The sequence below is a fragment of the Ochotona princeps genome, chromosome 13 (assembly GCF_030435755.1).
Source record: "Ochotona princeps isolate mOchPri1 chromosome 13, mOchPri1.hap1, whole genome shotgun sequence".
NCBI lineage: Eukaryota > Metazoa > Chordata > Mammalia > Lagomorpha > Ochotonidae > Ochotona > Ochotona princeps.
In genome coordinates this window covers 60,025,208-60,096,375 of record NC_080844.1, presented here as the reverse complement: position 1 = coordinate 60,096,375, position 71,168 = coordinate 60,025,208, and the positions used below count along the sequence as shown (strand labels likewise).

At 49.1% G+C, this 71,168-nt stretch overlaps 1 protein-coding gene and 1 long non-coding RNA gene across 2 annotated transcripts; both read left to right on the top strand.

Annotated features, from left to right (window-relative positions):
• The first annotated feature begins 5,244 nt into the window (after nucleotides 1–5,244).
• On the top strand, nucleotides 5,245–6,609 carry PRLHR (prolactin releasing hormone receptor). The gene has a single exon (XM_004579780.2). It carries the CDS (start codon nucleotides 5,325–5,327, stop codon nucleotides 6,441–6,443), a length of 1,119 nt encoding a protein of 372 aa, XP_004579837.2. The 5' UTR covers nucleotides 5,245–5,324; the 3' UTR covers nucleotides 6,444–6,609.
• A 10,932-nt stretch (nucleotides 6,610–17,541) lies between these two features.
• On the top strand, nucleotides 17,542–55,766 carry LOC131481680 (uncharacterized). Its single transcript, XR_009246501.1, has 3 exons — nucleotides 17,542–17,769; nucleotides 54,561–54,818; nucleotides 55,662–55,766. It is a non-coding gene; the product is annotated as an uncharacterized LOC131481680 (long non-coding RNA).
• Nucleotides 55,767–71,168: the final 15,402 nt, after the last annotated feature.

The following is a 71,168-nucleotide window of genomic DNA, read 5'->3' as shown; positions in this document are numbered from 1 at the left end:
TTTCTTTCTTTGTCTTTCCCTCTCTCTGTAGATCTGCCTTTCCAATAAATAAATTAAGGCATTTTTAAAAAAGAAACTTCCACCCAAATGAAGGTCATTTCTGATCCAAGTAGAGTTTTTAAGACTTCACCACGTGTTGGGCATGATTGGTTGGAGAATGAAAACATGGCTGCTGTGTGCATAACAAGCTGGGAGCCAAGATCCATGTGCCTGGAGGCTCCGGTGGAAATCTCCTGCTCTAAGTCACCAGAGGCAAATGAATAAGGCTTCTTCCCCTTTGAATAAGGAGACGCACCAGCTCCTACATGGTCATTGAAGGCTGTTCTCTGATCTTGGTGGCCAGCCCTGGCTTGCTGCCTGCATAGCTGAGCAGTAGGAAGGGGAAGCTTGTAGATGCGGGACATGGCTCAACCTGAGGACCCTTTCATAGCCTGGACTCAGACAGCATCACACAAACAATTACAAACAAGGATTTCTAGTTGTTTCCCACCTGTTTGTGCTAACTCTGGAGCTTCAGCATGAACTCAGCTGGCATCAAATATTCAGATGCCTTCAGGTAAGCTTTGTAGGTGCCTAACCTAAGTCTTTGCTTCTCTGGTGTCTGTTTTTCATCTGTCATCCATTGTCATCATCAATGGAGTCCATCTCCTAAGCTCCCTTGGAATGATGATTCATCTTCTATTTGAGTTAGAAGCAAGGGACATTTTGTGTAGGTCACAAAGGTCTGTTACACATGGAAGACTGGAGTTGTAACTGTGTTTTCTAGAGCTTTTAAAAAAATAAATCATTGAGGAGGAGGAGGAATGGTCCTGCGTTTATTTAATCCCAGTTGACTTGCTTCTGTTTTCAGCAGTGAAGTGCATTTGTCATTCATTTCAAGGCAGCAGAGTATGATAGCTGAGTGGGTTGGCTCCAGAGTCAGGCAGAGCTAAGCACCATCGCTATTGCTTGCAAGCTGTGTCATTATGACTAGCAGTTTAGCCAGTCCTGAGCTATGAAATGGGTCTAATAGTTTTGCAGGAAATCAAATGAGACAATACATATGAAGTAGTTAGTGCAGGGCCTGGCATGCATAAAGCCCTCAACAAAGGGTGGCTATTGTCAGTCATTAAATCAGAAGAAACCTGTGTTGTGTATTTGCTGAGTTTATGGAACACTGTAGGGACAAAGGTGCTTCAAGACATTGGTCCTGCCTATACAGATTTCACAGCCAGAGTTGGTGGAGGCAGGGAAGCTAATTCCTTCGGCAATTTCAAAGGTGGAAAGTACTTGAGGATGGAAAGATGTTGGGAGAGAGAAGTCTAGGAACAGGAGAGTCTTTAAGCTTGGCACTATAGGACATGAGGAGTGTGGACTTGTAGAGTTGGGTGAGGATGAAGTAGATGATTCTGTGGAGAAAGAAGACAAATTCAAAGGGAGGTTTTGGGGCAGGTGCAGCGGCAGCAGGTCAACATCCAGCAAGTTCGGCCTGAACATAGGGTGTGAAATGGGTGAAAGGTGGGAAGCCCGACTTCCCTGACCCAATCCAAAATGGAGAAAGGTCAGAATGCCAGCACATGCTGGTTGGAAATACCATGGTAAAGGGCCTGAAGGTGATGTGATGGGCCATTGAAGACTCTTTGGGAATGGAAAGCAATAAAAATGCCTTCGCTTGCTGTCCACTTAGTGAAACGCTACCTTTCCTTTGTCCTAAATGTTATTTTTATTTTTCATCTCATGTTTATTTTTTAAATTTTGATTTATTGATTTGGAAGGAAGAGTGACAGACACACACATACACAGAATCTGCTGTGTACTGGTTCACTGTCCAGATACTTGCAATAGTCAGGTCAGGACTGGATCAAGCTGAAGCCAGGAGCCAGGAGCCAGAGCCAGGAGTCAGAGCCAGGAGCCAGAGCCAGAGCCAGAGCCAGAACCAGAGCCAGAGCCAGAGTCAGAGCCAGGAGCCAGGAGCCAGAGCCAGGAGCCAGAGCCAGAGCCAGGAGCCAGAGCCAGAGCCAGAGCCAGAGTCAGAGCCAGAGTCAGAGCCAGAGCCAGAGCCAGGAGCCAGAGCCAGAGCCAGGAGCCAGAGCCAGAGCCAGGAGCCAGAGCCAGGAGCCAGAGCCAGAGCCAGGAGCCAGGAGCCAGAGCCAGGAGCCAGAGCCAGAGCCAGGAGCCAGAGCCAGAGCCAGAGTCAGAGCCAGAGTCAGAGCCAGAGCCAGAGCCAGGAGCCAGAGCCAGAGCCAGCAGCCAGAGCCAGAGCCAGAGTCAGAGCCAGAGCCAGAGCCAGGAGCCAGAGCCAGAGCCCTAGTCAGAGCCAGAGTCAGAGCCAGAGTCAGAGCCAGCAGCCAGAGCCAGAGCCAGGAGCCAGAGCCAGAGCCAGGAGCCAGAGCCAGAGCCAGGAGCCAGAGCCAGAACCAGAGCCAGGAGCCAGAGCCAGAGCCAGAGCCAGGAGCCAGAAGCCAGAGCCAGAGCCAGGAGCCAGAGCCAGAGCCAGGAGCCAGAGCCAGAGCCAGAGCCAGGAGCCAGAGCCAGGAGCCAGAGCCAGAGCCAGGAGCCAGAGCCAGAGCCAGAGCCAGAGCCAGGAGCCAGGAGCCAGAGCCAGAGCCAGAGCCAGAGCCAGAGCCAGGAGCCAGAGCCAGAGCCAGGAGCCAGAGCCAGAACCAGAGCCAGGAGCCAGAGCCAGAGCCAGAGCCAGGAGCCAGAGCCAGAGCCAGGAGCCAGAGCCAGAGCCAGAGCCAGAGCCAGAGCCAGGAGCCAGAGCCAGAGCCAGGAGCCAGAGCCAAGCCAGGAGCCAGAGCTAGGAGCCAGGAGCCAGAGCCAGGAGCCAGAGCCAGAGCCAGGAGCCAGAGCCAGGAACCCCCACTGGGGTCTCCTACATGTTTTTCTAGGTGCTTTAGCAGGAAACTGTATTGAAAGTGACACAGTCCTTGGCCTGGTGCGACAGCCGAGGGGCTAAAGTTCTCGCCTTGCATGCGCTGGATCTCATAGGAGTTGTAGTCCGTGTCCTGGCTGCTTCACTTCCCTTCCAGCTCCTTGACTGTGGCCTGAGAAAGCAGTCGAGGACAGCCCAAAGCCTTGGGACCTGCACCCGTGTATAAGACCTGGAAGAAGCTCCTGGCTCCTAGCTTTGGATTGGCTCAGCTCTGGCTTTTGTGGCCACTTGGGGAGTGAACCAGTGGATGGATGATCTTTCTCTCTGTCAAAATCTCACTTTCTGATAAAAATAAATAAATATTAAAAAAAAAAAAAAGCGACCCTGTCAGCACTAGAACCAGCACTCAATCTGTGGGAGACAAAAGCAGCAACTTGGCCTGCTGGGCCACAGTGCCATCCCCCATGGCTCACACTTCTGGAACACCGTTAGCGTTGGTGAGGTTTAGACACAGTGTGCTGGCTGGGAGGGCGACTGCGCTTAGGGCCAGAGGATCTAAGGGAATAAAGGTCTCATGGGGTTTTCAACCCCATACACTCCCTTGCTCCCTGTGGCGCAAAGGCTGACAGCATTCCAGCCTCTACCAGGCTTGACCCGAAATGTGGAGGGCACCCCAAAATTTGCCCTCTGAACCCTAGTATCTGCCTGACTTTTAGCTTTTGACAAGGGTATTTTCTTATTTTTACCTTCATTCCGGTTTATGAATGACACGCATGGGATAGTAGCTGTGGTAGTGAGGCCCCACTGCATCCAGTATCCCTCCAGCCCCCGCGCCATAGTTTCCTCTGCTTCAGCTACTTTGAAGCAGAACAAGTTCCCCTGCCCTTGGGTACACATGAGTGCAGCCCTGCTGGTGAACATGGTGACAAAATTGTTGGGTAAGGGATTAGGCAGGGACAGATTGTATCTCATTTTGAGCATTGCAGTGTTAAAAAAATACATCATACTGGTTTCCCCTAAATTGGTTCTAACTCAGGGAGTGGGCACAGGTACATAGAGATGATTGCTTTTGTTTCAGTGTTAACTTTTCCTTTGTGCTAAGTGAATTTGGAGGGTGGAACAATGTGTTGCTTCATTCCAGTTGAGCTGGGGTCTCTGTCATCACAGAGGGCAAAGGATAAGCAGGCTGCCGGGGCTGGGGCTGGGGGGAGGCTGCAAAGCCCCTTGCCTCCAGCTCCAAGCCCCACTGTCCAGGAGGACTGGACATCACACTACTTAATATTCTTTTTTAAATGAAACGTTGAACCTTCACAAATGCTTGTCATTTTCCTCACCCTAGCTGAAATCCTGAAATCACTAGTATTTAAATGAGGTGAGGAGAGAGATGGTAGAGTCTCAAGTCCAGATGCTTATCTTCGATGCTGGGAGAGATGGGCAGACGCGAAGTGGTCACAGAAGCTGAGAAGAAATGAAGCAGCAAGGTGAGCTGGGGAGTCGGGGGGCAGCACGGGTGTCTCTGTATGGGACCCGTCAGGAAGGTTGCGTTTCCTAGCCCCGCTCACCTACCGGGGTGCTGGGAATCACTCCCTCTGTGCTGGGAGTTCCAGCCTCCCAGGGCAGGAAGCAGGTGCTGGGCAGCTCTCAGAGGAGGCTCTCTTCCGATGCCTTGCACCCGGATAGCAGCAGGCATTTCTCACGGCGCCCAGACTGAGTCTGAGCGAATCGGGACAGTTTCAATCCCTGCTCGAGCCCCTGATCGACTGTCAATCGCACCAGCGATTCCACATAGGATCCCGAGCACACGGCCTGCCCGATCCTGTCTCCTCTGGCGCACCTCAAACCCCACCACTCCTCCGTCCCTTCCCTCGCAGACTGCACCGGGCAGTCCCGGGAACCCCGCGCTTCCCTCCTCGCCTCTGTCTTTGCTCTTCCATGGGGCGCCGAAAGGTCCCCTCCCCACCGCCACTCCGACCTAGGCTTGTCGTCCTCGCCGCCTTTCTCCTCTGCTCCCACCTCTCCACCAGTAGCCCCCAAGCTCGCGCGCTCCACCCCCTTTTCCATGCAGGGCTTGAAGTTGGGGGGCGGGGCGGGATTGAGAGGGAGGGGCTCCGCGCCCCTCTCTGAAGCTGGGGAGCGCTGCAACGCGCAGTTCTCAAGGACAAGCCACCAGCTCCCGAGCCGAGGGCAGCTAGGGGACTGCCGGAACCCTTGCCGCCCCGCCCGGCGCGCCGGCTAGCAGGTAGGGTCGCGCTCCTGTCTGGCCTGCCGACACCGCGAGGCATTTGGGTACCCCGAGCCTGTCTAACCCGACATATGGTTTGTTTACGGAGGCGGGGTCATCCCTGTGATGCCTTTGGTCTTTGTTCGGACAAAAGAGGGTACCTGGCCAATGGGGGCTGGTGGGTTCTATTGGCTAAGAGGGGAAGATGGAGAACAGGGAGTGACCGACTTTGTCTTTAGACAGGTGGCCATGGCCTCCCTGACTACGCGGGGCCCCGCAGTCCCTGCCTTATTCCCTGGGGCACGGTCCGCGGCCACAACCCTGGCCAACAGGAGTGCAGAGGCGTCGTCGGCTGGCAATGCGTCGGAGGCGGCAGGCGCCGTTGCCCAGGCCATCACGCCCTTCCAGAGCCTGCAGCTGGTACATCAGCTGAAGGGGCTGATCGTGCTGCTCTACAGCGTCGTGGTGGTCGTGGGGCTGGTAGGCAACTGCCTGTTGGTGCTGGTGATCGCACGCGTGCGCCGCCTGCACAACGTAACCAATTTCCTCATCGGCAACCTGGCCCTGTCCGACGTGCTCATGTGCACCGCCTGCGTGCCGCTCACGCTGGCCTATGCCTTCGAGCCCCGCGGCTGGGTGTTCGGCGGCGGCCTGTGCCACCTGGTTTTCTTCCTGCAGCCCGTCACGGTCTACGTATCCGTGTTCACGCTCACCACCATCGCCGTGGACCGCTATGTAGTGCTGGTGCACCCGCTGCGCCGCCGCATCTCGCTGCGCCTGAGCACCTACGTGGTGCTGGCCATCTGGGCGCTGTCCGCGGTGCTGGCGCTCCCCGCCGCCGTGCACACCTACCACGTGGAGCTCGAGCCGCACGACGTGCGCCTCTGCGAGGAGTTCTGGGGCGCGCAGGAGCGCCAGCGCCAGCTCTACGCCTGGGGACTGCTGCTCGTCACCTACCTGCTCCCCCTGCTAGTCATCCTCCTGTCCTACGTGCGGGTGTCGGTGAAGCTTCGCAACCGCGTGGTGCCGGGCAGCGTGACCCAGAGCCAGGCTGACTGGGACCGCGTGCGCCGCCGCCGCACCTTCTGCCTGCTGGTGATGGTCGTGGTGGTGTTCGCCGTGTGCTGGTTGCCGCTGCACGTCTTCAACTTGCTGCGGGACCTAGACCCGCGCGCCATCGACCCCTACGCCTTCGGGCTGGTGCAGCTGCTCTGCCACTGGCTGGCCATGAGCTCAGCCTGCTACAACCCCTTCATCTACGCCTGGTTGCATGACAGCTTCCGCGAAGAGCTGCGGAAGCTGCTGCTCGCCTGGCCCCGCAGGATCGCGCCGCACGGCCAGGGCACAATGGTCAGCGTGGTCATCTGATGACACGTGCCGCGCTGGGTCGGGCTGCTGGCCTCGGAGGGTGCCACCTCAGGTCGGACTGCGGAGTGCCCTCCCCGCGCCAGAGCCAAGTTGAGGCAGGTGTAACGCTCAGCCCTGCGGTCTCATCCAACTGCTTGCCTTGTCTTTGTCAAATATCAAGTGCGAGTCTGTGTGCTTTACTTGAAGAAGGTCAGGGAAAGTGGGTTGAGGGTGGGGAGCGCTCCTGACTTCCTCTTGGTGCCCTGGAAAGCCCAACGAAGTGCCTCCTCTGGGATACAGGTGTTTGAGAGCGAGGGTTCTTCTTCCACGTCTTTGGGAAGGAACAATGTGCGTGGGATTTAGAATCACTCTGTTAAGCTTTTCCTTTTGCCTTGTGAAAAGCACCCCGTTGAGAAGCAATCCTGACATCCTTGAGTCCATTTGGATGCTTGAGTTTCTAGAATTTCAGGTGGATATGTACTACAAGCGCACGTCTTGGGTTGCAGCCTTTCCTCTGTGAGCACCGTGAGACCACAGGAAAAGGTTTGGTTTCAAGACCTACTGAGTCTATAGGAGGGAAAAACATTGGCCAGCCCCTGTTCAAGAGGTCTGAATTGTGTGTTCTCTCCTCTGTCCTCTGTGGCTTGTATTTTCAGATGAGAAGATGAATTATTCAATGAAGAGATAAAACGGTAAAGATCAGAGTCACTTAAGGAGACATAGAGCTGTACATAGGCTGTGCAAAGCTGTGCGTACATGCATGTGTGTTTGTGTGTGTGTACACATGCACATGCCACAAGCCAGGCACTGGAATCTGTTTTCCGAATCCTCGGTTTAAGCCGGCATTCTGTTGTCTTCTGTAATTGCTCTTACAGCAGAACAGCAGCTGTTATCTGATTGCTCAGCACCTGCCTGTGCTGATGCTTGGAACAAGATCAGCCCAGAATACACGGGCTGCGAGCAGTTGACTTAAGGACAACATAGGAAAACAACTGCCATCCAATAGAAGCACAGATCACGCTCTTGCTAGTTCCAGGGTTGGGGAACAGGTGGAGATGGTTGGGCATGAGCCCAGGCTGATAATCACCACCTTCTCCTCTGAGAGTCTGTCAGCAAGGACAAGTGCCCTGGGACAAGGGGCTCCTCGATTAATGCTGAAGCAGCAACTGGGAGAGGTGAGGGTCGGCAAATCAGTGCCTGGGGGAGCCTGTGGACTGGATGGACATCTGCAGCAACTCAGCCAGGTTTCAGTACTTCTCCTGCACCAGACAGGAGCATCAGTGATTTCTCCCTTCATGCTTCTCTTGCTTTCAGAAATATGCTCCATCACTCATTAAAGTGTGTCCTAAAAGGAAACCAAAGAGGGATGCTACTGGGGGTGACAAGGATGAAATCTTACTGCACTGGAATCCAATATGATGGTAGAGTGAGTGTTCCTGATTGGGCTATGGGCAGTGGGAGTGTTTAGGTTTTACAAAATTGACTAAGTTGAAAGGTAGAGTGAGATACACACACACACACACACACACACACACTCTTTCAGAACCTTTATCTGCCACTCCACTCCAAATGTATGAAACAACTGTGCTGGACCTGGCCCAAGTTCAGAGCTGAAAACTACATCTGGGTCTCCCACATGAGTGGCAAGAGCTCAAGCACTTGGACCATCCCCTGTTGCCGACTAGGGTTGCATGATCAGAAGCGGAAGTGGGGACTCCATCCCAGGCACTCTGATATGGATGTGGGTGTTCTAAGCAGTGGCCTAACCTGCTGTGCGGCAATGCCTGCCCCAGCAGTGGGAGTCTTTAGTAGTTACAAGGCTGGATGCTTTGCAGAATGGTGAAGGGTGGTAAAGGCAGGCTCAGGAGAAAGGAAAACCAGGTTAGGATGGGTGGGGCAAGTTACCTCCGGCAGGGCAGAGACTGACTTGAACCTGGCCTGCAGGACAAAATTGGCTGTTGTAATGCAGCCCATCTCACAGCAGCGTGTCCCTGTCCCTGTGAGCGCAACTTCCTGTGCGCTCCAGAGGTGGATCCCATTTCTTCTGCAGCTCTGTTACTTGAGGGGGTGGGGGAGAGGGGGAGGTTAAAGGTCAGCTTCAGGGGTTTGTCCTGGTGGCTATGCACGGAGGGTGGGATGAGATGAGGAAGCCAGGGATCATCTGGGGACCATCTAATTAACTGTGATCTTTTATTTGGAACATTTAAATCACTAGCTCTCACACTGGCTGCCCCCAGAATCACCTGGGGGATCTTTCAGGAAATGAGGATGCCCTGGCCCCAGAAAGTCTCAGCTATTTGAAATGGGACCTGGGCATCAGCATTCTTTAAAGCACTTTGGGTGATTTAAAAAAAAAAGATTTATTTTTATTGGAAAGGTTTACAGAGAGAAGAAATGAAGATCCTTTGTTGGTTCACTCCCCACGTCTTCTCAGTGACTGGAGCTGAGCTGATCCGGAGCCAGGAGCCAGAAGCTTTCTCTGAGTCTCCTACATGGATGCAGGGTCCCAAGGTTTTGGGCCATCCTCGACTACTTTCCCAGGACAGAAGCAGGGATGGGAAGCGGAGCAGTGGGACACAAACTGGTGCCTGTGTGGGATCCAGGGGCGTGCAAGGCGAGGACTTTGGCCGCTAGGCTACTGCGCTGGGTACCCAGGTGATTCTTAGTGTGTGCCTAAAGTTCATTGTCTAAAGAATCATTCTCTCCCTGGTGACACTCAGACACATCTGAATGCAGATTGAGTTGTCCCTGTCTAAGGAGTTAAGTTAGGAACTGAACTTGACAGTTACATGGCATGCTTGGAAAACAATCTTTGAGTCTTCGGGTAATGTCATGTCAGTGGCTGACAGGCAAATTCTTGTAACTGAATATACAGGAACTCATTCCACAGTTCTGTTACACGGCTCTCATGTATTAGGCACTGAATCCAACTGGTTTAGAAGGAAAGTCATTTGACTATAGATTAACAGCAACATAGAGTTTATACTATAGATTATTCCAGATTCTGATCGTCAGGGTGTTAAAAATGTTTAAATGTTGATTAGCTTGATGGAAAGCTGTGTTAACTGTGAGAACAAGTGTTTCTGCTAGTCACTAGAAAAGCTGCCTCTGGTTTTTGTCATGCCTACAGCTTCAGAAAGTTGTAAACATTCTTACGGACTTTACAGAGTCACCTAAGACTGCAGTGTTTATAAGCATCTTTATAAATCATGGAATTGGCAACTGCACAGCAACTAATTAATTCTTACCCCTTCAGAGATCTACTTAGGACTGGTTGGCAAAATGAATTAACAGAAATAAACATCTCCAAGAGGTGAGTCACAGAGATACCCACGTAGGGTTGTAGGTAGGAAACTGTAGTTAATAGCTCATTTGTGTTAATGTTGGGCACCTGAGGCATGCTCCCAGGCCGCCTCCTGCAAGGACTGAGCTGGGCAGGCAAGCCGGGAATGGTGCCAGCCTGGCACTTGGCAGCAGCCCTGTCCCAGCCTTTTGGGAGGCTTTGTAATCCTCTTTGTAAGTGTTGTTACCAGATCTTACTTTTGGCAGCCAATCAATAGATTTATCTCACTGAGTTGGCAGAGAAGTGTTTGGACTCATGTTGGCAACAGTTACCTGAAAGTTGCAGCTGTCAGAGACCACTAGGATAACACAACATCCCAGCCCAGGTGACCTCTCTGGTTTCCTGTTCGGTGGATTTTCAGGCTGCTCTTGCCCAAGGTAGCTCCACTGCAGGCTGCTTTCCTGAGGGAAGCTGGCCCAGCTGTGGTCTGTCTTCCTGAAAGAAACTGTCCTTAGGGGAAACGTGGGGAACCGGGCAAGAGTGAGGCTGCACCCGGCAGTGAGCGCAGGGCCCATCCCCTCAGAGGAGAGCACAGGAGGCCGGTGTTGGTTGGTGTCTCCCTGCAGCGGTGCTCTGCCACGTGTGCGCGTGCGCATGCGCGTGCTGAGATGCCTGCGTTGCTGGGTCCACACATGCTGTGCCTGACACACTGTGAGTGTGCCATAGAAGTGAATGCCTGGGATTACCAACCCAAGCCAGCTAGACACATGGGCTACGACCTGACCTCAGGATGGCCAGGGGCAAAACAAGGAAAAATTGTGCCAAGGAAAATATGCAGCTCCATCAGATGCGCCAATCCCAAATGTCAGGGCTGAGCTGTTTGGCGTGAGTTTTATGATTCCCTGACTTAGTAGTGTCAGCATGCCATGCAGAACTTCAAGTTCTTTATTTCGCAAGACTGCAGGAGCCCAAATCTGCAGATCTGTCAGAGAAAGAGAGAGAGAGAGAGAGAGAGAGAGAGAGAGAGAGGATGCTATGTCTCATTTCTATACCATCATGGATATGTATAATTATTTCAATGTTCGTATTGTTACAACATATAGTTTGGAAAATCCTAGCATCACCCAAGCACATAGGTCTATAGAGAAAACCCAGAAGACGGCATGATAAATTGGGTTTTCTGATACATCTAAAGTATCACTTAAGATTGATTGGTGTACACTTTTTCCTGCAGAGTGAGATCAACTGCTTTTCAGATTGGGGGTTTATTTGGAATCTTGGTTTATGCAGAGGCCAGCCACTCACAGCTGGTTTCTGGAAGCAGAAAGCCTTGCTGGAAAGCTGAGTGGGGTTGTTTGGGAGTCACTCGCCTCTGCTCTCCAACTCTGCTCTCCACCTCCCACTCACCACCATTTCTCTGGCTCACCTCCTTTTCAGAACATTTTCCATTTAAATTTGAAACACCCTCTTTAGTCTCAGGAAAGGCGAGTGGGCAGGATTTGAACACCTCCCTGCTGGGCATGGGCAGATGGCAAGTAAGGGTGAGGGACTCAGGCCAATTCCCACAGCAGACCCAGGCACTGCCAGACGCCAGGTGGGCTGCAGGTGCGTCTGTGCCAACTGGGGAGTCTCTGAGCTCCTATGATTAGAGGTTTCCCAGGCAAGCTTTGGGCCGAAGTGGGTAACAAGTGTTTGTACAGAACCTCCAGAGGACCTAGAACCTGGTGGCTTAGAGAGGTGGGTCTCTGAGAGCTCTTTTGAGGGGCCTAGGCACAAAAGCTCAAGTGTGCCTCCCTTGTGGCATGAAACTGGACCTGGACCCCCCCAAAGCGAGGACCAAACAACCTCCACTCTTAAGTATTCCCTCCCTCTCCGCTCCCCTGCCACCCTGCCACCCTGCCAACCAAAGTCTCTTCTCAACTTGCTGGGACTGAAGCCCTGGGTCCCAGAACCCCTCCCCCCCCAGGACAGCCAGTGAGCAATGGAAAATGAGTCCACCCCTACTTCCTCCTTTGAGAGCTGGAAAATGAGGACTCTGTGCTTGAGCTCCACGTTGGGGGTCAGGCACTGGGTGCTTCTCTCCCTTCCTTCAGAGCCCTTGTGTCACCCCGGGCCAGTGGCCTGGAATCCTGGATGGGAGATTCAGACGCTGCAACACAGCAGCCCCAGGCTGTCACACCCGACAGCCTGGCCCTGACTGCTGGAGTCAGTGAGCAGTCGGGCCTCCCAGGCCATCTTTCTATGCACAGCTAATGCTGGGGACACACTGACCTCCCCCTTGAGCAGTGGCAGGTGGTCAGACTGAAGCACCAAGTAGCACTTTTTCAAGGGCCACTCCTGCTTCCTGACCCAGGTCTGTCTATTCACACTTCCTCCTGGCCCCTAGCAAGGCCGCTTCTCCTCTCTGGGGCTCACAGACATCAGCAGGGCTTCCTAGGAGAGGAGGGCTTGTACCCTTAACGATCAGAATGAGACCGATAATGTGCAGTGCCCACAGCTCCTGGGCTCCCCACCGCACCAAAGACCAAAGGCCGCAAAGCAGGTTTTGGACTCTGAGAGGAGGAGGCTCCCAGGCCTGGAGGCAGCTGCGCAGGGACCCGACTGTGCGTGGAGCACGCACGCACACTCGGCACCACCGCTGGAACCTCCCACCCAGGCTGGTTGAGTGTCATTACCAACACGGAACGAGGCATTGATGCGGGCTGCTGCAGGCAGCGCTCACCACAGCTCTGAGGGCTGCCTGGGCAACTCCACTTGCCAGTCTCCTCAGCAGTCCCCAACCCGGCACCAGGAGACCCACTGCTGCCTTTGATCTTCTTGCACCTGCTGGCCTTTGACCGCTGACTTTGGCCTGCGCATCAGAATCTGCGCAGGAGACGCCAATGGAGCAGCTGTCTCCCCAGGAGCATGCTCCTGGGCGTCTTTCACCCACTCTAGCGATGGGATGGGACGCTAACCTCACCCTCTGCCCGCCATGTCCTGTCTGCGTCCTGGGAGTGCTCTGCTCGGATCCTCCCAGTCCTCAGCTCTTCCACCGCCAAGCCTAAAGGAGTCCAGGAGGAATCACTCCAGGAATCCTGTGCTCCAGTCCCGTTTGTGCCTTGCCCAGCCCAGCTGGTAGCAATGCGGGGCAGCTGGGGGCACAGATGCTGCGGTGCTCCGTGGCTCTCAATGAAGGTTCAGCGCTTTGGCGACTGTCTTGGAGGTGTCTGGGCCTAAGGGGCAGACAGGAAGGAGGTGTTTACAGCTCTTGCAGGCTGCGAGGACCTTCTTCTGCCCTGGGCCCATCCCCTTTCTGCCTGGCCCTGTCGCTCTGCGTCTGCGCGAGCGTACAGGCCCCCTCTCCACAGCAGGTGCTGGCAGCCTTGTCCCCAGTGTCACAGATAAGGAAACCAAAGCTCAGACCTGGTGCCTGCCCCGACTCTGAGAGTGACACTGGGACATTCATCCACACCCCCAGGGGCCCAAGGTTTGTTCCTGTTAGGGGGCTTTGCTGCACACAGTGGACATGAGCTTAATGACTAATAATAACACTAATAATAGTTGATCATGTTGAAAGTTTACTGTATGTCAGGCAGCATTTTACAAGAGACAATCTTACAGGTGGAAAGAGTAAGGCCCTGTGGTCATCCTGTGGCCCATTAGCCTCAGGTGAATAATAAAACAACACCAAACCAGGGCTTAAAAAAAAAAGAATTATTCTTTTTTTTTTTTTTAAAGATTTTTTTTATTATTATTAGAAAGCCTGATATACAGAGAGGAGGAGAGAGACAGAGAGGAAGATCTTCCATCCGATGTTTCACTCCCCAAGTGAGCCGCAACGGGCCGGTGCACGCCGATCCGAAGCCGGGAACCTGGAACCTCTTCCGGGTCTCCCACGCGGGTGCAGGGTCCCAAAGCTTTGGGCCGTCCTCAACTGCTTTCCCAGGCCACAAGCAGGGAGCTGGATGGGAAGTGGGGCTGCCAGGACTAGAACCGGCGCCCATATGGGATCCCGGGGCTTTCAAGGCGAGGACTTTAGCCGCTAGGCCACGCCGCCGGGCCCAAGAATTATTCTTTATTTTATTGTAAAGTCAGATATGTATTGCTTCTCGGTCTTTTGGCTGAGGTCAAGTGTAGTAAATTCAGATACACAGAGAGGAGGAGAGACGGAGAGGAAGATCTTCCGTCCGATGATTCACTCCCCAAGCGGCCGCAATGGCTGGAGCTGCACTCAATCCAAAGCTAGGAACCTCTTCCAGGTCTCCCATGCAGGTGCAGGGTCCCAAGGCTTTGGGCTGTCTTTGACTGTTTTCCCAGGCTACAGGCAGGAAGTTGAATGGGAAGCAGGGTTGCTGGGATTAGAACCAGCATCCATATGAGATCCTGGCACATGCAAGGTGAGGACTTCAGCCACTAGGCTACCATGTTGGGCCCAGAAAACATATTTTCAATAAACATGATAATTAAGGAATTACTAACCTTATTACTTAAAAATATATTAAGTCCCACCAGATATACATGTATGTGTGTGTGTTTGTGTGTGTGTGTGAGAGAGAGAGAGACAGAGAGAGAGAGTTGCCCAACACCACCATGGCCAGGACCCTGTTACTTTGTGCCTGTCAGTGTGCTTGATGCCAAGATACCTGGCCAGGCTCCCAGTGCCCATGGCATAAAGCTGGCACTGAGACAAAGCCAAACCCCATAGAGGTTCTTCCAAACAAAGCTGTGTCTGCCGGGGGCTCTGACCAGCTGAAGCCGAAACTCTGACATTAGATGGATTTCTTCCTTTCTTCCCTTTCCTGCTCCCTCCCTCCCTCCATTTGTTACCTCTGTTTTCTGCTTTAGCTGCTGGTTATTTTCCACTGTAATGAAGGCTGGAGGGCGTGTCATTGTCTGCTTGAAATGAGCGCCCTACAAAATGCACAAGGGCAGGAGCTATTTGGCAGGACATGACCGCGCGGGGGGGTTCTTCAGGATAACCAGCAATGACACTGTGGGGCTGCAGCCAAAGCCTGGATAGAAATCAGCCTGCCAGACTTCCAAAGGAAAGATCGCCATGAAAATACATTCAGGTGCCAGTTTCCTGCATTTCCTGCCTTGGTGGCCAGGATGTGTGTCCCAGTGAATCCATTCGCTGAGGTTGATTTGGGTTCTGGTCACACCCAACATGGAATGCTCGCCACCCTCCTGCCGTGGTCACTGCACCTGTGCTGTGAACTGCAGCTTCCTGAGTTCTTTGTCACTCACAGGGTTCAGGCAGGCTCCCTGCTACCCGCAGCTGCTGATGGAGCAGGTCCCAGGGGGTGCAGACCCGACCTCAGGTGTCTCAACCATCCTCCCCTGCACCAGGCCAGGTATCTGCTGGGCAGAGTTCCGGCTGCAACCATGCAAGCGGGGTCCTGGAGACAGAAGGCTTCCCCCGGTAGTGGGTGGTGTCTTCTAGTGGCCCAGAGCCCCTGCCAAGCATGTGGAGCCTGGGACTCTCAAGAGGACACAGGGAAAACACCTGCTCCAACTGCCCATGTCAGAGAGTCATTGAGATCCCTGGAGGATGCGGGGCTTATCCCAGGCCAACAACCTGTCAGCACCACCAGGCCAGATACCTACTCCCTCTTAATGACTCCTTAGGGATAACACTCAGGGTATTTTTGGTGTTGCTGTATGTAGCAAGGGAGCAGGGAAAAGTGTATCTGTCTTCACATATGCAGGGTTTCCAAGATCCTATTTTTGATTGCATGAAATAGAATGCACACATTGACAAAGGAAATCTGTTCGTTATGGTGGACTGGATGAAGCTGCTGCCTGCAATCCTAGCCTCCCATTTCGGGACTTCGTTTTGAGTCCCAGCTGCTACACTTCCCAATCCAGTTCGCTACTAATTGCATTAGGGAAAGCAGAGGAGGGATCCCTGGAAAGGCATGCTCAGGTCTGGCCGAGACGCCAGATCTCAGGGAAACCTGGGTTTTGCCACCTGCGAACAGGGTTGAGGCGCCCAACTGGAAGCAGCAGTCTCCCCCAGCCCTGCTGCTGGCCTGCCTCTGGTCCTCCCGCGCCCGCTCCTGCTGCACTCGTGTTTTCCCTCCAAGGGCGTCATGTCCCCAACTGTGGCATTCAGTTCAGCTGGCGAATAATGGCACCACCTCGGCAGCCCCTGATTGCATTGGCAAGCACGCTGTGTTTTCATGAAAGGTACAACTGGGCCATGTAGCCTGTGGAAGGCTGGAAACCTCCATGGCCGGGAAGTGAAGCCACCACCACTGGATTGACAGGCTGCACATCAGCGGCTGGCCCTGGGCACTTGGCAGGGCCCTTAGCACTTCCTGTCCCTGGTTTCCTGGCTTCTTTCCCTCCATTTCATTAAAGTTATAAATAACTGAGCTTTGTGTGTTCGTGTAAGGGAGTAGTGTGAGCAGTCAGATGAGATCTGAAATAACAGTGCAGTTGCTAAGGAACAGGCCCGCACAAGTTAATTTTGTTGGTGTAACATCTCATCTTTTCATTTCATCCACCTGTCACCATACCACCAAATCAGGACGAGCTGCTCGTTGCCACATCAAGGTTGAGGATGGGCCTGTCCAGATCTTTGGTAAACCTCACCTGTCACAGCAAGGCCCTGATCCTTGACTTGGTCATTGAACAGCCCTCTCCCTTGGCTTCCAGAAGTGAGCTGGCCCTCAGGGTCAGCCAGACCAAGCAACGCCTGCACCCTGGAACGGCTCTGTGTCCAGGCACTTTGGAGACTAGCCAATGTCTGCCCCACCTGGATTCTTCAGGGATTTTAACTCAATTGGACTGGATATGGAGGTCAGGCAGGGGGATTTTTAAAACAATGTGTGGATGAGAAGGATATTTGCACAGCACCGCTGCCATCCTTCTGCAGTGCCTCTTGGCCAAATCCTACAGTCCCTGAAGCTTCGCCTACTTCTGTAACAGAAAATGGTAATTATGACTCAAGGTTTCCAGTGAGAGTTCATGAAGCTCCAGGCAAGGTGTTTGATCTTCCAGAGCTCTGACAGCAATGTGAACAGTAGAAAAAAATATAATTTATTTGAAAGGCAGAGAGAGAGGGACAGCGAACAAGCCAGGGCGTCCACCTGCTGGTTCACTCCTGGCCACACCCCCATAGCCTCAACAGCCGACGCTGAGCCTTGGAGGCTGGCATGCTAGCTCACGGAAGGCAAGTTGCCACCATCACGGCTGTCCCCATGAAGGTTGTTTACACCCCAGTGTCTAAGGCTCAGATGCATCCGATGTTGGCAAGGTGGCTGCACTGCAGCTGCTGGGCAGCTCCAAGACTGTGGGCTGCCTAGACTCCCTGGGTCCACAGGCAAGCCGCCGACCCCAGAGGCCACTCGCTTAACCTCTGTCTCTGGTTCCACATCAGGCAGAAGACCTCATCCCAGAGGTATTCATAGGAACTGATTGTAAGAGACTTTAGGAAGTGGATGTGTGCTTTCCCACAGAATCAGTGAACCCACCTAACGCAGCCAGACCCCACTATCTGAAAAGCTCAGCAGCCTGGTATCCTACACATCCTGGAAGTCCTTCTCTTTTACATGGGCCAGGCCTTGGTGGGCAGGATAATTAGCCTGTGATGGAGGTGGTGGAGGCTGCTTCCTCTTCAGATATTAAAAGAAAACAAAACCCAAACTAAACCCAACCCTTGGTGGGATTTACATCCTCAGGGGCGCTTAAGCGCTCACCCAAAGTTATGTGAGCCTTGACTGCCACCTGGTGACCAAGAGTGGAATTTCCTTGGGATGAAGTTTGTGGGAAAGGAAGGAGCTGGGAGGACAGGAAAGGAGGGAAGAAGGCTGTGGGAGAAGTAGGGAGGGAGGGAGGCAGCCTTGGACGCCAATGTTGCTTCTGAAACTGCATCAAGTCAGGAATTAGGCTGCAGGGAGCTGAGTGGTGCCGAGCTCCACGCTAGGGACACAGAAATGACATCATCCCCACTGTGACAGACTCCAGCCCAGATAACGTGATATGGAGCCGTGGATACTGGTTTAGAAATGGAGAATCGTCCTGCAGGGACCCTGCACCCTGACAACCAGCCCGGAGCAGGTGCACCACAGGTCTTGGGTGAGTGAAAGCTGTCGGACCCTCCACATTCCTGCCGCCTGGTGGGCACACTCCCAGGGCTGAGGTCGGTCTGTGGTGTCTGATAGCTCTTCCCTCACTTGCTCCTACAAGGTGCCTTCGTTCCAGGATTTTAGGCTCCTGGCTCCCTTGCCAACAACAGTTTCTTTGCTCTTGCACCTTCTCCTGGGCCAGGCCAGCAGGAATCCCCGCTCCCACCCCCACCTGATTCCCACTCGCTAGCTCTGATCCACTTCTGGTGGGGTTCTTTCTCTTCCGCAACCCCACCTGATGGCCACCCACCCCAGCCTGCCTTCAGCCAGCACCCTCCCCCCTCAGATCTCCTCTGTGTGATTCCCGTCCACCCACCCTCACCCAGCCCTCAGCTGCAGTTGCTCCACATGTCTGTGTTGCGTCTGGAACTGAACCCCTTTCTCATCAAGGAGTTCCGAGCAGAGGCCAACCTTGCCTCATCTCCGTTTACAAAGGATCACAGGGGCAGGAGGGGATGCTGGAGGGGAGGGGCCAGGCTGGGAGCTCCTGTGGACTGTGATAATGAAGGTTCGGCTTGGGGTGGGGGCAGAGCTGGGGGAGATGGGCTGCTTCTGAATGCATGTGGATGGTTGAACTGCACAGTCATGTGTTGGTGCTAGGAGGGTGGTGGCTCAACCAGGTTATCATGTCTGGGAGGGGGTCTGGCAGGAGGTCCTTGCGTTGCTTGGGGCGCATCCTCCAAAGGTAGTTGAGTTGGGGCCCTGCCATTTTTTTCTGTCTGCCTCTCAGCCCTCACTGCCATTGCCATCTTGAGGCCAGGCCAGTGTGACCATGAACCCCAAAACTGTGAGCCCAAAGGAGTCTGCTTCTTCCACAAGCAGCTTACCCGGGGCTGAAGGTTAGAGCCAGGAGCTCAGTCCAGCATGCAGTGATTTGAGCTGTCAGCGCAGCTTTCCAGGGTCTGCGTGAGCAGGAACCTGGGCTGCGAGCTGGCACTGGGACACACAGCCAGTACTGTGATATGGACATGGACATCTTAACCACCAGGCTGGCTGCTTAACTCCCCTGTCTCTATTTTTAGTTTGACCAGTGTGTGCAAGTGCAAAGCTGCCAGTCCCAACTCTAGTCCTACACCATGGGGTAGCTCTCTTCTCTTCCTGTATTTGAAACTCCCTTCTTCACTGGTGGGGGATTTGACTCTCAATATTCTCCATGTATTGCTTGTTTGCTCAGTTCTAAAATACACAGAGAGTGTTGTTAGGATCGCTAACCATGGCTCTGTGTGTGGGCGGGGGTCGGGGCAGAGTTCAGTGACGGTTTAGAACCGTACTTGCTTTCTCTCTCACCCTGCCTTATTTTCCTTCTCTGTTTCTCTATTTCTGTCTTCCTTCCTTCCTCCCTCCCTCCCTCCCTTTCTCCGTTGTTCTTTTTTCTCTTTCTTTCCTTTTTTCTTTCTCCCTTGTTTTCTTTTTTCTCTCTCTCCCTTCCTTCTTTACTTTTTTTCCCCTCCTTCTTATAAGATGATCGCTCAGGTGTAACCATAGGAGGAGACACTGGAGAACCACGGGAAATGAGGCTTAGGACACCCACGGGGCCTAAGGACAGGAGACATTGGCACAGCAGAGCCAGTGGAAAGATGCTATGGTGCCTCGGGAGGCAGAAGTCAGAGGTGGGGGAAGGCTGAGGGCACAGCCTTGGTGGGGCTGGCAGAAGAGTGGATGGTTATTTGGTTTGCATGACTTGGGCAGTTTGGAGCTACAGGAGTGATTCCTTGTTGCTTGGTTCCCAGCCTGCGTTGATGAAGGCAGGGGAATGCTGTTTCCTGGGCTGTGTGGGCCAGACTGAGGGCTGGGGCTTGCCTGGTCCCTTGGCCTTGGAAGGTCTGGTCCTGGATGGGCCCTTTGTGGTTTCTGAGCATTGACAAGCCCGGGGGAGGGGCCGTCTCTCCCCAGCCACAAAGGTTCTTTTAAGATATCAAAACATCGTAATACACAAAAACTTTTAGAAATGATAGTAAATTGGTGAAAAAGAGGTCTCATGGGCTTGATAAAAGCCTTAATGCAAAACCAGCTTCCCAGCCCAGGGTACCTGACTGACCGTGGCTGTGGACATGTCTCCCTGTGCAGTGCTCCCCTTTCGGCCAGTGTGATAAATGACACCCATAGCTTTCCTGCTGTTGAACCAATCTTCTACTCCCCGTCAGAATCGGTTAGAGTGTTGTCACTTGAAAATATTGCTTGATTTGATTTGCAATTTCAATTTCTATCTTTGTACAGGGTGCTGTATCACGTTCTAACAAGCTTAATGAATCAAATTATAAAACTTACTGCCTTTTACAGAATTAAGGAACTATTTATAGAAAATAGAAATGAGAAAGTTTCTGGGCGATTCTAAGAGTCTGTGGAAGTGTTTAAACCTAGCATCCTTCCAAACAGCTTTTCCAACTCTCAGCTGATTCTATAAATCAGGGTCACTGGGCTGTCAGATTTCCCATTAATTTCATATCTGTTTTGATCATTTATCTTGTTAGAAATCAGTTATTTTTATCAAGTGCTTCACATTTGTTATCATGGAATATACATGTTATTTTCCCATGACCCAGAATGTCTTTCCCGCCCTAGTTTATATTTCTCTCCTTATTTCTAAATCTCAGGGCCCATTTTCCCGTTATTTCCAAGCATTAATCTCATGCGTGGAGATTAGTTTGCTGTGCTCCTGTCAGGGTCTGCTTTCATGGCTGGGGACACAGTTTCAGGCTGGGCCTGGCTCTGTCACAGAGAAGCCTGCCTGGGTTCTGGTGTTGAAGGGGCAGGGTCTGGGGTAGCAACTGGCAATGGCGAGAGAGAGAGAGAGAGAATTTTCCATCTGCTGATTCACTCTTCAAATGGCTGCAGTGACCGGAGGTGGGCCAGCCTGTAGCCAGGAGCCTGGACCTTCTTCCAGGTTCCTCACATGGGTGTAGGAGCCCAAGCACTTTGGCTTATCTTTCCTTGCATTCTTGGGCACATTAGCAAGCAGCTGGATCAGAAGTGGAGCAACTGGGACTTGAACTTGCAGTAGGTTCATTTTTAACTAGATTTTTCTTTTTTTGGCCCATGAGCGATGTTATCAATATCCAAATAGTACTTAGCAGAAAAATAGTTTCTCCACCCCTGTTCCCTGATGACGTAAAACAAATTTCAATTGCTTACCAAGGGCCTCAACCTCTAAACACCATAGTCGGATTAAGTCTCTACCACCTTTTGTTAAGGATTTATGTATGTAGCTATTTTAAGGTAGAGGCAGGGGAGAAAGAGAGAGAATCTCTCATCCCTGACTCGCTCTTGAAATGCCCACAGCAGCTAGGCTGGGCCGACCAGAAGCCAGGAGCCAGGAACTTCATCTGGGTTTCCCAGGAGACTGGCAGAGACCCAAGCACTTGGATCCCAGGCATGTTATTGGGAACTGGATTGGAAGTGGAGCTGGATTGAAAGCAGGCTGGATTGAAAGCAGGCTGGATTGGAAGTGGAGCTGGATTGGAAGCGGAGCTGGATTGGAAGCGGGGCTGGGTTGGAAGCGGGGCTGGGTTGGAAGCGGGACTGGGTTGGAAGCGGGCTGGATTGGAAGTGGAGCTGCCAGGACTCAAGCTGGAGCTCCATTGCAGGATGCTGGTGTCATGGTGACACCTTAGTCCGCCCTGTCACAGTGTTGGCCCCTTGTCCCATCATCCTAACACCTCCCACTGGGCCTTGGGGAGGCAGACTCATCAGAGTATTGCTCCTTGGCTGTCTTTCCTTACCTTCTGATGAATGTCTACTTTGTAATGTAATTCTTTTGCTTTTCTTTTGTTTGCTGTTTTGTAAGAAGTATTTCCCCCTTTGTATGGAGTTGAAATCAGAGACTCTGTCTCGCCCCCACACTCAGAATGTGTTCATGATGTCTTCTTACCAAGGTTAGTAGCAACCAGTGATGAAGCCTTCCACGACGTTGTCAGTGAATCCACTCACTCCTTCGGAATGATTGTGTGAGATGGGTCTGGAAGCACTCGGGCTGCTAGAGAGAGTCAGCTTGCCGATCACATGAGTTGCTGCGGGTAGCAGCTTCAGTCCCACGCAGCTGATTGTCAGCTGTGCTCACCCGAAGGAGCCATTTGTCTTGTATTTATGAGTCATAGCTCTGTTGAGCCCCATACTTCTGATGTGATCTGGTTGCCTTGTGTCCCTCTGTGCTGCTTCAGAATGATGCTAGCTTGGGATTTAGGGCTGTGGAGGCATAGTTTTACATGGAAGTATTTTTTAAATATTTATGTTATCTATTTGAAAGGTATGGTGCAAGGAGAGGGGAAGATAGTGGTGGGGGAGAGACAGAGAGAGGGGAGGAGGGAGAGAGAGAGAAGCCAGGCTGAAGGCAGGAGACAGAAGCTTCTTCTGGGTCTTGCACATGGGTGTAGGGTCCCAAGGACTTGGACCATCCTCTGCTGCTTTCCCAGGCACATTAGCAGGGAGCTTGAGTGGAGGTGAAGCAGCCTGGATTGAGCTAGTGCTCCAGTATGGGATGCTGGTGTTGCAAATGGTGGCTTACGCACATCATTGCGCCACAACACTGGCCCCAACATGGAGATATTTTTAGTGTTAAAAAAGAAAAAGGTAAGTAAAGCAACAAGCATTTATTCATCAGTCAAATGTGCAGCCTCAGGATAGAAGCGGTGTGAGGTTTGGTAGTGTGTGAGCTTTGCCAACCACCCGAGAAAGAAAATGCAAGCCGAATACAAGCAGGACTTCAGTACGCAAAGAGAAGTCTGTTCCTGGGCCTCTGCCTGTGCAGCGGAGGAGTGAACAGGAGAGGAGAGGATTGCAAGTGGGAAAGACAAGCTGGGTAGTGGAGACAAAGGTTTTATTCCCATTCTGACATGGGTGCTGGCGTTGGCCCAGCGTGGGCCCTGATAGGACAAGGAATGTTGGCATTTGTCCAGCATTGACCTGTACGTGACCTTGGCTGCCTTTGGAGCATGCCAGATCTCTGGCTGAGGTCATGTGGTCATCTACTTCCTGTAACCACGGTAACCATCGTGGAGAAAACAGCCTGTGCTGAGAAGCATGCTGCCCGCTATGCACGGGGCATATGCAGCCTGCTTTTCACGTCCTTAGTGATAAACTGACCCAGCTTCTCACAAAACAGTGGGTGTGTATCACTGGTCTCATTTTGCAACGGAGAGGTGTGGAATCCTGGACCCAGGGACTTACACACCTGTTCACAATCTGCTCACACTCTGTGCCCTAAGCCCATACTCTTGCCTCTTGTTGCTTAGTTTGCAAACGTTGCAGGTCCCAAAGACCTTGACCAACTTGCTTTTCCTCCTCTCATTCTCTATACGTTTCCATGCTCCACTCCAGCAGTTCTTGTCAAAACCAGGAGGCAAACAGTAGAAAAAGTTGGAGTCAGCTATGGGAGGTAGGAACTGAGCATAAGGTCCCAGTGTAGCGGCACAGCGAGTCAAGCTGTTGTTATGGTAATATGGCACCTACTGGTTTGTGCCCCAACTACACCCCTTCTGATCCAGCTGCCTGCTAACAGCCTGGGAAAAGCAGCAGAGGCTGGCCCACATGCTTGGGCCCCTGCATCTGTGTGGCAGACCTGGAAATAGCCCCCTTTTAACTGTGGGTGCCATCCTAGTTGGTTTCCTCCACTCACCCCTTTTCTGCCCAACCAGTTGGACTGAGCCCCAGCCTCTTGCAGCCGAAGGACTCAGGATGCTGCAGGGACCGCTGACACCCTGAAGGGAGGCCAAGTTGGGCTTCCTGGACGTCATGATGTGTGGAAGATCATTCAGCTTTGTTTCATTCAAGTGGATGGGGAACAGCCGGAAACACAGCCAGACTTCCAGAGTGTTCCACTGGATACACCCCCAGTCTATTTTTCCTTTTATAATTACATGGATTAACAAGTTCATAATGGTGCTACATGAAGAGGCACATTATGTGATCAGACTGTCTTTGATGGTATAGTTAATGCTAACGTGATGATTATGTGTGAACTCTTAAGTAGATGGCCCTCATTATCAAAAATTGATTTACGGACCAGACACCAGGTTTTTTTCCCCCCTTTCAGATTCTTTCATGTTCTTTGTCTTTAAGTTCGTACTAATTTGATGGGTGGCACATATCTAACTCATTCTTTAATGAAAGGACCTGGCTGGCATCTGTAGGTGGGTGATTACCACCCTCAGTTCTCCGGAATCCATGGAACAAAAGCTTGCCCCCAGTTCTTTTCCAACGGCTGCTGTCTTCTGCCCGTAGGTATTTGGGCTTTGGGGCAAAGGGGGCAGGTTTTGTGATGTTCAGGCTTGTTATCCATCCCCACCACACACACATTTCCATCTCCCCATCTCACTCAGTTGCTGTGGCTCTGCAGAGCAAGTGCAATTGTCCCCTTGTGTGGTTCAGGAAGGTCACGTGTTTCTTCCAAGGTCACACAGCCAGAAAGTGATGGGCTTGGTGTGCAAAGCTGGGTTTGCTTCCAAAGTGGGAGCTCTGGCCTTTGTGACATCATTCCCTGAAGAGGGTGACAGGGAATGCAGGACCTTCAGATTCCCCGTTAAGGAGCTCCTGCGAAACCAACAAACATGGAAAGTGCTGTGGGCTGTAGTCTTTGGGTAGCAATCTCTAACGCACACTCAAGATATCCTACAGCCAGAGAAGCTGTTTTGCGCTGCTGAACTCTGAATTGCTGCCTTTTAGTTGAACAAAAGATGCTTTTTATTCCTGCTCATGCAGCCTGCTGGGAAATTGGTCACTCACACGGTGACGCCCCACCCAAACCCAAGGAGTCCAGGGTGCACTGCAGAGCGATCTGCTTGTTTTTCACTGCATGGATTCTGGCTTTGGGCTGGCAAATGCTGGCTGGCAGTGCCGATTCCCTCCTGTGGCATGGACTGACGCTGTGTTTTTCAGTGTTCTAGAATCTCTAGGTCTGTGATATGGGCACCAGGATGGCTGGGTTCTGGCGATGGCCTCTTCCAGGCCACATGAAGTCATGGCATCCTCACACAGTGGGAAAGTGCAAGAGGGCTCTGGGGTCCGTGTTACCAAGGCACTGAAGGCTCCCCCACTCTAACACCCAGTTACCCCCAAGCCCCTACCTTACAAGAGCTGGCATTTCTAAAAGGGATTCCAAGGGTTCACAAACCTTTCTTTGCACCTGCCCTGGATAAAAGTACTGACATGCGCAGGAACTCACATAGAGAAATTCATGCAAGATGACTTGAATAGAAGCTGGGAGCCACCTGAATATTCACCTAGAGGGAATGGATAGAGAAATGACAGTGTTATCGGCACTGCGTAGCACGAGAAGGAGGAATGAGGGAGGTTAACACAGACCAACGTGGCTAGCTGTCCAGGACATCTTGTTACATAAAAGGGATTAGGTGCAGAGTAAACGATTTAATAATACCATGGAGGTGAAACAGAGATTCTGTTGTCTTTGGTGCAACTGTGTCTATATAATGTTATGCAAACAAATAGAGAGGAAAGGAGCTGGAGAGAGACACAGCGTGCTAAGACTTCCACCTCTGGCGCTTGTGTGAAGCCTGTAGGGATTCCGGGCGTGTGTTGGCCAGAACAGGAACAGCTGATGTGGAAGCTTGGCAGTTCGCCTTCCTCGTCATCATCTAGGACCTTTCCAGACGTGAGCATTTCAGGATCAGCTTTAGACCCACCAAATGAAAACTCTGGGCGTGGGACCCAATATCTGCATTTATACAAGCTCTGGGTGATTCCAGGGGTCTGTGCAAGTTTCAAAATTGCTGGGCTGGACCATGCAATGTCCCGGTAGAATGGCAATGACAGGCAGGGTGGCCCTCCTCCACCTTGCAGCCTTGCTGTTCAAAACAGGGCAAGGGAGGGGACTTCTGCTTACACTCCACCTGCCACAACTAGTCACGTGACTCCAACTGAGCTGCAAGGGGTGCTGGGCAGTGTGTGGACCACTGGGATAACCAGTGGGCATCCTGACACAGGATGGTGGTCCAAGGAGACTTGTTTATTTTTTTTAAGAAACACATATTGGTGTCTTAGCTTTGTGATGAGAACGACAGACTGGCTAATGTTAAACACTAGAGCCTACCTGTGGTATGTGGGCACTGCTGGGGTGGGGCTTGTGCAGAGAGGAGGAGGTGGGACGGAAGGCGTGCCCCCAAACCAGTAAGCACCACAGTCATGGGCTTTTCTGTTTCTTGTGTCATCCCATGTAAACCCCACAGCAAGCTTTCAGGTGGGTATTACTGTCACCCCACTTACAAAGGTGCATTCTGGGTCTTAAGGAGGTTTCAGTACTCACCACCACAAGCTCTGCTCACCGAAGAGAGGCAGTTCCCTTTTCCCTCTGTGGAGATGGAGTGGGCGTAGTCTCCTGGCGGATGCATTGTACCAGCAGGGGGAAATAAAGAATGACCAGAGAGAAGCTGGATGCAAGCCCAGAGCGTTTGCCCCTGTTTCCTGCAGGTGGCATCTGTTTGCAATAACCCTTGGTGTTGGCAGAGCCTGATGCACCCACTGACTTCCTGGTGTAAGCGTGCCGGAAAGAGCAGACACAGGGGGTGCCTTCTCTCTGGCTGGCAGTTGCTTTTCACATTGAACTTCTGTGGCCAGCATCTCCCGGCCTCTGATAGCCTCTTACGGGAACAGGAAGACTCAGACATCTGTGCCATCATAGCATGGCTGACAAAGTGCTGAAAATTGCTTCCTCCCCTTCTCCGGGCCGGAAGTGGCCCCTTCCCATCTGAAGTCAGGCACATGGGAAGCCTTCCAAGGCTGTACAGCACGCCTCCACATTCCCCATCCAGAAACCCCGTGCTCCATGGTAAAATGAAGGGGTGTCCCAAACAGGGCTGCTGTAGGGGGAGTCTATTGCTTGGCTTCTCATCTGGTAAGAACTGTGTAGTCTCCCAGGCAATGCATATGTGTTTGCTCTCATTTAAAATGCCTTGAAAGTGGCTACCCTAGTTCTTTCACATGCTCAAGCAACATAGATCCCCCAGAAAATGGGCTACGCCTTTTGCTGGGGCACAGGCACAGGCAGTTCCCAAACTGTTGTCCCATTGTCCAAGGTTTTTCCCCATTGGTTTGATCCATGGCTCCGTTCCTCCTCCACTGTGCCTCCTGATGCCGCTGAGCCCTTGGTGGCTTGCAGACCAAGACCGGAGCAGCCTATGCCCCTTGCCTTGGTGTTTGCTACTTCTCAGCCCTTGGAGCAGGGAGTTCCTCTGATTCAGCCGCCCAGGACTTGGTTGTCTTCTTGACCCAGGAAGCACCTGCTTGTGGCTATCTCTACATACTGTGTCGGCTCTTGGTGCGTGCCCTGGCTTTCCAGATGGCTTGAGAGACAAGAACTTCGCCTTGTCTATTTTTCATCCACGGAGCCCACCTCGCCTCTGAAGTGTGTGTACATCTTGCTCCCCAACAATTCCAAGAAACCTGTAATGTCCCAGGGTGCCATACTTAGCATGGACAGCAGATGGCACCAGGGCTTCTGCTAGAGCTAGCTCTGGTTAACTAGGTTTTCCAGGTTTTCTGCCACAACCTCTCTCCCAAAGCCAGGTTGGGGATGTCTCCCTGAGATTTCTGCCTGTTTGGGACAGAGGCTTCAGCTGGCTAATCTGAATTTCCAGAAGATTCTCCCATTACTGCTAGAACCTGCATCTGAAACTGCCATGGGCAAAAGGACGGCGGTCAGAATGTTCGGGCTTCATTGATAAGGCCGTCAGAATCGCCTAAGCCAGTGGTGCCCAAAGTCTTGCTTTTTTAGTCACTCCATTAGTTAGCCACTGTTATATCAAAATTAAAAACTGAGCATGATTCTGGACTTCTGAGCAAGGCTCCAATGAGAAACGCTTACTTAGCTCACGAGTTCGCAGGTGGGTTAAGTGAACTCCTTTGGGCTGCATTTACTCATGCATCTGAGGCCAGCAGTCCACCTGCTTCTGCTGGGCAGCAGTGAGCGGTCGGCCGGGAGGCAAAGACCCCACGCTGTGGCTCGCTCTTCTTCTCACAGAAGTCGGCCTGTGTTTCTTCAGAGCCGTATGAGAATCAGCCTTGCTAGGCAGTGCTTTCAGAGCCCCCTGTGTCCCGTGTCCTAATGTTTCCAAGACAAGTCCCACGATCGGTTCAGACAAAACTGGGTATGTTCAGGGAGCCAAGGGTGCAAACACATGGCCAATTCAGAATTTGCAAGATCAGGCAGTCATTGCAGCCATTTGTGAATATAACTCTGTAGCTCGACTGAAATCTGAGCTGGTATCCAATTCTTAGGATAGTGCAGGGGTGGGGTGCTGTGGGCAGCGCAGGACAGCCCTGAGGTCCTGGAAAATGGAGTTTGCAACCTCTGAGCCATGTCCCTGACCCCTATATGGATGGGATGCTGGCACCGCAAGTGGCAACTTTACCAGCTATGCCATAGTAGAATAAACCCCAGCATAAATAAAAAATGAAAAAGATGGCACAACACTTTGAAGGAATGGTTGATTCCAAGTCAATTACAGGAAATATGGAGAAAACCCTGGAAATCTTTGTTATACTAAACAGCAAGAACACTTTCAGGGCTTGTTGAACTTAAGTCAAAGAGAGTCCAAAGTCTTTTGTTTGGTCAAAGATGAGACAATTTGACTATAACTTAAAAAACAATAAGGACCTTGGATTGAAATATATCTATTTGTTGGGGCCCGGTGCCATGGCCTAGCGGCTGGAGTCCTCACCTTGAACGTGCTGCATATGGGCACCAGAATTCCAGTGGGTGCCAGTTCTAATCCTGGCAGCTCCATTTCCCATCCAGCTCCATGCTTGTGGCCTGAGAAAGCAGTCAAGGACGGCTCAAAGCCTTGGGATCCTGCACCCGCATGGGAGACCTGGAAGAGCTCCTGGCTCCTGGCGCCTGGCTTCGGATTGGCACAGCACTACCCATTGTGGTCACTTGGGGAGTGGATTATCAGATGGAAGATATTTCTCTCTGTCTCTCCTCCTCTCTATGTATCTGATTTTGCAATTTAAAAAAAAGAAATATATCAAATTTGTTTAAATCATGATAAATAAAAAGCATTGTTCATCTGTGTGAGTGCTCAGCTGCCAACTCCTGAAAGAACAGAATCAAACATTTTTTTCTGGCTTTTCTTATCCTACCACATCCCACACTGAAGCAAGTATTTGACAAAGATGCCTTTTTTATGGTTTCTCTTTGTTTATTACCTTATAATATATTAGAAATAATAATGAAATTAGAACCTGTTGTTTGTAATCTCAAGTCAAATAATATATTTACAAAATGCTTATCAATGGTTGTTAGTGTCACAAAAAGGGATAGGAAGCCAGACCTGATCATTTCCCGATAGAGCACCACCACATATATCTGATGAAGCTTTAGTATCAAAATATGATTTAAACATTTTAAAAGTTATTTTTTTAATTGGAGAGGTGGAGAGATTGAGATACAGAATAGAGAGAACATATCTGCTTACTGACTCGACTCCTAAATGCTTCCAACAGTGGATGAGAGGTTGGGGTCTAGGCCATGATCTGGTGACACAACCCAGTTAAAGTTATAGTCAAATTGTCTCATCTTTGAACAAACAAAAGACTTTAGACTTTCTTTGACTTAGCTTCATCAAGCTTTGAAAATGTTCTTGCTATTTAGTATAGCAAAGATTTCCAGGGTTTTCTCTATATTTCCTGTAACTGACCTGTGTCACCTCACACCCAGGTGGCAGGAATCCAGTGACCTGAGCCGTCCACTGCCTCCTGCTGTCTCCGGAATCAGGAGTTGGAGCTGAGGGCAGAACTAGGCACTCCACACTGGGGCACGGGTGTGTTTGCTACCAGGCCAAGGGCCCGCTTTCCCAGGGTTAACTCGCTTTTCTGAGCACGCAAGGGACAGAAGGGTATACCAAATGACACCAAAGGGGCTGCAATCAGGAAACCCACACAGGATCAACAGCGTGGTTTCTTCAGCAAATAGCTTATAAGAAGATAAAGAGAGAGAAACTTAGGAGAACTATCAGTTGATCACAACATCTGGATCTAGTTTGGTTTAGATTCAGACAACTAGCCTGTTAAGTTATGAGGCAGTCTGGAATTAGAATACTGATCAGATGTTTATTAAATTAAGGAATTGTTGGTAATACTTTCAGGGATGTGATGGTGTAACTTATGGGATTTTAATGCTTTCATTAAATTTTGAATTAGAAGATGATTGTAGGGTCTGATACGGTAGCCTAGAGTTCTTGCCTTACATGCACAGGGATCCCATATGGGTGCTGTTTTGTGTCTTGGCAGCCCCACTTCTCATCCAGCTCCCTGCCTGTGGCCTGGGAAAGCAGTCAAGGACGACCAAAAGCCTTGGGACCCTGCACCCATGTGGATGACCCAGAAAAGGCTCTGGGCTCCTGGCTTCAGATTGGCTCAGCTCTGGCTGTGGTGGCCACTTGGGGAGTGAACCAGCGAATGGAAGATCTTTCTCTCTGTTTCCCCATCTCTCTATAAATCTGACTTTCCAATAAAAATAAATAAATAAATCTTTAAATTTTTTTAATTTTTATTTTTAATGATGATTACATGGTTAATCAGGGTGGGAAGGATCAAGCATTAAGGAATAGTAGGTGAAATCACTGTGTCTGAATTTTCTGTTTCTTCTTCTTGTCTCTGGAGGAAGGAGAGAGATAAAGGGGAAGCCACATCCAGCCTCCCAAATGTCCCAGCACCCAGGGATGGGAAACCACCACCCGTTATCAACCCAGGGTCCCGATGTGGTGTATGTTCCGAGGGCTCTGTCCAAGGGGTTTGGATCAAATGCTGCTGACATAAGGGTGAGGCAACCCTCACAATGTCCATTGGCTGAAATAGTCGGCCTCAAGTCTCCATTCACCCGGATTCTTGTTGTTATCGTTTGGCTGTGGTGGTTGTCCGATCTATTCAGTTCTTCCTCTGCTAAGGTACCCAGTGACCTGCCATATTCTCCAAGTGCGTCAGGGTCAGCATCCATCCACTGCTCCTCCTTTCTCACTCCTAGGCACGCCCAAGGACCCAGACCTGGCAAATGGAGCCCCGCTGGATTCCCTACCCCAAGGGTTCACAAACTCCCTGCTAGATTCCACGCCCTGGAACTCACAAACCTAGCACCATCTCACAGGTGGGTCCCAGCACAGAGCCAGGCAACCCGAGCCCCAAACTCCCTACCCCCGGAGCTCATGCTCCTGGCACCCACCAACCCCGAGCTGGCATGGCTCGCCTCATCTCAGCATCCACTATTGCAATGCATAGCCTGGTTCAGTCCAGCTTGCCCTTAGTTCCAACTCCTGCTGGTGGATGCTACAGCCTGGCCAGTCTAGCCAAATCCCTGTCCTGGCTTTAATGTGAACTGGCTGGTGTTGCGGCCTGACCTAGCCACCCTGCATCCTGTCCTGGTTCTCAGATCTGCCAGTGGATGTTATGAACTGGTCCAGCCTGATCCGTCCCCAGATCTGACCCACATGTATACTAGCGGGTACTGTAACCTGGCATGGTCAGGGCTGCTCCTTGCTTTGGTTCTTGTGCTCACCTTCAGGGACTGCATCCCAACGGAGTTTCCCAAGCTCCTCTGTTGGGTGGAGACCAGTGGCAGATCTCACACGCAACAATGGGTCTTTGTCCCAGGTTGACTTTGCCCACCTCTTGTCCTGGCAGGAACAGTGGCCTAACTCAACTGTGTTAGGAGCCACAGACTTATGGGCCTTAGACTCGGTCTACCTGACAGCCTGTTGCATTGCAAAAGCCTGCAGGCAGGGCTACAGCAAGCAGGATATTAGGCCAAAACATCCTCTGTAGAGCAAGCAGAATAGAACCTCCACCCTTGTTCCTGTTCAAATAATTAGTTCCTCCCCTGTTTCAATATAGCTGATTAGTTCCTTCCCTGCTTCAGTGAAGATAATTACTCCCAGGAAACCCTTCCCTTTCTCCCCCTCCCCTAGAGAAGAAGGTATATATATGAGGAGTAAAAATAAAGAGGGAGGCACTCTTTTCCACCAAGTACGAGTGTCCGTGTGTTTCTTGGGCCAGCAGCCCGGCATTCCCAGTCCACCCTCAGGGTTTGAGCGTCGTGTCCTGCAGGTCGGGACACAACTGGTCTATACCCATTCTGGTTCTTAACATTGAGTGTTGCAGCCCAGCCACACCTGGTTCTCACCCAGACCCAGCTTTCGCATGGTTCGAGACCTAGCCCAGCCTGTTCTGTACCCACCCTGGCTCTCACAAGTACCAGTGGGTGCTGGAGTGTAGCCCAGTTTGTCACTCCCCAGACCCAGTCCTCACCCACGCTGAGGGAGGCTGTAGCCATGTCTAGCCCAGACTCAGCTGGGGTGTCCCCGAGCTCCCCAGCCAGGCCTGTTCCCATCCACAGCTCTGGGGCATGACAGCAGACTGCAGTCCCACAGGGTGAGCCCAAATATCCCCCACAGATTCTGCTGCCAGACCCGATTCTTTTACATGCTAGTTATTGTCACGGCCCATCCCAACTTCTGTCCCCTGTCTCAGCTCTCACTGGTGGTGGTGCTGTGCTTTTGCTCTGCCAGGTAGACCCCCGCCTTAGCTTTAGTGTGTGCCAGTAATGGTCAATACTAACTACCCCAGCTCAGATCTCCCACATGTGCTGGTACTTCGGCCTGACCTTTGAAGGACCTCCTGTTCTCCCCTCCAAACCATTTGGTTTAGCCCCTCACTTACTTACATGTGCATTGGCCTTGTCCGTTGGAAGTGTCTCAACAGTAACTCCTCACCTGGGCATGAATTGTCACGTCATCGCTCCCCCTCCACCTGTGTGATCCCCCAGTCCACCTGCAAATCCATACCCCCACATCTCCAAAGCACGCTGTCACGTGGCCTGAGGGCTTCACCCAGTGCCAGTGGCGGCCGGAGGATGCTGAGGCAACCACCTGACACAGGCAGGAGAGATCCCCTAGCCTGGCTTGGTGACCAGAGGCTGTCTGAGAAAAAAAGGAATCCTTAAAAAAAAAAAGGAATCTGTGTGTGTGTGTATGTGCACACATGTGTGCTTCCTGTCATAGGAAAGACCTAAGCAAGGAGCATTTGAAGCCAAGGAGTTGGACACATTTGAGGTGGTGAAATTAGTCAAGAGGAGCTGCAGGTTGGTGAGGAGGGTCATGGTGTTGGAGGGCCTGGAACAGCCAATAGAGGCCAGTTCATGGTGGGCCTTGTGGCTGGGGTGAGGGATTGGATTTATTTTAAGAGCAAGGGGATGATATCAACACAATCTGGTTTACACAGCTGACCCCCAGGGTACAATGGTTCAATTTAAGGATTTTTGGTTTTTGACTGTGTGATGGCAAAATTGCCCAAGTGTACCCATATGGCCATTCTGTTTTTTTATTTTCTGTACAGTATGCAATAAACTTTATGGGGTATTTGACACTTTAGCATGAAATAGGCTCTCTGTGAGCGGATTCTTCTCCAGTGCAGCTAATGTAAGTGTTCTTAGCCTATCAAGCTTCGCTGAGCTAAGGTACGTTAAATGCCTTCACTGTCATTTCAACCTATGCTGTTTTTGACTTCTGCTGGGTTTATCCGGATTTAACCTCAGGATAAGTGGGGAACCACTTGCGTCTTCTGTGACAATCCCACGAATCCTGTCATTGAGCACCTGTTGGGTGTAGAGTCATGGTAGGTGTCGTATTCACTGTGTGCTTTCCTCTCACCATCCTAGCCCTCAGGTGGGTGTGGTCAGCCTCGTGCACAGGTGAAGATGCTAAGACTACAACCTTGAGCCTCTTTCCTACGGTTGCCCAGCCACTAAGGAGGGGGGTGGACGGGAACTACTCCCAGGACTCTCGCCCTCAGAGCCCAGGTGTGTCCCAACAAGAATGGGAACAGCGAGACAAAAGAGTGTCAGGGCCTTACCCTCGCTCAGCAGCCCATCCCTCTGACAGTTGAAAACGTTAGTTCAAGGTGAGAGGCATCAAGGCTGCCAGGCTGATGTCTTCCAGGATTCACATGCCACCTGGCATGCCTCCTCCCGAGAGAGGTAGCCACAGGCACTATTTCTTGGTCAAGTGCCCGTGCAAGTCAGCTTGCTCCTGACCCACATTTATCCAACAGTAAAAGTGATGAAACTTGCTACTGAATAATAGCATGCCTTAGCAGAGGAATCTGAGACTGAAGTTGAGAAATGCTAATACGTGGGTGCCCGGTGCCATGGCTCACCTTGTGAGTGCCACGATCCCCTGTGGGCTCAGGTTTGTGTTCCAGCTGCTCCACTTCCCATCCCTCTCCCTCTCTTTCTGTAACTCTTTCCAAAAAAATCCATAAAATCTTAAACAAAGTAAAAAGTGCAAGACTTGCATGTGAAACATTATTGAACCCATCACTAACTTCAGCAGCAATACCAGCTTACTCATACCTTTGGCACCAGCACAGTCATCATCTTTGTTGTGACTGCCGTCATTGCCACGATTTTCATCACCACCACCATCACCTCTGCCACCACTACACCATCATTCCCATCAACCCACTCCCCTGGGACCCCACTCTAGCCACTGCTGCACCATGTGTTTAGAGCTGTGTGGGTGAGGATCTAGCTACACTATTACTGCTTGCTCCTTGCCACAGACCCTTCTTACAGTTTGGCAACACCCGGGGAATGTGGTTGGCATGGTAGGGGAGCCGGTTATCATGGTTTCTGTTGACATAACATGCATGCCTCTTTTTAACTCTCCCAGCTTCTTCAGAAGGTCCCCAGCAGGCCAAAGGGGTTGTGATATGGGGATGTATCCAAGGTGAGCCAAAAGGTCCACTGTGTGCCAAACAGACAAAGCAGAGAGGCTCAGTAGAGTTAGGGGGTGCTGCAGCTCCCCTCCTCTGCTGGGGGGGTCTTTCTACTGATCAAACTAGGTGACTGGAGATCAGCAATGGGTGACTTGGTACTGTGTGAACACTGTGCATGACTGACCAACAGGAAGGCCTTTGAAATGTCCTTAGTGCTCCTCCACTCACATTTAGGGTAGGCTAGAGGGCTACAGAGACCTCCACCCGCAAGCCACTTCTGTGATCATGAGGAGGGCAGAGGTCCCTGAAGCGAAAGTTGCTTCTTTCAGGAGAGCAAAGACCTGGAGCAGTCAGGGCACCTGCAGAATCCCGGGCAAGACAGGTTGCAACAGGACATTAGTTAGAAGTGAATGCCAAGGCCCTGACCGCGCACTCCTGGGAATCACAGTGAGGGCCAAGGCTGCCCTCAGGTCTGTGAGACGGTAGTGGGGGAACAGCTCTGGACAGAGGAGGAACTCAGCATGCCCTGCTCACAAGGACAAGTTTCTCTGGGAAAATTCATAAAAGGTGAAGCTTTTTTTCACCATCTGCTGGTGTGGGTGGATCCAGGCCTGTCTTGATTTAATGTCATCTATGTCTACGCAAGCCCAGCTGGCACAGGCTCTGTGTACGGATACAGCTTGGCTGTGAATGCTTCAGGGCAGAGGCGCAGTACAAGAAGGGAGAAAGGAAAACAAAGTGTCTATTACTATGATTTTATGCATCTAACATCACGGGCAAATATAGACACCTGGAGACCATCAAACGGAAATTAAAAACTCATTGGCAGGAAAGGACAGTATTTGCACAGATTGCCTATAAATCTTCAATAACTAACTCTCCCTGGGCATAACATCAAATGTCGCCTTCTTCTTGGTGTCTCATTAGGAAGGAAATTTATTGCCTAACTCTTGAACTGTGTCAATTTTTCAAGAACATTCATGAATAGTTCCAGGAATCGCATGTTGGATTTTGTGTTAGCTTGATGCCATTGAACAGGAAAAGGCTTGGTCCTCCCCATGGTGGAATGACACTGATTGTGAAATCAAAGTGGATAGCATGGACTCAGTTGACTGCAGTCTCTCATAAAGGTATTAGAGCACCGGTCCCCTTGGATAAGTTAGAACGATGTCATTTCTTCCATCCCAGGCCATAGTACAATCCACTTCTTCTGCTCCCCCACCCCAGACTTCTTCACCCCTTCTTGAAAAGTAGATCCAAAGGGAAAGCTGTAGAGGAGGCACAGTCTTCCTTTGGGGTGTGCTTCCCAGCTGTGCTCGCCTGCCACAGTGGAGAGTGTTTATGAAGAACCAGGAAGAAGGAAAATGTTATACCAAAATCCATGCGTTGCCTGTGATGTACATTCAAGACGCTAGAAGGTGAAGGACCATACTTGCACAGGTGAAGCGGGGCTCCATAAAGGCCTTTGCAACCAGAGGGGGCTGCAGTGGCTTCTGCCTGCTGCTGTTGCCCTGCTCAGTCCACACTCTTGGGACCAGGGCCTCACTGGATGATGATGAGAGAGAGAGAGAGAGAGAGAGAGAGAGAGAGAGAGAGAGAGAGAGAGAGCCAGGAGGAGTGGATTCGGGGAACTGCAGGGCTGGTAGGCTGTAACCTCTGTCTTCTCAGTGGGACTTTCCAACAGCAGACTCTCCTGGGCATGGGCCTGCCCAACAAGCAAGAAAAAACTCCTGAGTGACCATGAACTCTGGCAAGCCTGGGGAACATGGTGGGCGGGCTTGACGAACATGGAAGCCAAGCCCCTCCTCCCAGTGGGGATGACATTGGCCAAGCTTCTTTGGTGACCCAATGGGTCTTGTTCCCAGCGTCTGTCATGTCACATCCTTCATTGGTGGATCTTCATTGGTCAGCTGTAGATTTCCTTTCTTTGGAGATTTGAAAGAACCCAGTAAAGGCAGAAGTATACCATGACCACAGAAAATGGAAGAATCAGAGAAAGACAGTACAGTCTTTGTGTAGGAACTGGAATGGAGAGCCAGAGAACAGGGGGTCTCTGGGCTGAGGGGCCAGATGTCAGCCTCATGGTCCCTTCTGGCTCCCTGATTAATGAGTTAGGTCTTTCATTCAGAATTTCTTGGATGAATGTCTTTTGCCCTACAAAATCACTTGCTTCTGCCAATATGCTGCTATTACTGACTTTGTGCAACTCACAGCTGTGTGTCGGTTTAGCTAGAACCTCTGCGTGTACAAGGAATCACACATAGCCGGTATTGAAAGGAGTCGCACAGGAGTAAGATACTGTTTTAAAGCTACACTACAAAGCCCTGAGCATGTTTTAGTTTGTGGTGCTTAAATACATTTTTATAAAAATGCTTTCCAATTTTAAAAAGTGATACTTTTTTTTTAATGTGTTGAGGTCCAAGAACTCAAAATAATGATGATCCAGCTAACCCCAAAGGCTTTTTCTAAGAAATAGAAGTCATATATGCACCTGGATGGGAAGTACTGAAAGGTATGTTTTTGTTTGATTTATTTTTGTTTTTATTTGTATTAGTCATCTAAACTCTGAACTTGTCGCTTCCTGGTCACACCTGCAGCACGGCCACATGGCCAGTGGTCTTGGTCTGAGCCCACACCTTCTGGAGTTGCTCTGGGTCTGAGTGGAGCCTGCAGTTCAGAGCCGGGCTGCGCCTTCACCATCTGTGACATACACCCCACTGACATGGATTCTGTGTACTGGAGAGCCCAGGTCCCACCTCGTCCTGGGAGGGCCTCCTGCTGCCCTGTTGGTGAGGTCTGCCTTCCTCAACAGCACATGAGCGTGGCTCTGCCACATTCAGCGCAGGCTTGTTTCAGCTGCTGCCTGTCCATGTGGGCGCTGGAGCACCCCCAGAGACAGCCAGCGATGGCAGCAGCAATGGAGGAAGCACAGGTGCATTTACTCCATTTGATTCTAACTTCCATATTTATTGAGTGACCAGAGAAACAGAGTGCCAGTAGCCGTTCCCCTGGAGCAGGTTACTTCCCGTATGCCTGCAGTGGCCAAGGCTGGGATCTGGAGCTCTCACACGGGGGCAACAGGTCCTCTCACATTGCCTCCCAGGCTCTGCGTTGTTGGGAAGTTGGAGTTAGGGGCTCAGCTGGATATGAACCAGGGAATTCAATTTGGGATGTGAGCCTCTTGGCCTCCAGGCCAAATGTCCAGTCCAAACTCTTAAACACCTTGAGTATTTCAAAGACCATCAATACACTTAAATCTAGAAGTGTGTCAAAACCTGAAAACTTGTCTCAAACTTCAAACTCCCAGATTTTTACTGGTTTCTTATGCACCGAGTTACTCAGAAGAATGGCACCTGGGCTGCCGCCTGTAATGCCTACAGCCCAGATGTGGGGGCTGATTTGTGTCCTGGTTGCTTCACATCCAAACCAACTCTGTTACCAACCTGGCGAAGTAGCAAAAGGTGACCCAAGTGGTTGTGTCCCTGTCACCCACATGGCACCCCTGGATGAAGCTCCTGGCCTAAGGCTTCTGGCTTTGGCTTGGCACAGCCTTGGCTGTTGAGGCCATGTAGGAAGTGAACCAGCCACTGGAAGAGCTTTCTCAGGCTGTCTTTCAAATAAATTAAGAAAGTATGGGCCAGCATGGTGGCTTAGCATGCTAACCCTCTAACTACAAATACCAGAATCCCATATGGGGGCCAGTTCACATTCTGGCTGTTCCACTTCCGATCCAGCTCTCTGCTTATGGCCCAAGTCATCGGGACTCTCATCCATGTGGGATGAAGCTCCAGGCTCTCAGCTTCAGATCGGCTCAGTTCTGTTGTGGTCATTTGGGGAGTGAACCAGCAGGTGAAACATCTCTGTCTCCTTCTCTCTGTACATCTGCCTTTCCAATCAATACATCTCAAGAAAAGATTTCTTCTAAAAAAATCTGTCTCTTCTTGTAAGGATTCTGTTACCTATCTTGGATTGAAGGCCCACCCTCCTTCAGTAGCAAAGAACCCAAATAAGGTCCAGTTCATGTGTACCAGGGATCAGGGCCTGTGCAGAGCTTTTGACGGACACAATTCAACCCACAAGAGCCAGGTGGTTTTCTCCCAAGAATCATCAAGGTGACGTCCCATTTTATTGTTGCAGAATAGTTGGCTGGAGAGAAGAATCCAGCATGCTTTCCTGTAGCTTTCCTCCTCCCCGAGTGCAGCTATTTGGGATCACATTTAGGGTGTGTCCTCCCCAGCAAGACTACACCCAGCCTCTGAAGTAGCCACAGGGGTGAGGCTGCAAGACATGCTGTTTGCCACCCTGGGCGCTGGGCTGCCTCCTGCACTGGGAATATCCTCTCCACATCCTGTTTGTCACAAGGCCTCAGCCCCTAGGGTGGTTCTTCCCTGGGCCAGGGTGGGTGGAGTGAATCGAGGGGCCAGCCCACCCCATGGATCTGTATTGACAAAGGAGGAAGAGTAAATGAGCAACAACATGATCATTACGTCCTGCTGCCATCTTTCCACTCACAGCTTAAGCCTGGCTTCACTCTTCAGCAGCAAGCAGACCCATCTGTCTCATCGCATTCTAGAGAACATGGTCGATGATTCTTCCCTAGGCCCTCCAACTTTTGGATGACATGCACAAGGCCTGGGCCATAGGCCTCTTGTCTTTTCAGTCTTGGGGAACTGAGTCAATCATCTTGGCCTGAATTATTTGTCTGACCCTAAGTGGATCCCTATAAGAACAAGGGATGGGACCCTCTGACCAGACAGATTCTGAGAGTTGGGCAAAGGAGCCAAACACACTCAGACCATTCAAGCAGCATGAGCAACTGTTGGGCCCTCAGGGAGAAGCAGTGAACCACGTTGGTCCAGCTAGAGGGACAGCTGTCCATGCCCCTGGGAGCCAAAGGCCACTGTGCATCCTTCTGTAATGGGGTTGCCTGGCAACAGCCTGGGTAGGACAGGGCAGATCTTCTGTGGCTCTGCTGTTTATGTTCTATCAGGCTTTGGCATCACTGTGCTGTGCTTAAAGATCAAAGGCTGAGTGCACCTGTGTTCTATTACCATGCACAAATCACATGATCATGCTTTTGGGCAGATGTTAGAGTCTCAGGTGGACAGGTGTAAGGCGAGTGTGTACAGAGTCCTTGTGCATCTGCCCTTGAAGTGGGTGTTTGCTGCCCTCCATAGCAGGCTGTGGACCACTCCTATGGACGTGCGTCCAGGCCAGGGTCCAAGCCTACGTGTGCCTCCTATCTCATTCTTCATTGATGGGTAAACTTTCGCAAGCTGGCTGTGTGCAGCACAGGGTCATTTCGAGAAGGCATGTGCGTGTGACATCACAAAAGCATTGTAGAGTCTTCTAAATATTTTTTGAAGATTTATTTATTTTTATTGGGAAGGCAGATTTACTAACAGAAGGAAAGACAAAGATAAAGATCTTCTGTCAATTGGTTCATTCCCAAAGTGGTTGCAATGGCTGGAACTGAATTGATCTGAAGCCAGGAGCTTTTTCCAGGTCTCTCATGTGAGTGAAAGTTCCCAAGGCCTGGGGATATCTTCTGTTGCTTTCCCAGGCCACAAGCAGGGAGCTAGATAAAAAGTGGAACAGCTGGGACATGAATTGGCTGGTGCTCAAACGGGATCCAGTGTGTGCAAGGTGAGGATTTAGCCACTGAGCCATTGTGCGGGACCCAAGTCCTTGAAATCTTTGCCAAAGTCATTGCAAGCAAAACAGAGACATTTTGCACAAATCACAACAAAAAGTCCCACATATCTCTATTTTTCCAATCCTTACATCTGTGAATCCTAGGAAATAATTTGGTAAGTTTTGGGGGTTATACCCGTACAGTGTTCAGCATAACACCCAGCTCGCATGGAGCCTTATCCATCCTGAACTGTAAGAATCCCTGTTGCCCATAAAATTCTCTTGGGCCTACAAATGGCCCTGGAGCTTAGGGCATTCATTGATGTTCCCACTGGCTTCCCTATCAACTGGTCCCCTAAGGAAAACTGTTTGTACAGTAAGGTAGGAGTGGCAGGTTCAGGGATGCCCTCTGGTGTGTCACTTTCTACATGGGACTCTTAGGGCAATGTCCATTTCTAGAGCCAATGCCTTCGATGGATGGGGTGACCTGGTTGGGAAAAGCCAGAAATTTCCAAGGGATAGTCCAGAAGTTCAAAGAATTGTTGTGAAAGTCATTGAGTAATGATGACTCACTCAACACCCATTCTGTTTGCCTCTCTGGCTCTCAGCTAGGCATGGTCACATGACACCATTTGATCAATCAAATGGAAGTGGGTATGCACCAGGATTTTGGCGGAGACTTTATAATTTGTTTTCATTCTTACGGAAAGGCGGAGAGAGATCATTCATCTGCTGATTCACTCCTCAAATGCCTGCAACAACTGGGGTTGGGTCTGCTGAAGCCAGGAGCTGAAGCCAGGAATTCAGTCTTGGTTTTGCACATGCAGACCAATAGGTGTTGTAGCCTTGCCTGGCCTGGTCTGCCCTCAATCTCAGCAGGAGCAGTGGCCCAGCAAGGGAAACCGCACATCTCCCCTACTGGAGCTCATACCACCCGCCACTTGGGTCTCATGTGTGCTGGTGGGTGCTGTGGCCCAGTCTGGCATGGTTTGCCTCACCTTAGCATATGCTAGTGGGTGCTGCAGCCTGGCCTGGCCTTGTTTGCCCCCAGTTACAGCTCATGCTGGCAGGTGCTGACACCCAATCCAGCCCAGCCAGCTCCTAGTCCTGGCCCTAATGTGAACTGGCTGGTTCTGTGGCCCAATTGGGTCCCTCTGGCACCCTGTACTGGTTCTCAAATTTGTCAGCGGGTGTTATGAAGTAGCCTAGCCTGGCCTGCCTGCAGACCTGACCCACATGTATGCCAGTGGGCACTGTAACCTAGCCTAATCTGGGCTGTTCCTTGCCTTGGTTCTTGTGCAGGGATTGTGTGCTGGCAAAGGAGTTTCTGAAGCTTCTCTATCAGTTCTCCCAGTGGCAGATCTCATGCGCTGGTGGGTCCTTGGCCCAGGCTGACTTTGTCCAACCAGCCCAGCCATACCTGGTCTTGTCCCAGGCCCAGCTCTCGCATGGTTCAGTGGGAGCTCAGACCTTGTCCAGCCCATTCTATACCCACCCTGGCTCTCATGAGTATCAGTGGGTGTCAGAGTCAAGCCCTATCTGGTATGCCCCAGACCCAGTCCACATCCATGCCAAGGGACACTGCAGCCATGTCCAGTGGGAACTACAACCCAGCAGAGGGTCCCCTTTGCTCCCCAACTAGACCTGTTTCCAGCCGCTGATCTTGCACATGCCAGTGGTTGCTCTGACCCAGCTCGGCATACTCAGAGCTATCTTGAAGAACCTTTAGAACTAGCCTAAGCTCTCCCTCTGACTTGGCAGTTCAGCTTTAGCTCAGACCCCCCAAGTCCCTTCCCATCGCTTTGTGTTAGATATGCCACTGGCCTGTAAGACACTACCCCTGCTGTATGTTGGCAGGCAACTGTCTGCCATTCATTCACCAGGGAGTGAACCCCTCCCAGGCTTATGTTTGAATAAGCCTGGTCTAACTGTGACTTCTTTGTTTACCCTGTGGTCATCTCTCAAGTCAGCGAGTTCTATCCTGGAGCAAGGGATGGGGTGGGAGCCTCCAGGGGGTGTTGCTTTGTCCTCACGTCTACTGAATAATGATAGCTTCTGTCTGAGCTAAGAACACACACTTCCTTGTGTCTTCTATGGCTTTAGAGGTGGCTATACTTTCATGATATAGATAGAGAAGAGGCATTCGATGGCATATTTGACAAGCAGCGACCTCAGTCAATGGTCACCGTTACACAAACAGTTAAATTATGTGTTGAATTTTGAACTTGTGCTGAAGCACAACCTCTGTCTATTGGGATGGAGAGTACTTAAAAAAAAAAAAACAAACCCAAAAACAGACACAAGGAAAGCGTTGGTTAAGAGCATGTTAAAAATAATTAGGGGATGCTACATTTCGTTGTTTCTTTTTAAACGGCGTGGTGTGAAACAGAGAAATGAATAAAAAATGTGTTCCCTCTGCAGCAGGCTGGGCAGACAAAACACTCTGTGTCTCTGATTTCCATTTCTGGCTCTGCGCTCCATGCCTGTGTATTTGCCCTTGGCGCATGCTGCTGGCGTTTGGAGACAGGAGCTCTGAGTACACAGAGAAAAGCAGGGAGGTGACCTCAGGGCACTCCTCCTACAAAAGGAGGTACAGGAGGCTCCAATGTACAAACAAATCCAACAGGCTGGATGGCCACTGCCCCCTCTGCTCTCCCCAGGGACCCCCACGGGGGCTTGCAGTAGTCAGCACTACACTTGGAATGTTAGACCACAAAAGTGGATTGTTTTCTCTCCACACAGTCCTGGAGTCCTCCATTGGTCTGATGAAGGTCTCCTGCTGCTATTTAAATGCCAAGGCAGACTCAGAATTTATCAAGAATAAATGTTGAGGTAAAGACTTGGCATTTCTCTTCTTTTTTCTTTTTAAAAGATTTATTGATTTTTTATTGCAAAGTCAGATATACAGAGAGGAGGAGATACAGAGAGGAAGATCTTCCGCCCGATGATTCACTCCTCAAGTGACCGCCATGGCCAGTGCTGCGCCGGACCAAAGCCAGGAGCCAGGAACTTCCTCCAGGTCTCCCACATGAGTGCAGGGTCCCAAGGCTTTGGGCTGTCCTCGACTGTTTTCCCAGGCCACAAGGAGGAAGCTGAATGGGAAGTGGAACTGCCAGGATTAAAACAGGTGCCCATATGGGATCCTGGCACATTCAAGGTGAGGACTCCAGCCAGTAGGCCACCACGCTGGGCCCATTGGCATTTATTTTCAAAGTGGGAGGCCATCTTCCCATCCAGCATCCAGTTTGTTAGATAATATTTTTATGAGAACAAATAAATATAAATCAGTGTATTCATCCAGCAGGCTATCATGACCTTTTCTTAGAGTAGATGTGCGCCTCCTAGGGGGTGGCCAGTCAGTAGAGCGAGGATGTGCCTAGTGGCTCTGGATCATGAGGCCAGCTGTATTTCCCCTTCAGCTTTGGTCTGGAAAGCTCGGGATAGGAAGGTGCTAGAACACAGAACAGAACCCTTCTTAGTGAAGGACTCAAACGTGGATTAGCTCTGTAAGAGCCACTTGCACACAGCTTATCAGAAGTTCATTGGTGAGCTTGGGAGATTGGTTAGATTGTTCTAAGAACAGGCCAGTGCTGTGTTGGGACTCAGAGTCTGGGTAGTCCCCGCCTCTGCTTTTCACAGCAGAGCTCTGCTGGCTCACTGCATTGTGCCTTCACAAAGTGCCCAGCTTTTCAAAGCTCATGTTGATGACACTTGTTCTGCTTACACCGCTTCCATGTTGTCTCCTTCACGGGCTTGTTCAAGTCTGATCAGGATGGTAGGTCCTGGGTGAGGTTTGGCTGAACTACTGCCATGCCACAAGCCTGTGGCAATGACTTCTGTCTGGGACCAACCACATAATGTACAGAGTCAAGGAAACATGAAAATGCAGAATCCTAATTTATAAATTTTTGAGAATTTGCAGCAGCAAGACCAAGTACAGAGCCATGCATGACAACAGAGGTTGCCTGCCCATGAAACTGGTCCTGTCTCCGAGAAGAATGAACATAGGATGAGGAGGAGGGAAGTCACCTTACTCTCAACCTTGACCCCTATTCGTAAGAAATGAGAGGGAAAACCCTCAAAATTTTGGAGGCAAAGTCTATTGCCTTCCCTGACAGGGGTTGTTCCTGTGTATGGCTATCATAGACTGCATCAAAGTGCCAAGTTCTCTGCTGGGTTGTCGCCAGCGGGGAGCCACTCTTCGTAAGCTGATGGATGCTGACATGCTACAAGCAGCTGACATTATCCAGCTTTCTGTCTTACACAATCAGACAATGCTAACAGGGCTCAGGGACCCACGCAGCACCAAGAGAATGTGCATCATTCCCATGCCCACTTGGTTGAGTTGAATTCCAGGGGAGCTTTGCTTCTTAAACAGGAAACCAATAATGGGAGAATCAAAGAAAGTCTAAACCATAAGTCTACATGATATATGTGGCAGCCAAATGATGAAAAACATGGATTTGGAGCAACGGGATTTATCAGCTAAGCCCTAATAAGAATACTAAAAGTCTTCATGTAAAAGAAGAAATGATAATTAGATAGCTAGCATAATTGAAGTGATGATGTTTATGAAAGCAAGGAATGACAAACATAGAATAAAAATATAGAATCATTTGAAAGCAGAACTGACACCATTAAAGAACCGTCTCTAAAGGTAGAGGAAAATAAGGAGCTGAAATCAATCGGAGCAATAGTAATTGCTGTGGAGGTGAGATTGCACAATCACATGTGTCTGAGTAGAGCTACCAAAGAAAAGAAAAATACTCAAAGATATAGTAGAAGAAAACTTTCCCTAACTGAAGAAATATCTGAATTTGTGGGTTGAAAGGGTACATCATGCATAGGTGAAATTAAGTGAAAATTGTCAAGTTCTGGAGAAAAATATTCCTATCTTGAATTTTCTTCAAGCTTAAAGACCTCCTGGTTACCTAGAGCAGAAGTAAATGTCGGATTGGCTCCAACTTTCTGCAGTGCTAGGCTCTGTAACTCAGGAAACAGGAAAGACCTCATGCCATTTTGTCAGTCTCTCATCTGTGCCTTTTAATAATCTGTTACTCTGGCACAATACTCCATGTAGGGCCTCAGACCAGTGTGGGATTATCTGCCCCTCTCCTCTGACATTCTCTCTTCTCCTGGCTTCCATGATACCATACTTTCCTGACTCTTCTGTGACTTGCTCCTCTTTAGTCTCCTGGGCCAGCTCGTCTTGCTCTGGCTTGTTCCCTCGATGTTGGAGTTGCTCAAGGCTTGCTCCTGGATTTCTCTGCCCACATCTTCTCCCAGGTTTCTGTAACTGGAATATGATTTGTCTTCCTGAACCTCAAAGTCACAAGGCTGTGAGTGTGGAAATTTAATGCAATGATGGTGTTTCAAGGTGGGGACCTTTTGAAAGTCACTGAACTAGAGGAGATCACTGCCTCCTTTCATCAAAATTGAGTCCTGGTAGCTTTAGTAGGAAAGGGTGAAAGACAACTAAGACATGTGTGGTCCCAACATGTTGTGAGGTGATCCTAGGTGCTTAGACCCCAGGGTGCTTGGACTTTGAGTTCATAATGGCACAAGCATTTTCCCTCTTTTCCCCAACCAAGATTTATTTATTTATTTTTATTTGAAAGGCAGAGTTTACAGAAAGAGGAGAGATAGAGAGAAAGAACTTCCATCTGGTGGTTCACTCCCCAAATAGCCACAACAGCTGGAGCTGAGCTGATCCAAAACCTGAAGCCAGGAGCTGCTTTCCAGGTCTTGTACATGTGTATAGAGGCCCAAGGAGTTGCTCCATCCTCCACTGCCCTCCCAGTCCACAATCAGGGAGCTCGATGAGCAGTGGAGCAATGAGAACATGAACAGGTGCCCGTATGGGATGCTGGCACTGCAGATAGGAGAATTAGCCTGATATGTCACTGTTCTGGCCCCATTTTTGTCTTCTTTTTTCTTTCTTGACTTATTTATTTACTCTGAAAGTCAGAGTTACAGAGAAAGAAATAGAGACACAGAGAGAAAGAGAAAGAGATCTTCCATCTGCTGGCTCACTCTCCAGACAGACACAATGGTGGAGTGCTGAGCCAGGCCCAAGCGGAACCCGGAGCTTCATCCTGGTCCCCCACATGGATGGTTGGGGCCCAAACACTGGAACCATCTTTCTCTGCTTTTCTCAGGCTATTAGCAGGTTGGTGGATTGGAAGTGGACACGAACTGGCGCCCATGTGAGATGCTGGCATTACAGGATGTGGCTTAATTGCGGTACCACAATGTAGTCCTGGCCTCTTTTTTCTTTTTAAAGTAACTGTCTCTGTTATTTTGTTGTGGTAACATAAAGCTGTCTCCCACACAGGGCTTCAAAATATTTGTAGGTTAATGATGACCTAAGTTTTATCTCCAAGCAAATCTCACTTCTGAATGCCATAATGCCCCTGTCCACTTCTACCCATACTATGATCTTAACACACCCCAAATGGAATTCTTGAGGTTTCCTTCCAATCTGATTCCCTTAGTCTTTTCCATATCAGGTTACATGTTGCTCTCCGGAAGCAAGTCTAGCCCACAAATACATGCACAGCCCTTCCACCTCTTCCCTGTCTCCTAGGCTTCCGCCAGTGTGCCCACCATCAGCTTCTTTCACTTGGCCATGGGCATCTCCTGGTTGGGCTCTCTGTCCACTCTTGCTTCCTGTGATTTGCTCTCAAGGGACTTTGTGGGAGGGCAGTCCCTCACTCTTTTGTCTCTGTCTTGGCAAGTAGCACACTGTGCCACTATGGCTTGTGTTTGCTGTGAGATTAGGAGCTTCTTGAGATCTTCCTGTCATGGACACTGCAGCACATAGGTCTGTAACAGTAAGATTGGAGCTTTGGAATTACAAGGAACAGTAGATATGGGTCAAATTCAAAAATATGAAGGGTCCCATTTGGGAAAGTGTGTGATATCTTGACTCATCTCTCCCCTCAAAGCCCTTTCCTCACTCATCTCATCTTATTCTTTGTGGCTTTCAGATGACTTGAAAGCCTGTTTCTGGGAAAGCAAGCTTCTACACTGCGATCACGCTTCTGAGTCATCGGTAAGATTCCTGCAAATGTTTAGGGAACTCTAACAATAACATGATAGCCCTAATAGACTCCCAAGATTTCATGTTATTATTCTATTTGTGAACAACAAAATCATTATGATCGAGTCCTCTTTCTGGGCATTTTAAAGACTGGTTAAGCAACTGAGAATTAATTTATTGGTAATGAACATTTTCAACTTCATTAGATGCTCAGAAACCTACTACATTGTCATTATCTGGATGCTAAATTTTAATTGCATGCAGCCTGGTCCCTCAATAATTAACACATTGTATATCCCACCTAATTCAGAAACTAATTGTCATTTCTTAGATCTTAATATTACTTGCTAATTTTGCCAAGGATGAAAAAAAAAAAAACCCTGACTGTCAAAACTCTAGAGTAAATGACATTATACAGGCACAATAGTGACAAAACAAGTTAATTTATTGCAAAGTCACTAAGAGAAGGAGTTTTAATTGCATATTTGTTACCTTCATAACAGACATAAATGGCTTTTTAGTTACATATTTGCTTATTTCCTACATATTAAAAAGTGTTAACAAGCCTGATTAAAATTAATTGCAAAGGTCCAAGATCTGAGTGGAGATCCCAGCGTTGGCAAACTCCTAATTGAAGCTGAAAGGAAAGAACCAAATGAGATGTTGGGTGAAATGAGAATCAGAACAGATGTTTGGCTGTAAAGAAGGGAAATAATTGAATGACCCACCAAGGAAAAGAGAAAAACAAACTTGATAACAAATAGGAACTGTTTGTCCTAATAATATTATAACCATTGAGAATAGTAATTTTTCCCCTACAGAATCAAGATGGAATAATGACCACTGTTATTAAACACCTCCAAAAGACGCACAGTGATGTTATGGGATGGCAAGCCACATAGTGAAAATGTCACGCAAATCACAACGCATTGCTTGTTAACCTTCCAAACCAGTGAGGGTCTCATCCACATGGAGCTAGTGCCTTGTAAGCTGCTTTTGGCAATACACAATGTCTTCCATGAACTGCAATCATCACATCCCTCAGAGGGACTGGCAGGGGGGACTGCATTAGCTTTTTATTTTCATGATTGGCTCCTTCCAGAAGGAAACCTCTTTTCTCATGTGACATTTCCCCAGTCCTGCTTATGTTCAATGTCTTGGGTCCGGCCATCATTTGTACAAAAGGAAGGGGTCTTGGAGCACAAGTTCATTCAGTGTCTTCCCAGATGAGAAGGAGCTCACCTAACTAAAGATAAGAGAGCATGTTCCTTGGATAAGGAGGAGAATGGCTTTGTACAGAGGGAAAGGTCAGAACCCCTTGTTTTTCCTGGTTCAGTTGCGTCAACATGGCTGTTCCTTATTTCCACAATAAGTTGCATATGTCTTCAGTCCTGTTCATAAGGATTGTCCTCCCACCCAAGATTATCCACTGATGCTCAGTCCTCTTATGCGAAGCAATTGGTCATCAGTCAGTGACTCAGGAAAACTGGTTAAAGCGGGAGTTGTGAAAGATGACAGGAATTCTATATTTGAGTCAGTTTATTTTTAAAAAAGATTTATTTATTTTTCTTGCAAAGTCAGATACAGAAAGGAAGATCTTCTGTCTGATGGTTCACTCCCCAAATGGCCAAAATGGCCAGAGTTGAGCCGATCTGAAGCCAGGAGCTTCTTCTGGATCTTCCACGTGGGTGCAGGGTCCCAAGGCTTTGGGCTGCCCTTGACTGCTTTCCCAGGCCACAGGCAGGGAGCTGGATGGGAAGTGGGGCTGCCGGGATTAGAACCAGCATCAATATGGGATCCTGGCACATATAAGGCGAGGATTTTAGCTGCTAGGCTATCACGCCGGACCTGAGTCAGTTTATTTTTACCCAAGACTTACAATACGTACTTAATTCGTCCATATTTTGACTTGGGGTTAAGACATTTTCTGTCAATATGGGTTTCTTGTTTTGGTTCCCTATTACCTTCTTCCCTTCAATAGACCCACAAGGCATTATCTATCAATGTCAGTTAATTTTCTTAAACTGGAGAAATAGAAGTATTTGTGAAGGAATTCAAGTGCAAAATCATCTTACATTTAAGTTTTGCCAATAGTTCCCTTCCACAACTAATTGAACAGTTCTTTCAAAAGTGTCTGAGGTATATCCAACTTTTGCAAAGGGTACTGGGTTTAGCTCTCAAACTGATCCATGTGCCGGGACATTGGTCATATTTATATAAATACAACTCAATATAGAACGCAAACTTTAGTTGATATATTCATAAGTAACTATTGGGCTGACTTTCTTTTTAGAAAGGTATGTCCTGGGACCCGGCGCTGGTTCTAATCCCAGCGGCCCCGCTTCCCATCCAGCTCCCTGCTTGTGGCCTGGGAAAGCAGTTGAGGACGGCCCAAAGCTTTGGGACCCTGCACCCATGTGGGAGACCTGGAAGAGACTCCTGGCTCCTGGCTTTGGATTGGCTCAGCTCTGGCCATTGCAGTCACTTGGGGAATGAACCATCAGATGAAAAAATTTCCTCTCTGTCTCTCTTCCTCTCTGTATATCTGTCTTTCCAGTAAAAATAAATAAAATCTTTTAAAAAAAAGGTATGTCCTGGGTCCTGTGCAGTAGCCTAGTGGCTAAAGTCCTTGCCTTGAATGCACCGGGATCCATTATGGGCACTGGTTCTAATCCTGGCAGCCCCGCTTGCCATCCAGCTTCCTGCCTGAGGCCTGGGAAAGCAGTCAAGGGCAGCCCAAAGCCTTGGGACTTTGCACCTACATGGGAGATCTGGAAGAGACTCCTGGCTCCTGGCTTCGGATCGGCGTAGCACTGGCCATTGTGGCTACTTGGGGAGTGAACCATAGAATGGAAGACCTCCCTCTCTGTCTCTTCTCCTCTCTGTGTATCTGCTTTTTCAATAAAAATAAATAAACCTTTAAAAAAAAGGCATGTTCATGTGATGGAATACACTAGAGGCATCTAAGACATTTTGTCACATAGCCAGTGATGAGAAAATGGCTGTTGTACTATTAAGGCAAAAAAGCAGGTCATAGCACAAAAAAAATCATGCATAGAAAATCAGAAAATGCATAGGGACAGAAAATTGGATATTGGTTACCCAAAACATATGGAAATATTAACAGAGGTTATCTCTGAGTGGTGGAAGTAAGGCAGCGTGGTTTTCTTTGTGCTTTTCTGTAATTTCAAAAATCTGCGTTAAATTAGCCTTTCTTCTGGATTATCATGAAGCTACCCAATATCATTGTGAGCCAAAAAACAGATGAAAGCCATTGCCAGTAAGGTTCCCAAGGGCTGAAATTCAAGGCGCTGTGGGGCCTGTAGGGCAAGGGAAGTGGGATCTTCTCATGGGCAGAATAATTATTGGGGCGTTGAATTCCTAGGGTCCATAGGAGTCGCAATCGGGCATTCTGTCTTGGTGTCAAAGACAGAGGACTTGATGATGGGGTCGCAAGGCTTCCTGCTTGGGGCATCTTGTCGCTCATAAAGCAGTTTCAGCTTCCCAGGCTGAGAGGTGATTCTGGGCATTTTAGAAGTCTTAACCCTCTGCGAGGGGAGATCAGAATCCATCCCACTTCAGCAGAGGTCCACAAGGGAGAATGCGTTCTGTAGAATTAACTGTAGCAGCATTGCTGTAACAGCCACATTTTGGGATAAAATGTTTCCAGAAATCCTCATGGTATTTGGTAATGTCAGTAGACCCAGTCTGCATGGGAGGATCCCCGTCTCCACCCTGCACCGGGAAGGGCACAACCATGCCCTGGTTGCTGCTCCAGGTACAAGAACATAACCTGAAAAGGCAGCAGCACAGGCAAATGCTTGTCATCAAAAGCTCGTGGTTTGGACCCGCAGCTCCCAGGAAAGATGCTTTAGGAAAGGAGTCGGGGAGCAGAAAGATCCATGGATGTTTACTCCAGAGTTATTTACACCGTGACAAAGGTAAGGTAAGCTATGTGTCCAGCAACAGAGAGGATTGCATGAAATAAATAACCTACAAATGAAAATGATTAGTAGTCAAACTATAAATAGTAGTTTTAATAGTAGTAATTAGTAGTCAAATTATTAATAGTCAAACAACAGAAGAATTCTTGGCAATATAGGAAAAAATTCAGGATGTAAGAAGTTATGAAAGACACAATGAACCCAAATGTGAAAACGGGAGAAAAAAATCTGTTAATCCATACAGAAGTGTTGGAAATACATCCCAGTGTTCGCAGTCTAATTTGTGATAATCTCCTACAGGTACAATTCAATTTAATTTTTACAGCAACGTTCTAACATAATACGAGGTAAAGTGCTTGCAAAGATTGTGGCAAAATGGCACTAAACCCAGCAGTTTACTTTGGTGTAAGGCAGTTTTTGAAAGCCCTGAATGCACCGTTTTTCATAATATTTTCCACGTAGTATGAAAAATGGTTTTTGCACCTGAAATTTTCTTAGAACCCAAATAAACACATGTTTTTAATTCTTTTTTTTTCCTGGGGCTTTTTGGGTAACTCCCATAGCTAGCGATATCAGCGCTCCTTCCCAACCTACGCTGCCAGCGCTCCCCAGACCAGACCCAACCCTTGAAAATGCAACGTGTCGCCTTCCCAAGTCTTTGGCAGGTAGTAGGGTAGGCTTTTATTTCCCTCCTCACACTTTCCAGTGTTTTTCCAAATTAAAAAATAATAAGACAAATACTTCAAAAGAATGCTTCATTTTAATTGTTCTAAATCTCCATGAATAATTTCCACTAGATCTTGATTACCCTTGTATCATATACATGAAAAGATGGGAGAGAAGTTATGCAACACTTCATTTAGTTTCCATTTTATGCTGTGGAATGACAAAAAGCTTCTTGCAGCTTGACATAAATAACTAATTTTGAGACTGTTCTATTAGCCTTCTAATAGCATGAAGGCTCCGGAATTAAATTGTTCCACTTCCTTATCCATCATTATGTGCAATGAAAGTGGTCACAGCCCCCAAAGTTTTCTTCCAAGCTCCAGACCCCTCAGCTGTCATTCTTTATTAGAGTGAAGTCCAACACTTAATAGCCACACATTGTATACGCCGAGTTAAGTGAAAGGGGAAGTATTATATTTAACTGATGTGGGTGTTCTTTAATTAATCTGAATTAGCCTTTTTGATATGGGCACTAATTGTTTTCTTTGAAAAAAAAATCACCGTAGATGTGTGATTCTTCTATGCCTGTTGCTCTTCAAGAAAATATGTTAATTGCAGAAAACAGGAACTTTACCTTTTTCAAATAATCAGCTTTGTGTCAGGAGAGTCAGGTTTCATCCAACTTTCTGACGGGCGCTAACAGGAATGTGGTGTTGGGAGCAGTGGTCTCCTCTGACTTTTGATGTGCTCTCGGCAGTTATTCTTTCGACAGGAGGTGGAATTACTGAGTTGGAGGGACAGGGGTTGCATGTGTTTGGCTTTGGCAGCAACTGTCAGTTGCACGTTACCATGCCAAACACTCAGGGATCAAGGTAAAATCTGAGTCGTTCCTGGCACCAGAGAGACAGCCTAGTAGAGTTCTTGTGTTTCTGAGATGGAAAGAGCTTACATTATAGAGCTGGGCTGACCTACAGTTACAGCTCACCATCCTCATTAAGACTCCCTTTCCAAGATGGAAGTGTTTGGAGCATCTACGGAGAAGTCTTACCCTAACAAGAGTCAAAATGAATTGCATGCACTTGAGAGCTGAGATGCAGCTGAACCACTGAACGTTAAAGAGATCATTAAGTCAGTGTTCTCCATTTTTAATTTGCTCACAGCATTCTGAGACTACCGTTTAGTGAATATAGGAGCCCTTACAGCATCTCACACACACAAAAATCACAACAACAGCGACGACAATGGTTGCAGTTTAGGAATCTTATACACTCTATTTGCTTGATATTTTTTCCCATTGGAGGAAAAGATGCCATCTCTGTGCCCAGTCAGCTGTCGCCTGTGTCCTCGTGGTATGTGTATTTTTCATCCAAGGCAGAGGGCTCTGAGCAGAATAAACAGGCATGTGGGAACCCGGGGGATCTGACCCCTCTTCCCCTCTAACAGTTCATACATTTCACTCATTGGAGCTTGAGTTATCTTCTCGTGCCTGACTTCATCCTTTTGGACTCTGGCCGCAGCTCTTCTGAAGACCACGGAGTTGTTCATTCACACGTGGTGACCAGAGGTAAAGACTCCGGGGGAAAACAAATAAAAATCAACACTAGTTTAAGTAATAAAAGCATGTCATAAGCCAATTCCACTAGAAATACAAAAAAACCAATTTTCCAAACACTCAGGCTCACATGAACTTGATTTTAGCTCCAAATCTGCTCTGAGCATCACTGCGTTCTTTCATCACCCACTGAATCTGACCTGAGAGTTTACACATATTTATTAAGGATTTGCCATATTTGCAGCACAGCATTAGAAAGAATAGCAGGTGACGGGGCAGCTCTGGCTTCATGTGGTGTTGTGAGCCATGGACGTGAAAAACTGACCTACTGGGCACTGCAGAGGAGGCAGACACTGGGGGACAGCGGTGACTTGAACCAAGCCATGGGGAACGGAAAAGGCCTTCAATGGTGAAAAGGACCACAAACGACCTCCATGGCAAAACCAAGGCCCAAGCTCTGGCCTTGTGATGAATGCCAGGCTACCACTCGGACCCAGAGAGGAGTCTGTGTGTCTTGGGCAGAGAAGCAAGAGCCTTGATTTCTAGCAATTTTCTGCTCTGCTCCATGGTGTCTTTCTAGAAAGCCTCACACCGTTGGGAGCACCCTGGGGGTCCCTGCTCAGAGCACAGCAGCCTGCTTGGTAGGATTCAGCCTGGGCGCTCTCCTCACCACCCACACAGGACCCTCCAGCCTCTAGCTGGTCTCAGGAGTGGAGAGGGACCAGATGAGGGGATAACTCCACTCACGCTTGTGCCCTTCCTGGAACCCTGTCGCTTGCCTTCTCAAGACTGCCTCAAGGACCCTGCTGGGCAGGCTGGCCTGGAAGTACTGGGTCTCCTCTGTTTCTTTCCCCAAGTACCATAAAGGACAGGTTCCAAATGCATTGCAAGTTCAGTTTTGTAAATTAGTTTTGTCATTGTATTTTAATTGAGTCATTTATATTTTTCTTTGTTTAGCTTGACAATTGTCATGATCTCTTTTTCTGCTAAGCAAAGCCAGTGGGTGGATTTCTAGACCAGTGAAGCCTGGGCTTTGGGAAATTTTGTCCAGCACATTTTTGATGATGACAATGTTGGTGCATAGTAATTACCAGTCCTTTATTGGTCTCTGGCCACATACTGTTAGCAAGTCTACACACATCGTTCATTTAATGGTCATAACAATCCTTGCTATTGTCTCCCTTTTATAGGTGATGAAATGCAGCCCAGAGGAGTTAAGCTACTTGTCCAGGGAAACACTGCTACACAGGGTGGACAGCCAATGCACCGGTAGCAGCCTACTTGGGACTCTGTGCTTTACCACCGTGCAAATGACCTGTGTGTGAGCTTGGCGTGCATTTGCTCAGTTGTTTATCCATTTCTGAGTGGCCTGTTAAGAACTGTGAGGCTGTTGGTGCTTCAGGTTGAGAGGGACAGCCAGGCCACAGTGCTGATGACTGCAACCAGAGGTGACATGGGCGTCGATTTTTCCCAGTCCCTGCACTGTGGGAGACCAGGCGTGGGCATCCAACCGGACTGCAGACTGCAGAGGAGAGGGGTGTCAGAATCTCCAGGAGCTGGGGATCCGCCAGAAGTGGTTAGCCCAGACGGAGGAGAAGGGTGCGAGACACAAACACAGGAAGGGGTCTCCACCTTTCGAACCTCATTTCTGTTTCGTAAAATGGATTGCTGTGAGCATTGGCTGACATGAGTGAGGTGCCTGGAGTAGCATCTGGCACCCAGTAGGCCCTCAGTAGGCGAGAGCCCCAGTTACTAAGGGAGGGAAAGATGAAGCCGTAGGTGGAAGGCCCCAATAACCTTCGTGGGACTTGGCAGAAGTTGAGGAGGGGAATGTATGCTCAGATAGGCTGGGAATGTGTGGTGACGTAGACGCTAGGAAAGCTGCTGCCTGAGCTGTGGGGCCTCAGGTGTATCATCTGAGTGGGCATCTTGTTCCTTGAAGAGGGAATTGGCAAGTGGAGCTCTACAAGCTCAAACAAGGGGACCTAGAGAAGACCCCAGTGTGTATTCACTGACAAGGTCCCTTGTTCTGGCTGACATCTGTGAAATAAAGGTGTGATGACGCCAAGTAGCCTCCCTTTCACTGTCCCGCTTACCCCTAGCAACTTCCGGCTTGGCTTTGGCTGTGTGGACTTTGGCTAGGACATAGCGTCTTCCTTTGCTGTTGTAACTGGACCTAAGCACCAAGGGTCATAATGATAAAGAGGGGGTAGCCTGGGTGGGAACCCAGGACTGACATTGAAGTTAGGCTGATTTCCTTGTGCCTCAGTTTCCTCATGTGTGAAATACAGGGGGAAGAGCACATGCCAGCTCTGTCTTGTGTAGCAGCCACCTGAATGTGCAGGAAGCATTGGTTTTCCTCTGGCAGCTGAGTGCTGTGCAGTGCCAAGTACGAGGTGGGCTCCAGGCTGGAGTGGACGAGAAGCTCTCCTGGTGACCTTGGGTGGGAAGGCGATGGCAGCTCAGACGGCTGAAGCCTCCCGGCCCACGTCACACAGTGAGACAGCGCCTGTCCTTGAGGTCCTTTCTGTGTCCATTTCAGCACCTGCAATTTCAGGCCAGGTACATTTCTGAGGTTTAAGACAGACCCGCGGGAGCAGCTGTGTTAATGATGTGAACGGGGCACTCAATGGGAGCTTTTAAAAAGTCTCCTTTTTCATTATTTTCTTCTCATTTCAAGTGGCAAGAACCTGGTCCTTTGCCTAAAAGATACTTGGATGGCATTGGTAAAAATGTGCTCATTTGTCATTTGTAGATTGTTTTATTTTTAGATTAATGAAGATCCAAATTAAACCATCGGAGTGCAATCATACTGATAGTCCTTAACACATTTTGCTCATTATCACTTCATTTATATTTATGATGACGAACAGATGGTACCAATGTCATATTTCAATGTGTATCATATCCAGCTAAGAGGAAATCTCTCATATTAGCTGCACTTATCAAAATATTTGTACTTAACAACAACAGAAATCCAAGCTTATGTACTATCTTGTCACCGGTGTCGTAGCTACCATTTAGAAAAGACCATTTAAATTAGATATGCGGGGGAGAGCATGCATCATTCATTATTGTTGAATGAATGTGCTGGGCTCTGAGCAGTAATTACGGGTGAGTTGCAAGGGAGACAATCATTAGGCTTGAATGAAAACCAGCAATTAGAGTCCGCTGTTTCAGTGGCATGCTCAGATTTCTGGCTTCAAGTCGCCCGCGGACAGCACAAGAGGGAATGGGAGTGATTACCACAGCCGAGCAAGCAGGAGGAGCCCGTGGCAGTGAACATGGCCGCCAAACCTCCAAGGCCGCCCTGGGAATAGGTTCTCAGCGGTGAATTCTAAACCCTGCCGGGTCATTCCTCCAACGCTCTCAAAGCCAGGAAGTGGCGGAGCCTGTGCCCCCCTGGCCCCACTCCCAGAGCTGCACCATGTTTATTTGCTATCCCTGTTTTCAAATAAGTGATTGATCAACATGGACTGGACACTGATGATGTGCCCGACACATCTGAGGGAGGTGAAGATGTTTCAGAAGATTTGTGCAAAAATGGAGTAAAAAGGCAAGTTCATTGTGGCACAATGATTCTTGAAATCCATGCACTGTTTTTCCTTAATACACATTTTCCATGAACTTTTGAGGACCCCATTGTAGGCAAGACACCCAAGACCTGCTTCCTGTTCTTCAGGAAACCTTAGTCTCATGCCGAAGCCAGATGTGCTGACAATTGCAACATGATCACGTGTGCGGGTGGCCAACGTGGCCCCAGGGAGGCGATTGGCTCTGTGGGAGTCAGGAAGAGCTCTCTAGAGGGTGAATTCTGGATCAGGGTTCTAAAGGTTGCCTAGAAGTTCGGGGGTGGGAGAGGGGAGTGGGCTGGAGGAACAGTCCGCTAGGAGGCTAGAACAGACCAGAGCTCGGTTTTGCGGTGAGGTTGAGAAACTTTGAACGTTAGTTCTGTTTGCTCCTCAGTGAACTTGGGCAACTGGTTCCTTACTCCAAGCCTCAATTTCCTCAGTCTACCAAACTGAGCTAATAGGAGCATCTCTTTCATGAGAGTGTTGTGACGGATTGAACACGGTGCCTGGTACAGAGTATGTGCTCAGCTAACGCCAGCTCCGGTTAGCATTGTGGGGAGAGGGCAAGACCTGAGCAACGCTCCGCGGCGTGGAGCCAGGTGGCATGTCTGTGTTTCCCTGAACACAGACCTCCAGCCACGCCTCAGAGCAGGCGAAAATGCTAGAACAGATGCGATATATTTGACGTAATTTTCCAGCTGCTTGTTTAGAAAACAAAAATAACAGGAAACATATTTAACCCAATTTGATTTAGTTATATTAAATTGAGGTTGTTGGATCCTTTTGAAGAATGGGTTGTGGAGGACAAATGGAGTCAGCCTTCAGCTCCAAGCAGCCAGAGGCCAAGGGGCCCTCCCATGGCCAGGTGTCCCTGGATTCCAAGTTGAATAACAAGTATCCATTTCACTGCACTGATTCCCTCTTCCAAAAGTACCTGATGACTGGGGGCAAGTTCCACATATGAAAAAAATCAAGAAGAACTTTACAAAAATATGATTTGAGAAAAAGAAAACACATTTCACTTGAAAAACAAATGACATCAAGTGTGGGGCTGATAACTTGCTATTCAACTGGACACATTGGTAGACACAGGTGTAGTCTGCATTTGGCTGGATTAGAGGCCTGGCTTCTCTGTGTGCCACCTGCCTGTCACGTTCGGTGATAGTAACAGTATTGTTACAGTGGCACTTTTAGGGTGGGATGGGGGATTGGTGCAGCAGGACACTCACCCACACGTGGACGCTTAGTGAGGGGGCTAAGCAGGACCCTTGTGCCCCAGTACTGCTTGGAAATTTTTCTGCACCCTTCCCTGGTCACTAGTTCAGGGACTGGGGTTCCCTATCCTGCAGGCTGAGTCCTTTACCCACAGCCTCCTCCTGGGCCCCTGTGGGCACAAGTTCTGGTCCTGGTATTCCACTTCTGACCCGCCTTCCTGCTGATGCACCTGTGAAAGCAGTAGAAGGTAGCCCAAGTGCTTCTGTCCCTGCCGCTCAGGTGAGAAGCCTGGATGAGGTCCCAGGCTTCTGGCTCTGGTCTGCCCAGTCGTGACCATCGCAGCCATTTGGGGAGTGGATCAGCAGATGGAAGACCTATCTCTCTCTCTGTGTGACTCTGCCTTTCAAATAAAATAAATAAAATAAATATTTTTTAAAAATTAAAATGTAAAAAATGTTCACAGTGCCACGAGCACTGTATTAGCCCCTTTTGAGGGCAGCAGCCACCTGCTCCATGCTCCAAGGAGTTCCACCTATGTCCTTGCTCTTAAAGGTCCCACTTCCTCTTGGCATGACCACACCTATGATCAAGCTCAAAGCATGTGACAGATAATAAGGGACAGGCATAATGGTACAATATAGTATGGTATGCTATAGGATGGTGTAGGCCACTTGCAACATCCACAGTCCATTGAGTCCCAGCCCTTCTGCTTCTGACCTATTTTCTTCATAATGCTTTGGGAAGGTGGTAGTTGATGGCCCCAGTGGTCAGGTCCCTGCCATACATATGGATAACCCGGATGGAGTTCTGCTTTTTGGTTTTGACCTGCCCTGGCCCAATCCTAGCTGTTGCAACCATCTGGGGGAGTGAACTAGCAGATGTGAGATCTGCCTTCGTCTTGCTTTATGTTTCCTTCTGCGCCTGTCATTCTGCCATTCAATTAAATCCAGACATAAATCTTAGCAAAAAACAAAACAAAACAAAACAAAAAACATTGAGTCCACAGCCAGTGCTGGATCTGGAGTAAATGAACTCACCCACATGTGGGGATGACATGCTGATAGATACTATATTCATTTTGTGACACATTGCCAATTGCACTCAAAAGCAATTACAGGCTAAACTTTAACTCCACTTGCATCAGCAAAGATTTGTTGAACAAATCCATGTTGTGCCTCAGATTACAAGGTTAACACTTAATCCAGCTTCAAAATACTCACCCATTAAATCGAGTTGGGACTCAATGGCCTCAGAACTCTGCAAGTTTTGGGATTTTTTTTTCTTCCTATTTCTAAACTAATAGGAAGTCCTCTGGGGCTCAGAAGTTTTTCTGGGAGAATCATTTTACTTACACCATGGGGAAATTTATATAAAACAAAGTAAAAGCCAGTGTGTGTGTGGTCCTAGCAGTCAGGCTAATCTAAGTTCCAATGGCTTCAGACGCGGTAAGTCTGATTACAACACGGATGGGGGTAGCTGGCAGGGGGAAGTGTTCGGGCCTTCAGCCACAGGCAGGGCAGCTCCAAGCAGATCCCAGAGCACAACACTCAGAGAGGAGTCTGTGGGGAGAGGACCTGAGGATGCTCAGCTGTCCAGCCTCTGGCCCAGGGGCAGTCAGCAAAGGCCAGGCCTCGTGCCTCAGGTCTGGCAGCACAGTTTCTCTGGCCAGTGGCTGTGATCACAGATGGATATAGACCAGGCGCTCCCACTCAGCTGCTGAGGAACAAGCACAATTAGAAACTAACAACCAACCCGCTGCACAAAAATTATCACATCGGGTGTGATTCCCATAATAAAAGCGGGAGCGAACACAGGATCCTTTTCAATTTACACAAAGAGCCCTGGGGTCTCTCGGCAGTCACTGCTGATCCACTGTTTCTGAGTTGACTTTCTTAGGAAGACAGATGGAAAACTCCTGAGGTCTAGTACATTCTGAGTGTAACACACACACACACACACACACACACACACACACTGAATGAACTCGTTGCTTTAACAATAGCACTCCTGAAAGTGCTGCATGCATGCTAAGTGGGGAGGTGCCATTACCACCACATTCGAAGCGATGTGTCAGGTGTCCAAAGAGGTTAGCCAAAGTGGATGTTGGGGTTCTAAACTTCCCCCTGGCTGCCTATCTTGGATTGGCATGCCCACATATGTCCCAGCTGCATTTAAGAGGCCCTTTATAGCTAATTTATTCCTTGGGAGCAGCTCAGGAGATGATGATGGACAACGTATTTCCATGTCTTGCTTCTAGGGCAGATGGGTGTGTATGGGGCGGAAAGAAACTCGCCTGGCATCCCTTTGCTTTTAGGTGCTGGAGTGAGCCTTGAAGTTACTAATGGATCTTGTCTCATGTTTCATATTCTTTTTTTTTTATTTAATTATTTATTATTTAACTTCATTAATTACATTGTATTATGTGACACAGTTACATAGATACTTGGGTTCTCCCCACCCCTATGTTTCATATTCTTATCTCTCTAGGCATCAGGAAGACAAGACATCCACATCTCCATTTTTTAATTCTAAAAATACTTTCACTTACACATATGCTGTTATTGTTTCCTGATAGGTATGTATGTAGCAGAGTGGTACCTGTTGGTTTTTGTCTAGTCAGCATGTTTTGGGAAACCATCCTTCACCAATCATTTTTTTTAAAGATTTATTTATTTTTATTGCAAAGTCAGATATACAGAGAGGAGGAGAGAGACAGGAAGCTCTTCCGTGGGATGATTCACTCCCTAAGTGAGCACAATGGCCAGTGCTGTGCCGATCAAAAGCCAGGAGCCAGGAACTTCCTCCAGGTCTCCCACATGGGTGCAGGATCCCAATGCATTGGGCCGTCCTCGACTGCTTTCCCAGGCCACAAGCAGGGAGCTGGATGGGAAGTGGAGCTGCCAGGATTAGAACTGGTACCCATATGGGATCCCGGCGCGTTCAAGGCGAGGACTTTTAGCTGCTAGGCCACGCTGCCGGGCCCACCAATCACTTAATGTTCTTTTTTCCTTTACTTGGTTTGCCAAGTTCCACTCGATTCTCCTGTCACCACCTGTGGATTCTGTTCCTGATCAGCCAATTAGAATACTCAGCATGCACATGGCCACCTTGGATTGGCTCAGGCAGGAACATGTGACTTTACATGAACCAATTAGAATCTGCCCTAAGACTTTCTACCAGAACTTGAGCAAGAACATTTACTTCTGTCCCTGCACCTGTCATGGACCACATTGTCTCCACGACAATGGAGAGAGAATGTTTCTGATGGTGGAACTTGGAGAAAGCAAGCGGAGCTGAAAGGCTAAGAATGCAGGGCCTTTTCGGCCTCGATGGGATTTCGGATCTAGTGATGACACCCTGGACTTGTCAGCCCTCTGAGACGATTTCTAAAGTTGAGTTTGATTTGAGAGTTTCGAGAGATTAACAAGACAGATGAGGCTCTTTTGTTGAAGACTATTGGTACAGAAAAGAGACTGGACTGTACATATGTGCATACATATATGTACATATAATTTCAAACAGATAGGTGTTGTGAAGGTAAAAATAGGAAAAAGGTTTGATCTAGACAAAAATGCTTTTTGTCAAAACAGGGAATTTTAACCCGGATTCAAAAGGGGTGGGACTCAATTGTTAGAGCAGGTGCCACTTCTGTAGGAGTTACATCTGCATTTCACTGATGAGGAAAAGAACCCAGGAGGAGCCAAGGGGGACCTTGACACATCCTGGGGAGTTTATGTGGCTGCTGTTCTTTGCTATCCTGAAGTTCGCTGTTGATGCCAAGTGTACCTTGGCTCCTGGCACCTGCCTGACACTGAGCTGCAGGCGTCCACAGCGCTCGATTCTTGCCCAGAGATTCTCACTTGTTCTGCACACACAGGAAGCCCTGGGCTAATAGAGTTTAGTTTTCCATTGGTGTCTTTCTCCTCTTCAGCTGCTCCATTTCTCACTTTCTTATATCTTATTTTATTTTATTTTTGGTGACTGGAGCAACGTTCATGGAAATTTGAGTGGTGGGCCGTTCTACAGTAAGTCCCTTTGGCTTCCATGCCACTCAGTCCATCACCTGCGAGTTTGCTCTCCGTGAGTTACTGTGTGTGAATTACATCTGAGCACAAGGTGAAAATCCAGTCCCATCAAACACAGACACTGTTCTCTCTCCGGCATCCTTGTGTCCTTGTTCATTACGAGTCCCTACTCCTCCCCTCTGGGCTGAACAAAAGCAGATTCTTCAAAATTGTCCTTCTGGGACTATTTCATTTTCAACTTGACACGAAATTACTATTTTTGACAGTTGAGCTTTTCAGCATGCTTGATGTAAATATTTTAATATCCTGTTACCTGAGCTGAGGGAAAGATAAAGTTTTACACCAGACGCCTACTAAAGCCAGGGAATAAGTGTTTTCTCGTGACTGATTTAAAGGTACGGTAATAGCAAGACGGTTAATGAGCTAACCATGCTTGGCGGGGCAGAGGTCAATAGAGAACGTGAACTCCGCTGCTCAGTCAGTGCAGTGGGACCCACATGGAAGAAGAAATGTGGCCTAGGGGGCAGCATGACAGTTTCACCCCAAGTTCATTCTCAATGGGCAAAACAGGGAAAAATGAGTTGACATCTAGAATGTATCCTGGCCTGATCCTGGGGATGGGGGGTGGTGCGCAGGAGGGAAGGAGGAAGGGTAGCCTGTGTGATGATGGGAGCTGGCATGTTGTTGGATGAGACACAATGGTAAGAGTTGGTGCTGAATGCTGCTGGGTGGTCATCAGGATAGACAGCAACGTAGTGGCTGGGACCTCAAGAGGCTCTCAGGAGGTAGCCCCAGGAACATCTATCAGAGCATTGCTCCACAGAATTTTCTAGAATAATGCATGTCTTCTCTTTTATAGTAATTCCGTATATTCAGGAATGTGGCAGGTATGTCAGAGAAAGTGAGATTTTATTTCATCGTAACAAATTTATCTTGAAACTGAACAGCCATGTGTGGCTACTCATTGCTGTACTACTGGCTTGCACAGGCTTCAATCCTGGGAAGGGAAGGGAAGGAAAAGAACCTAGCATATCCCTTTGCACCTTCATGAAGCAGCCAGGTGCACAGGGCCATGCTGGGTAGATCAGCTGTAACTGGGCTGGGTCTCACGTTGGAGGCTGGCTGAGTCAAGCCATGACTGGGTCCTCTTGTGCACAAGGGCAGATGGGGCCAGCCTGGCTGTGCTGGCTGTGGTCGGGTCCTGCCCTGCACGTGGGAGACCATAGGAAATCCTACTCCCCAGCCTTGGGAAGAGTTGTTTTCTGTATTCCTGCCCTTACTCACAGTTTTTATCTGAGGCCCACAGAGGAGAGCCGGAGGGAAAGCTTGCTTTGAAAGGGGATTCAGTTACATTTTAGACAAATGAAAGGAAATGTTACTTAACCCAGTAGAATGTAACCTCAAGGAGAATGCTTCGTTCCAAAAGCAAAGAGGCTGGGGATATAAATGGATTAAAAAGTATAAATGACATAGTCATAAATTATGTCTATGAAAATAATCCAGATGATTAGCAATATGGGAACAGTTAAACAAATTATGGTAAATTAACATTGTTGAATGTAATATAGCACTTAAAGATGATTACATGGGAACCAAAACAATGTGAAAGTATGTTTTTATCCAAAGCTGTAAAGAAAAAAGAAAATCCTAAGCAGAATACAAACATTTAAATATGAAAAGATCACAACAACTTTGCAAAACAGCGTAGGCATGGGATGGAACACAGAAGCTTTTTGCTTACCAGGGTGTGAGGATACTCTGAGAGCGCTTGATGGTTATCCTAAAGCTTATGATGCAAAAGAAAGTTAAAAATAGATGACGCAGGATAAAAGCTAATGTTGTTTCAGTGTTGACCCTGACCGTGGCTGACCCTGTGCTAAATGGTTTCCATGCCCCTACCAGGGTGGTCCCCAGCTAGCCTTCATTTGCAGATTGCCGATGAGGAAACCGAAGCTTGTTTAAATCCCTTGCTCAGCCAGATGGGAAGATTTGAACCCAGGCTGTCTGATTCTTTTTTTTCCAAGATTTTTATTATTATTGGAAATCCGGATATACAGAGAGGAGGAGAGACAGAGAGGAAGATCTTCCATCCGATGTTTCACTCCCCAAGTGAGCCACAACGGGCCGGTGCGCGCCGATCTGAAGCCGGGAACCTGGAACCTCTTCCGGGTCTCCCACGCGGGTGCAGGGTCCCAAGGCTTTGGGCCCTCCTCAACTGCTTTCCCAGGCCACAAGCAGGGAGCTGGATGGGAAGTGGAGCTGCCGGGATTAGAACTGGCGCCCATATGGGATCCCGGCGCTTTCAAGGCAAGGACTTTAGCCGCTAGGCCACGCCGCCGGGCCCCCTGTCTGATTCTTGAATGAGGACCAGTTTTATCAATTCAGACAATATGGGCAAAACACATGGAGCCTCCAAGCTCCAGCAAACAAAATCCCTAGGATGTATTCAGTCTTCAAAGTCAAGCTTGATAAATGTAGGATAAAATTTCCATAGTAAGTGACATTAGACTAGCTTTATTGTCAAGTTCAGGGTTCACAGCAATCGAACTTTCTTATTTTGCCAAAATTTCTGATCGCCCCCAGTTCGATTTTACACCATCATAACCACTTATAAATAAATGAACTGTTTTCCCAACCTTTTCACCAGAAACATCAGAAAAATAATTCCCAAAGCGTTTGTGCCAAAAATAATTAGCATAGAATGGGAGTGCAATGCAACATTGGATATGTGCCAATGTCTAAGGCTTATCTATTTATTTGAAAGGTAGATAGACATAGAGAATCTCCCATCTGCTGGTCTACCAGTGAAGCCAGGAGCCAGGTACTTCCTCTCGGTCTTCCACATGGCTACAGGGCCTCAAGTAGTGGAGCCACCTCTGCTGCTTTCCCAGGCCAGAAGCAGGGAGCTGGCTTGAAGGTGAAGCTGAAAGGGAAGTGGGCGTCCATATTGAGATGCTGGTACTGCAGACGCTGCTTTACTTGCTGTACACGAGGTCAGCCCCATTGCAAGGCAAGTTTTAACTTCAGTCAGGGTCTCTCTGGCAGTCACACTTGGAAAAATATTTGGGTCCACGTCAGCAGCACTCTCAGTCTGGGGGACACCCCCCACCCCAGGGCAATTGTGCTGTTTCCAGAAGCGAGGGACCCAGAACGCGTTGAATGTTGAGTTGCTGGAAATTTCATGAACAGCTTTGCTTCTTTTCCGTGCACCGCTCCCCACCCCACTAGGTCTCTTCTTTCCCCAGGGATCAATCTCCATTTACAGGCGGCTTTTAAAAGCACCTTTTCCTTGAGTGACTGGAAATGAGTCTGGGAGGCAGCAGGTGAGAGGCATTTACAAGGCAGGAGTTCGAGATACCATCTCTGAACTGGGACCTCTTAGTTTCTAGCCTTGCAAACTCATTTTGGATGACACCCTTTAAGTGACATTCATGGCCGTTTTTTTCCATCCCAACCAAGCACTGGGATCTCATTGTGATAAGTCTAGCTGTATGTTACTTGATCCGGGTAATGTAAAAAACAATTACCAGCCTTTTGTGCTTCATTACACCCTGGTAACCGGTGGCAGGTCAACGTTAGCTACAGCTGCTCTGAAAATTGAGCTGACATGGATACTGCGACCAGGATGACAGCTTGGGCCCCCATGCAAATGGCAGAAATTAGCATCCGGTCAATAGGTTCTGAAATGCAGTATGTGACTCAGCCTTGGACACCTGCTTTGGGTCTCTCATTTTCTCGTGGATGAAATAGGACGATCGTGGAGTAAATGAGCCCTTCAACTTGCATTATGGCTCAGCAAAGGTCATTGAAATGCCAAAGAATGTTAAATACCACAGGCACGTTCAGAGAATTACATTCCGCAGCTCCTGCTCTAATTGTTTCCAATGGTCACTTTTGCCAGTGCAGATGACAATCTGTGTCAGCCCAGATCCAGCCAATAGTGTTTATAGCCTTTGATAACATTTACACATTACCAAACAGCCACAAGTGGTCCAGGGTTATGAGCTTGGCTCTTCTCCCCAACCAGGGCTGGCAAATGCACTCCCCTATCCCTAGAGGTCCAGCCAGGCGAGGAATCATCCCTACACACCCGTGCATATGCACACAGTCACGGAGAAGGCTCACCTTAGCAAACTTCAGAGAATCCATGGGCAGAGAGGAAGAGCCTCGGAGGCAAGCAAAGGAAGCATCTAGAGGAAAGAGGAAGAACCGAGATCCTGCAGCGTCCCCAGGGGTGGTTGGGGAATGTGGGGTGGAGACAGGGTGATGGGGGGAAAGATTGGCAGACACTGGGAGGTCTGGCTATGGGAGGGGTGCAGTGACCCTCCTCCCCTTGCTGTTCACACCATGCACTGGCCCCTCTGACACAGTAAGTGGGCTGGCTGACCAGATACTGGGAATGACGCTATGTGTCCTTTGAAACAAAGGAGCCTGGGCACCCAACGAAACATGAAAGGCTGCTTGGAAGGATTTTTCCTGAGCTCCTGAGGGACCCTCGGGCACCATTCAACAGGAGTCCCTTTGGTGGGACTGGTGTCTGCAGGTGCAGGACGACTGAGACCCCCACTGAGATGCCGGGTGTTGGGGAGCAGCGAGCAGGAATGGGAAGGAATAGGGCTGGCCTGGGGGCTTAGAACAGATGGCAGGGCTGGCATTGTGGCACGGCAGGTTAAACCATTGTCTTTAATGTTGGCATCTCATCTAGGCTTCATTTTGAATCCTGGCTGCTTCAATTCTGTCCCAGATCCCTGCTACTGTGCCTGGGAAAGCAGTGAAAGATGGGCCAAGTCCGTGGGCACCGGTACCCATGTGGGAGGTATGGATGAGCTCCACGCTCTGGCTTCTGGCTGGACCAGCCTTGGTCATTGCAGCTTGAGGAGTTAGCCAGCTGAAAGAAGATCTTCTCTCTCTCTCTCCCTCCTCTTTTCTCTCCTTCTTTCTCTTTTCAGGTAAACAAAAATTATTATTTTTTAAATAACTGTTCCCCCAAGTCGCATGTTCTTCTTCTCCTCAAATATGTCCTTTGGGGGATTCTCATCAAGCTTTTTTCTTTAAGATTTTATTTAATTTTTTTTTATTGGAAAGGCAGAGTTACAGAGAAAAGAAGAGATAGAGGGAGAGAGAGGTCTTACATCTGCTGGGTCACTCCCCAAATGGCTGCAACAGCTGGAGCTGAGCCTATCTGAAGCCAGAAGCCAGGAGCTTCGTCCAGATCTCTCATGTGGTGTAGGGTCCCAAGGCCTTGGGCCATCTTCCTGTAACCACCTGAGCCAATACCACATATACATGACAAACACTCGGGCAACTGGCAGAGGAGAAGCTTACCTTAGTGCAACAGAATGAAATCCCTGCACATGACAATCTGTGTCAGCCCAGGTCCAAAAGTCATGAAAATACCTAATATGAGAAACACATGTAGATTTCAAAATTGTTTTGCATCAGAATAAATATGTCTTTTTCAAAAAAGTTACTTTAAGAAATATCAAGACATACAGAGAAATCTTTCTGTCTGTACCCATCTGTCAGTTGCTTCCCCAAATGCCCGACACAGCTAGGGGCAGGGCATTGAAGTTGAACTCAATCCAGGTCCCTGACATGGGGAGTGGGCACTGGATTAGTTGAACTGTCACCACTGCCTCTCAGGGTCTGCATTAGGAACAAGCTGGAGCCAGCAGCTGGAGGCGGACATCAAACTGGGCAGTCCAAAGCAGGATGTCTGACTTGGTGTCTTACTGAGTAGAGCAAATGGCAGTCTCCAGGATCTTCTTACAGGCCGTGTGTGTGTGTGTGTGTGTTTGGGCATGTGCACTGCAGTTCTGTTTCTCTGGAGGAGTCTGATGACTACAGAGATCCATGCCCAGAGCCACACGCCATCTCCCCCCATCTCATGGGGCGAGGAATTCTAACACTGGGCTTGCCACAGATGACCAAAGAACTTGTTGAGAAACTGACCTGTGATGACGTGGGTTGTTCAAACCATGGTCATGCTCCTCCATGAGTGAGTGCATGCCTGAGGCCTGGGGAATGTCACTCGGCCTCTGTGTGCCCTGATCTGCCCAGTTGTAGGGGGATTAGGAAGATCTCCAGGAACCCCTTAGGTCAGAGCTACCTCAAGTGAACCCATTCATTCATTCTCAATAAATGATCACTATTGAGAATAATGTAAAATGGATTTATAACAATTTATAATGGATTGTAAACACTCATGATCAAGAATCAATAAAATTTGTGCTGATTGTATCATCAGTAATATTAGATGTTGCTTCAACGCCCTGTCCTGCAGGTGCCCTGCCTACTCGGCAGCTGAGCCGTGAGTGATTTGATTGACAGCATCCAGATGAGGTATGACATTGGCTGCATCTCACCAAGGAGCTTGGGAGTGTTCAGTGTTTTTTCTCTAACCAGCTTCTGAGAATAGGCAGCACCAGGCTGGGTACCTGGTTTTGCCTTGCTCCCAAGTCCACATCCCGGCCCCTGTGTGTTTCATAGGACACTGCTGCTCCCTCGGCCCCTGAACCATTTCTTGAAGAATTCCAGAAGTGATTATTGTCTTGTACCCCCATGATAAAGTGGCAAAAATGGATTGTTTTAGCCTGAGATTGTTTTGGCTTCAAAATGTTACTAGCTGGGCAAGCTTGCCTAGCTTTCCCATTTCTTTTCTGAATAGACTAGTAGGGATTTATTCTTCAAAGTGCACAAGAGATTAAAGCTAAATGACTTCTCACTGTAGCTTGGTAACACACACCTGGGTGCCCACGTCTATGCATTGACTTGCCCACGACAGAAGAGCCCAAATTTGGAAATAAATCAATGTCCATTGGCAACTAGACATTGTGCTTCACTTACACAATGGAATACCACACAGCAGTGAAAATGAACAGCAACATGGACTGGCTCCTAGGTATGTTATCATGCACCTGTAAAAATGCAGACAAAGGGCCCAGCGCGATAGCATAGTGGTTAAAGTCCTTACCTTGAGCGTGCCAGGATCCCATATGGGCGCCGGTTCTAATCCCGGCAGCCCCTCTTCCCATCTAGCTCCCTGCTTGTGGCCTGGGAAAGCAGTTGAGGACGGCCCAAAGCTTTGGGACCCTGCATCCGCATGGGAGACCCGGAAGAGCTCCTGGCTTCAGAATGGCTCAGCTCCAGCCTGTTGCGGCTGCTTGGGAAGTGAACCATCGGACGGGATATCTTCCTCTCTGTCTCCTCCTCTCTGTATAACTGCCTTTCCAATAAAAATAAATGAATCTTAAAAAAAAAAAAAAGAACGCAGACACAAAAGACTAGATACCACTTGATTCTATTTACATAAAGCTCTAAAGGAGCCAAATTCTTGTTTGATAGTGGAAGTCAAAGTGACAGTTACTTACTGGGTAGGAGTGAGAGGGAGATTTCCAGGAATGCTCTGAGCTTTGGTGTGGATGGTGGATACAGGACTGTCTGCATCTTATAGAAGCGTATCATTCAAGATGTGTGCACTCGACTGCATGGATGCTATTTAAAAGAAGAAAAAGAAAACCACCATTCAGGGACATGGAGGTGCTAGGAGTTGATGTTGGCCTCTGCTAGCGGACCCAGGTCTCTGAGCCTGCCCCTTACACAAACCTACCACGACTTTGTTCTAACCCTGAACCATCAGGAATTTAGGCAGTCACAATGCTAAAAATTCAGTCTTTGGAGGGCCTAGGACGCCTTCCCACCTTCTAGCTAACGTTGTATTTTCTGGAGGGAGTAGCTTTGTCTCCATCCCGGACTCCAGCTGGGGACACTGACCAGGCCTTGCCAGCATCATCATCATCAAGTGCCGGAGTCCCATTTTGGTTTTAAATGTCTCCAGTCATGGGGTTGAGAATGGGCTGATGGACTGATCTTCTAGAACCACGTCAGCAGCACCTTGCAGTGTCAAGTCCTGTGACTCAGAGCCCCTGCCTTGGTGGGTGTCTAGATTAGAGATGGGGCTCTCTGAGCTCACAGACTGGACATCAGGACCCTGAGAAGCAGCCCTGCAAGGTGGATCAACCCAGCTCCCCACTGGCCCCAGCTTCCTTGCCCAGTTGACTGGCCCCAGCTACACAGTGTATCCCCAAACTCAGATGAGGACGGGGGACCCCCATGAGCTGCTGGATGTCTGATATGTCCGTATCAGACAGAACACTAAAGAGAACTGGCTTTGGCTTTTGCTTTTAAGCACCGTGAAATGCAGAGGGTAGAATGAAACGTTTGTATGAACACTTTGTGGGGACATTTCCATGGAGAGGGAAAGCTGCTTTGTAACTGTGCATTAACCAGGCATGTGTTGAGGCCCAGCGAGAAAAGGAGAAAGGAGAACTGATAAAGGGATAACGTCTGTGAGACAGTCAGCCTGAAAGGTTCACCACGATGTGAGTGATTTCAAACACGTCCTGTCTGTTTCTATAATTTTATTATTCATGAGACATAAAGGGAATGAGAGAGCAGAGTAAACATGGCCACTTCCGAGCTGCATGGAGCACACAAAGAGACTGGGCCACGGAACGCAGCAAAAGAGCAGGGCATTAGAGGCAGAAAAAAATTACATCTGGATTATTCTACTTAAATAGAAGAAACAGAAATCACACCAAGGGGCTCATAGCAATGTGCATGGGAGTGATAATGAGCAAACCAGCCCGGTCTGCCCTCTCGCTGCCTCACTGAGCCAAATCGGAGGCCTCCCATGCGATTCAGCCAAAGTCCCAGGAGCCAGTCCTGGTGCCCAGTCCTGCCCTGGCCTGTTGGAGCCAGCCTGGCCCACTGTACTTGCCTTTCTCTGTACTGTCTGAGCACCTGCTAGCTGCATCCTGCCCTTTCCTTTCTGTTCCCTATTCATTTAATTGCCTATCTCCATCTTATCTTCTCTCTCAGGCTGCAAGTTTTTTAAAGGTCTTTGTGTCTTTGTACTTTTCTGCAGTGCCATAGGCAAAATTCCTCACAAAATTCCAAAAAATGACACAGTATATTTTTTTGGACT

Excerpts from the sequence above, each read along its gene's own strand:
- PRLHR (XM_004579780.2), top strand. The coding sequence starts at position 5,325 with ATGGCCTCCCTGACTACGCGGGGCCCCGCAGTCCCTGCCTTATTCCCT.